The sequence below is a fragment of the Heptranchias perlo genome, chromosome 43 (genome assembly GCF_035084215.1).
Source record: "Heptranchias perlo isolate sHepPer1 chromosome 43, sHepPer1.hap1, whole genome shotgun sequence".
Classification (NCBI taxonomy): domain Eukaryota; kingdom Metazoa; phylum Chordata; class Chondrichthyes; order Hexanchiformes; family Hexanchidae; genus Heptranchias; species Heptranchias perlo.
In genome coordinates, this window is record NC_090367.1 from 5,747,431 (window position 1) to 5,819,519 (window position 72,089).

The 72,089-nt window shown below is 48.9% G+C and overlaps 1 protein-coding gene across 2 annotated transcripts; it reads right to left on the reverse strand.

Annotated features, from left to right (window-relative positions):
- Nucleotides 1–2,291: 2,291 nt before the first annotated feature.
- scyl1 (SCY1-like, kinase-like 1) lies at nucleotides 2,292–27,427 on the reverse strand. 2 transcript variants are annotated; one of them, XM_067975716.1, is made up of 18 exons: nucleotides 27,293–27,427; nucleotides 25,341–25,481; nucleotides 24,195–24,317; nucleotides 23,422–23,648; nucleotides 22,200–22,290; nucleotides 20,855–21,010; nucleotides 19,720–19,878; nucleotides 17,032–17,139; nucleotides 15,146–15,259; nucleotides 12,895–13,050; nucleotides 11,574–11,762; nucleotides 10,608–10,683; nucleotides 9,311–9,502; nucleotides 9,073–9,194; nucleotides 8,541–8,642; nucleotides 6,897–7,208; nucleotides 5,404–5,485; nucleotides 2,292–3,782 (listed from the first exon to the last, which is right to left on the reverse strand). In XM_067975716.1, exons 1-18 carry the CDS (start codon nucleotides 27,398–27,400, stop codon nucleotides 3,658–3,660), a joined length of 2,583 nt encoding a protein of 860 aa, XP_067831817.1. In that variant the 5' UTR covers nucleotides 27,401–27,427; the 3' UTR covers nucleotides 2,292–3,657. The 2 variants fall into 2 exon arrangements, with proteins under 2 accessions (XP_067831817.1, XP_067831818.1); XM_067975717.1 differs by lacking the exon at nucleotides 6,897–7,208.
- Nucleotides 27,428–72,089: the final 44,662 nt, after the last annotated feature.

A 72,089-nucleotide genomic window follows, 5' to 3' on the forward strand; every position in this document is an offset into this window, starting at 1 on the left:
GCTGCTTAGACAGATGGAATATACCCGTACACTGGACTTGCTGCACAGGTGCTGAATCTCTCCCATTTTAAATATTTCAAAAGGGTTTAGGGTTGGGAACCGTATTGTTCTTAGTTTTTTCAGGTCTCCAGTTCGTGCTGCTTAGACAAATGGAATATACCCGTACACTGGACTTGCTGCACAGGTGCTGAATCTCACTCCCATTTTAAATATTTCAAAAGGGTTTAGGGTTGGGAACCGTATTGTTCTTGGTTTTTTCAGGTCTCCTGTCCTGGCTGAAGTGGATATACTGTGGCGGTCTACAGTCCTTCCAACAGGTGCTGAAAACCTTGCATTTTAAAAAAAATAATTAAGCGGGGTTTCCTGGGGTGGGCCAATGGCTTGTGTTTAGTTTTTCAGATACCTGAATCCTGATGGTCACAAGTCCGATGACATGACCACTAATTCTGCACATGAACTCGAACCCCTTTGTAACGCACAATGTTATCCGTAAGCTGTCCCATTTTTGTATCTTTCCCCATCAAACGTAAGCATAACTCATGAATTTCTGATGCTGAGGTAGCAACCTATAGTAAAATAGTTCAATTAATGTACACCGCATTAATATATTGGCTTTCATTGTTTCTTGCCATCAACTGCGTGTAAGGCATTTTGCCAGAACAGAGGTTGTCTACCCATTTGTGTTCGGTGTGGTGTTTTTTTTTCTGTTCAATTTAGGGCATGACTGAAATATCGTGTAGTGAGTGACGGCTTCTTAGAGGCCCAGATTTTGGGATTGGAACTATTGTTTGAGATTTTGCAGGTTCTTGGAGGCAGAGTTGTTTGGGAATACAGTGGATTAAGACTTCAGGAATTCTACCATCTCTGACTTGGGTGATCCTGGATACAGAATTTGGATTTCATTTAGGCAGCAACAGGGTTTTCTTTTACTGGGAGAACAAATGTTTGTTTTCTCAGGTTTTGCTTTTGCCTTCATAACATTTCACCAAAAAAAAGCAAAAGATGCTGGTGGTTGGCACTCCTGGTTTCCAGGACAGGGTTCAAATCCCTGCAGTATTTGCTTTATTTTGCAAACTGATTCTCTACTGTAAGTCTTGCACAACAGAAAGATTAGTGGTCTCAAAGTGCCATGCTAAAATAAAATCAAAACCGGTGTTGGATCCTGCTTTTTCCCAATTGAGAAAGGGGTCAGGAATATTCATTAGTACTGTAAATCAGTAGTCCCTCCATATAGTAGTTAATAATGAAATATATTCTAACAGCTGTTCTAAATGATTTATCCATTGGTGATTGCCAATAGTTTTTAAATACTGTTTAAAGGAAAACATGTAACCCAAGTTTTAGGTGCTACAGTCCTCCCAATGCTGACTTTGCTCTGGTAGTAATTGTACAAAAATGTCAGATTTGCTTAGCTGGGGAAAAGGTAGAACTGAGCTAAAACTGGCCAGTCATTAAGGTTCCATTTCTGTGCTGGTGTCAACCAATCTACTTCAATGCACTGTAAAGGATCCTCAGGACATTGGATTACTTTTTCAGTTCAACAGCTTGAAGGTCCAGCTAGAGACAGACTTGGCTGCTTCATCAAAAGATTGTTGGAGTACTTAGTATTGCTACCTGATTATTCATCCTGAACATAACTAGCACCAAGTCATTTTCCTAATTTCTCCCATTACCAACTTAGCATGACCTAGTGGCAAGCCCACATCTTGCATTCATTTCACTGGGTTTATACAAAAATTAATTTTTAATACCAGAGCCAGAAGATTTAATTTTCAGGCTGAGTTGTATGTAACTGATCATTTCAAGAGTGCAGAATGACTTGATCTTGTAAGAAAAGGTAAATCTCTTTATATTGTAATACTGACTTTCAGCATTGATAAAACAGGCTTGCTTTATCTTAATTACTGACCATTGCCCATCTCTGAATTCTACATTAAGTTCTGCAAAAAGATACACCTTGAGATGAGAAAAGAACTTGTTTTAACAGCCAAAAATGCTGTTAGGAAGACCAAGAAGCATCTATATAAGGAACGTGGACCAGTGATAACATTGGAAGATCTTTGATGTCAAATAATTAGGCTTAAGACAGTTTGAGACCAGTGAAACTATACCAAAGTTAAGGAGCTGTAACACTTGTTACTGATAAGGGAAGCAGGTTAGGTAATGCTATGGAACATGTGAATTGTTAAAGGATTGTAAAAAAGTGTTGAAACAAATTCCAAGTATCTGTTCCAAGGTCCAGCCAGCCAAGTGCATGGAGATTGTAAAGTGTTTTGAATTTCCTAACAAACTTGCAATGTCAAATGTATGTTTAATAAATCTGAAGTCAATACTGTGAACCTCATTTTTGAATAACTTAACACCCATTCTCAATACAGCCTTAAAAGGGTCACAACTCCACATTAGCAGACTAATACATTTTTGTGCTATAATCTTCCTGCTGGGTTTTCAGGGCTTGCAGCAACCTAGCATCTCCCCAGTGTGAAGCCTAGCAGCCACTAACCAGTTGGCTTCAGTGATAATACCTTTTCACAGTGCCTGGCCTGGGTATTAACAGAGGTCTGGTGAGCATTTTACACTTTATATAATACATCCACAGCTCCTTATTCCCAGGATATCCCAAAGCAACTACTGCAGTACAAATTTTGGGGTAAAGCCTTCATATCCAGCAAAACATACTTATGCTGGATTGTTAATTTACCTTTTTAATTTAGCTATTTTCTCCCCCTCAAAAGTTCAGACTCTTGCAACAGTTTAGGTACACAGATGTTTAACCATTTACCCCCATTATCTCAGCCAAATAACCACTGATCATCAGGCTATGCACCATAAGCTGAGCCTGTTCTTAACCACAGCCACTTACAGCAACATTACTGATTTTCTCCCCCACACCAGGCTGTGACACTGCAATTGCTAACACCTTGAATTATACTTGGAGCCCAGTCTGGCTGGTGAGGGCTGAGTTACCATTGATAAAACCAATGCTTTGATCTGTACCCATGCAAACTATACAGGAAAAAGATTGTGCACAACTGAACCTGCAGTTTGAAAATTTCAGTGTAATGAGACTGTACAAGAACTCATTTTCTGCAGCACTCACATTTCCAAACAGTGAAATACAGAAAAATGAAACAAAACATTGCAGCTCTGCCCCTTGGCTAGCCTAATAAAACAAAAGATCTTTTACTGCACAACTGTATAATTACTCATACTGTGAATACCCTAACATTAGGACATGATCTCAGGCTTTTGAATAGTCAAAATATATATTATGCAATCCTGAAACCAGCAACTCTGGTAATATGCTCATAGAATCCAATTGTAACCATGGCCAATTTGGTCTTCCCAGCCATCAGTGGTTCAATGTCCTGTTAGGGGCAATTCCTTCTCTCTTTCTCCCACCCCCCCCCCACTTCCATATTGCGTAGAACAGGATTCCATTGTTAAGAGGAACTCCAAAAGAAAATGAATAAACTTTTTGAAATTACATCCTCAAAGACAATCTTATTCTAAAAAGAAAGACAAGTGGGAGCAGTTCAATGAAAATGCCAGGCTCCTTGGAATGCCTAGATCTGTTTTCAGGGAATGACACAATGTAATGGCACTGTCACAGATTAATCTTCCTAGGATTCACTTCACACCAGCTGCCCACTTTATTCAGTCGATTTTTCGCGCGCCAAGTTTCAACGGTCCTTTGGCAGCTTTTCTCTCCGCTCGTTTTGCTTCTATTTCTCTCTTCCTTTCCTCTCGCTTTTTCCTGGCGAGATCCGATTTACTTAATCCTGGGGGGGAAAGGGGGAAGTCAAACATTAGTTATGCAGAAGGACCCAAACCCCAGGATATGGAGTCAAACATTTCAAACAAACTGGGCCCAACTCCCCCTCACTGATTTCTATTGGGTTACAGCAACCAGCAACTCAACAGAGTGGTTATTCTTAATGTGTGAGCCTGGACAGGGAGTGTTGAAAGCTATTTAAATTGTCAGATAGGCACTGCAGCCAAGCCTGATCTCATCCTCACCCACTTCACAACAGAAGGCACTGGGTGGCGATCAGGAGCAGGAATTGTCTGATGTTTTTCTCCCTCCCCCCAGCCCAGGGACACAAATTGTAGAACCCCAGACGCTGCCCTGGCTAAGGTCTTGAGCCTGGGACCTTGTGATCTTCATGGGTCAGTGATGCATTTACCCATGAGATATTTCATCATACAATCCTGATAGCATCCTGCATGTATTTTGCTGGAATTGTATTTAAGTATCTTAGGGATAAATTAATTGCAGTTAACTTGGATCAGTTCAAATCATAACCAGCCTGTGCCCAATGCGATCATTAAGTCACACCATGGTCATTGCCAGCTCTCACCGTGCCTAATGACCCGCACAGTCTAATAAGATTAGCCCAAAATTTAGCCCCTAGCTGATATAAACCCTTTATTCCACTATAACTCACCCACCAAGACTGTAACACTGGTTGCTTGTACCTCCAGCAGCACATTAGACTCCGTGAATCCCTGACTGGCTTCACTCACCAGCCTGGATCCTGGTCCTCAGGCACCAAAACCAAGGAAGAGTTTAGTGCCAGGCGAGTACACAGCTGCTCCTCAACCAGCACGTCTTTTCCTCAGCTTCAGTACTCTTGGACTGGGTGGCCAAGCTGCTTGGAATATTTGCCTTTCTTCCAAGTGAATGAGGTGAATCAGCCTCATAACCTGCATCCTCAGAGCAGCTTCAGGCATTAGTGAGGTTCTCCACATGAACACCATACATCATTTCTGGATTTTGGGTGGGGAGTGGTGGAGGAGTATCTGAGCTACCACCTTCAGCTCTCCAAGCACACAGCTGGTGTAGTGGGACTGGGAGCCATCACCTCTCCCAGCATACAGCTGGTGGACTGGGAGCAGTCACCTTGTCCCAGCGCGCAGCTGGTGTACTGAGAATGGAAGCCATGACCTGACAAAGACCATAGCTGATTAACTAGATCTATTTTATTTAGTAACTTCAACCTCCTGTAGCAACGCTAGAAACTTTTTTTTGGGATTGGTTTAGACCTTCACAGCCACAATCTCTGGGCTTGGTCTTAAATTGAGTTCCAGCCTTGTCGAGACTTTAACATTGTTCTTACAACATTTTACAGTTAACTGCCATTTAATTAAACTTTCACTTGGTGTGGAACCGTAACAGCCGACCTCTGTCTGTTGTAGAATTCCCAGACCCGATTGGTCACATGATCAGGGGCCAATCAGAAAGCAGAGGCACACTGCATTTATTCATAAAACTTCTCAAATAGGATTTTCCATTAACTGGTACCTCAGACAAACAAAGTTCCATTCGCATGGCTTCAGACCTCACATGTAACTTCAACCAAACAATCGGCAACACATCCCCTGTATAAGCATCGAACTGACCTGGCTCTGCTTCCACAGACTCCCAGTTTTCCTCGTTATCCCAGTTGCCAGCAGTATCAGCATTCCATACATCCTCATTTTTCTATGAAGAAGTCACAAATGATACAAACTCAGCTCAGATTGTAATAAATAAAACATAGGTAAGAACCTACATTTATATAGCACCTTTCACAACCTCCAGATGTCCCAAAGCGCTTTACAGTCAACAAAGTACTCTTGAAGTCACTGTTGTAATGTAGGAAAATGAAGCAGCCAATTTGCACACAGCAAGCTCCCACAAACAGCAATGTGATAATGACCAGATAATCTTTTTAGTGACGTGGTTGAGGGATAAATATTGGCCAGGACACCAGGTGAACTCTCCTGCTCCTCTTCAAAATAGTGCCGCGGACTCGTTTACGTCCACCTGAGAGGGCAGACGGATCCTTGGTTTAACATCTCATCTGAAAGACAGCACCTCCAACAGTGTAGCCTTCAGTACTGGCACTGGGAGTGTCGGCCTGGATTATGGGCTCAAGCCGCTGCACTTGGGCTCGAACCCATGACCTACGGACTCTGGCGAGAGTGCTACCACTGAGCCAAGGCTGACATCTAATTTCACTGGTGTATCAGAGTGTAAGGATTCCTTAAGATCCCTAAACCCTCTGCATTATGGTGAAGGGTACCCAACCCTTCCCAACAGAGTTTTTACAATGACTTGGTCTGGTACAGGTGAACATGCACTTTCTGGAAGGGAAAGATACTAGAGGGATGTACTTTAATGGTAGGGACAGGGTACTAGAGGGAGGGACCACTTAACCTTTCTCTCAGCACACTGCACACATCCTTTCTCATTCTGCTGTCACACTGATTTTCACCATGCAAAATAGCCACTTGTATACTTCATACTTGTATACTTCATTCCTGGAGGACTCGGCTCCTGAGCTTCAGAACCTGTTTTGAGCCTGAAACTATTACTGCTTTTTCTTCAAACCTTGGGAGCTACAGTAGGTTAGACAATAGTATTTAACCTCTGGGACCTGGGTGCAAATCCAGCCCAGACAAATGGGATGGAAGTCTCCACGCTGTTGGCTGTAATGGGGCCTATGCAAAATGACTGCAGTTTTTCTCAGTCCTGTTCCTAGTAGATACAGGCCCACACGCAAAGGCTCCAAACTGGCACAAATTGCCATTAATTAGCATTAAAATCCCATTCAGAGAGGCGACAAGATGGCTGGCATAAGAACTAGAAATGTCAGTAGGGGGTGCTCATCTCAGGTTGGGACTGAGGTGAATTGTTGTGGCAGAGCAGAGAGCGCTGCCCTGGGAGTGATTGATGGGATTGTGTAGAGGGAGCTTTATTCTGTATCTAACCTGTGCTGTACCTGCCCTGGGAGTGATTGATGGGACAGTGTAGAGGGAACTTTACTCTGTACCTATACAGTCCCTAACCTTGCTGCTGATAATTGGGTGCCTGATCTTGAAAGTGTTCCATTGCCCTGTACTATATTCACCTGGTCTGTGGTTGGTGCTTGTGAGGCTGTGGCGAAAAAGTCCTCCTGTTTGCTCGTGCTGCCCGATCCATCCCAATTATATTCACTTGCAAGTCGTACATCTTGCAGTCTCACTGAAGCTTTCAGGCTCTTGCTTTGATTCAAAGTGATCTCACTGTCCCATTCAGTGTTCCAGTTGTCATCTCCAGCAGAGGTCTTACCCTGTGCTGCCTCTGACTCAGGTGCCCAGCTGCTCTCCAAACCCCAGCCTGCACTGTCCCAATCTGAAGCTGTGGGATTTGGCTCCCTGTTTCCAACAGGAGGACCAGCATTCTGCAAATGGGAAAATACATTAAAGGACTTGTGTACACCACGTAACTGCCGTGTCACACTTTCTTCCCTATTGTTATAAAACAGCATATCCATCTTCTCACTATGAGCAATGCCACTAGACATCTAGTGGTAATATAGTAAAAGTTTTGCATATAGCACGCACTTCCTGTGTCACACTGTTGATATCCCTTTTATTTTATAAACCAGCCTCTTCTCCAACTCACCGGAGAAGTGCCTCAGGAGGTCAGCTAATAATACTTAAAAGAGGCCCTGCCCCAATCTCCTTAAGGCCCTGAGAACATGCTTATTCATGTATTGTTATAATCATTATTCAGTTGAAGAAGGTTCTATTGTATTTGTTACAGGTCGATGACACTCAGCCAGAAAATGTAAAAGACGTCTTAAGGTGCTACACATACAATTAATTACTTTTGAGCTCCAGGGACTGTTATGTAGACAAATGCAGCAGCCATTTTGCTACAAACTACCAGAGATGAATTCAGTCACTTAATTTTTTTTGGTGATATTGTTTGAGGAAGGAATGTTGGCCAGAAGAACGGGAGAACTCCCAGCTCCTTCTGAGTAGTGCCGTGGGATCTTTCTCATCTACAGGCTAACCTTGGTTTAGCGCCTCACTCGAAAGACGGTACCTCTGACACTGCAGCACTCCCCTAGTACTACACTAGAGCGTCAACCTAGGTTATGATCTCGAACCCACAACTTCCTGACTCAGGTGGCCGTGCTACATAAGTGAGCCAAGAAGGTTGAGGGTTCAAGGCCCACACCAGGGTTTTTCCCCTGTGGACCATTACTACCCCCGTTGCAGTTCCCCCATACTTGAAGCTAGACAGGAGAAGCTGGGATTGTTCTCCTCAGAACAGAGAAGGTTAAGGGGCGATTTAATAGAGGTGTTCAAAATTATGAGGGGTTTTGAAAGAGTAGATAGGGAGGAAGTTCGGCAACCAGAGGACACAGATTTAAAGTAATTGGCAAAAGAACCAGAGGGGAGATGAGGAGAATTATTTTTTTTAACGCAGCGAGTTGGAATGCACTGCCTGAAAGGGTGGTGGAAGCAGATTCAATAGTAACTTTCTAAAGGGAATTGGATAAATACTTGAAGGGGGAAAAATTGCAGGGCTATGGGGAAAGAGCAGGGGAAGTGGGACTAATTGGACAGCTCTTTCAAAGAGCCAGCATAGGCCGACGGGCGGAACGGCCGCTATCTTTGCTGTATGATTGAATGCAGCTCCTCTTTAGAGAGTGGTCGATTGCTCATTACATACTTCTGCCCCCAGCAAGGATTCAAGGTTACAAGGAGGAAGGAGCACCCACCGTTCTCTCGTTAGTCTTTCTCTTGCTGGTTACACCCAATGACCACTCAGAACCACTGCTCCAGTCCTCCTTCTCGTTATGTCCCTCCGACTGGTCAGGTTCCTGTTTTTAAAATCAAACCGGGACAGCTGATCACACAAAGGTCGAAGGAAACAGTCCCAGACTGCGTGTAGTTCCACCCCCCCACCCCCACCCCAAGATCTGTCGGTCACACCAAGGGATAGAACAGCCTTGCTCTGATGAGGCATAGCTTTTCCCCACTGTCAGCTGGCCCACACCAGTAGCAAGGTTCCTGCCCCTTCCTCGTGTACACTACAGCAGTCAGCCTCACTGACAGGTTACTAGTCAGTGCACTGTGGTGGATTAATGGCCCCAGGTTCCACACACAACTTTCCAGCAATCAGTACACAACCTTCAGCCCACCCACCTCAGTGCAATGCCCCCAAGTAGTGTAAATGTGCTGCAGTGCGCCCCTGTAGCCCCGTGGCTGCTCGGCTGAAAGTACCGATCCCGGCAGTGCTGACGTACCCACCTCCAGGCTGCCCCAGTCTTCGTCATCCCATCTTTCGGTCATTTCGTCTTTATCCGACGAGTCTTCAGCGGGAGATGGTGCTACGGGCTTGGCTGGGGGTTGGACAGGGCTGTTTCTATCACCTGTTAATTCAAGGTTATGCATATATATACACAAATTAAAAAAAAAATCAAACAAAGTCAAACACAGACAGCAAAATGCAGTGGAAAGCCGCAGACAGATTCACAACACAGTGGACCTTCTCTGGTTTCAGGAGTGGCTCCAGGTGCTTGCACTGCGGTGGGTTGTCCATCTGTCGACTGCCCGCCCATCACTGGATTTCCTCGTATAAACTTCGATGTGAGAGTAGAGACCCCCGTGACGGCCCACCCAGCCCAGCTGCCAGTCAGGGCACCGGTGGGACTCGATGAAGCAGAGTTGACATCCTTCTCTACAATGACAAAGCACAAGGGTTCAATTAACAAAGCAAAGGCTCACAAACTCAGGGTAAGGTTCTTTCATGCAAGATCCCACAAACAGCAATAGGATAAATGACCAGATAATGTGGGGGGTTTTTTTTGTGGCGTTTTAGGGAGGAAACAGGGAGAGGGGGTCTCGGTTTAAGGTCTTATCTGACAGTGCAGCACTCCCTCAGTACTGCACTGAGGGAGTGTCATGCAAGATTACGAGCTAAGCCCTGGAGTGGGGCTCCAACCCACAACCTTCTGACTCAGGGGTGAAAGAGTGCTACCCACTGAGCCAAGCTAACACTTACATGCAACCTGGCCTGCCTGATTCTGGTTGTAGATTCCCGATTGCAATTTTCAGGTACAAATGGGAGGATCGAGCATCGTGCATGCTCTGCCCGTTTATACCAAGTGTTAAGTGGCCTCATCAGTGGCCCTTAAATGTCTGCTGGCGGCCATTCAAAAACGGCCCAGGAAACCTCATTTTTATTTTTTTTTGCCGAGTTCAGGTGAGTGTTCCTCTTGGCACGTCAAAAACACTCCGACCCCCTCGAGGCCCCTCTCCCCCACCCCTCCCGGGATCGCTGCCTCTCCTGCTCAGAACGGGAGCCCAATTTCCCGTCCTCTGGCGAGCTGTAGTGGGTGCGTCCATCAATGTCAGAAACTTTCATTTATGACTTGGATGAATGCAAATACAGTAAAGTTTTTTTTTTGCAAAATGGGAGTCAACTTTACCAGATCACTATATTGAGAAATAATGTACATGGAGAAGACAGCAACACAATTACCAACACAAACTTATAAAACTGGAGTTAACTGGAACTTATGAAATGTAACCAGAAAATTGAGATTTGACATATCTAGCCCTTTTCATATCAATTTCAGATATGCTAATCTAAGCTTACTCTTTTAAATGGCCCCATTATGTACAGTACATTTAATCATTGACATTTAGCTGGCCTGCAGGGACTGTGGTAATCATGGGAGATGGGGGAGTGGAGAAGGACGGGTCAAAGATCGGGCCACTGCTGTTTATTCCCACAGCACCTCATCTCTCAACTCTGCCAACATTTCGATTTACACACTCACCCACTTCCGGGAGTTTGGACGGATCCTCTGAGACCACCTCCAGCTTTGTCAGGAAACTTCGGATTGCTTTAAAGGCCTGAAAGGACATTGAAGAAATATATATATATAAACAGGTTGGGGAGGAGGTTTAAAATGCTAAAGTTGTTAGGGACTAAAAGGGAACTGGTGCAGGTCAATGCCAGCATCTGCAAAGTACCATCCACCACTCTCATAGGCCTCAGACACTTTCTTATCCTCTAATTTGCGGACAATAACTGCCTCTCTGGGCAGTCTGTTCCACATCTTCACTTACCCTTGGTGTAAAATCGAAAGTGCGCGCACAGTTTCTCTGTTCTGGGTGCCTGCCTCCCTGTTGTGGAGTTTGTGATTACGTTAAAACGAATATTTCTCAGAAAATTAATTACTGCTCCTCTTAATTCAGCATCGCTCAACTCAAATCATCCAATAATTCTATTTTTCGCCACTAAATTCCTACTTTGCTCACATCAAATTATTGGGCAATTCAAACAACTTTGTCAGTAGACTATACACCCTTTTGACTGGGTGCCCAAACTTTTGTGCTTATGCTTCCATAGGCATGTACCATGTATATTTAAATCCAGCACAGGCACGATGGGCCAAATGGCCTCCCTTCTGTGCTGTAAGATTCTAATATCCATTAATTCCCAGATATCTCCAGTTACTGATACTGATAGATCTTAGTCTCTGATTCATCCACCAATGACGCAACAAGCACTAAGAACAGCGCTTTCCAAACCTTAAGGCCCACAGAATTCAAACAGGAGCACCAGGGAGTGAGAAATACAAGGGGAAATTAGACTCAGTTGCCTGGGCTTTGCAGGCTGCTTGTGACCCTTGGGTGATAGTTTGGACACTCCTGCCCTAACACCCCAATAAGATCTCCGCGAACCTTTTGCCCAGGGTAAGATCCCAGTTCTCGTATTGGAGGCTAACCATCCAACTTACCTGGTCTCGGACATTCCTGTCAGGGTCTGCTGTCAGTGGACTCAGCACCAGAAGGATTTTATAAGCACAGTCACTGACTGAATAGTAATTGTGGGTGGCAGCAAACCCCAGCACTCCGGCAGCTCTGGACGGAGCAAATGGATCCTTTGTTGCTCGGGAGAAGGCAGAGATGAGAACTCTCTGCCGAGTCTGCAAAAGAAAACAAGTGAAGTCCTAACCTGTAACTGGACACACCATACTGTAACATGCACCAGTTGGGGAGCCCCCTCCCAATATTGACACACTCCCAGGGACCCCCCCCTACCAATACTGACACACTCCCAGGGACCCCCCTACCAATATAGACACACTCCCAGGGACCCCCCTCTACCAATACTGACACACTCCCAGGAAGCCCACCAAATATTGACACACTCCCAGGGACCCCCCTACCAATACTGACACACTCTCAGGGACCCCCCTACCAATACTGACACACTCCCAGGGACCCCCCTTCCAATATTCACACACTCCCAGGGACCCCCCTACCAATATTGACACACTCCCAGGGACCCCCACTACCAATATTAACACACTCCCAGGGACCCCCACTACCAATATTAACACACTCCCAGGGACCCCCCCCACCAATATTGACACACTCCCAGGGACCCCCCCTTCCAATATTGACACACTCCCAGGGACCCCCCCCTACCAATATTGACACACTCCCAGGGACCTCCTGTAAGTACTGACACTCCCAGAAACCCTCTGTAAATATCAACACAGTGCCAGGGACCCTGCTTTAACCTCTGGGCGTCAGCTATCCAAACAGCACTATTGTTGCAGAAAATATTTTTGAATCGAACGCAAGAGAAATAAGGGCCAGTCAACCAACACAGAATAACTGAGGCACTGTGCTCCAGAAGGACAGGAGTCTGACGTCTAATCCTGTGAGCTTGCCTGGTGCTTCAGTGGGTAAATGAACCAGTGGGTCCCAGGTTCGATTCCCAGTCTGTGCCGAGTTAGCTCCTTTCAGCCGAGAAGCACTCTGAGTGCTACACAACTGGCCTTGGGGGAGTGACAATCAGCCAGGGGTCCTGCTCCTGATTGCTGCCCAGTGATCCCCTGCGGAAAATCTGCTCGCGTGGGTGTTGGGAGAGGATCAGGGTCGGCTTTGATGACTCCCCCCATGGTTGAATACCCTGTCAATGCTCGGTGTCTAGGCTCATGGGTCTCCTGGTGGAGGAACGTACCCCAGCAGGAGTCAGCACCATCAGCGGAGATAGGGAGAAAAACAATGAAACTTAAACTTAACTCATTTGAAATCACCGGTACTTACATTGGCATTGAGATAGGAAGAGATCTTCCCTAAGCAGACAGTGGTGTTGCAGCGAATAGGGCCCTGATCATCCTTTGCCTGCAACCGTGCAAAGTGTTTCATCAGCTCCACGTTCAGGTTGTTATCGTTGAGCTTTGGGGCAAGCAGCAGCATCGACTGGAACCAAGAATAAGCAAAGAGAACTGAGCAAAAGCACAGGCTGTGGGATTCCGCTCCCGGAATCTAGGCTGACATTCCCAGTGCAATACTGACGGAGTGCTGCACTGTCAGAGGTGCCATTTATCAGATGAGACTTTAAACCCAGGCCCCGTCGTGCTGTTTGGTTGGCTTGTAAAGATCCCATGGCATTAATCGAAGTTGAGCAGGGCGTTCTCCCCAGTGTCCGGGCCGACATTCCCCCCTCAACCAACACCACCAAAGACCGATTATCTGGGCTTTTATCTCATTTGCTGTTTGTGTGATCTTGCTGTGCGCAAATTGGCTGCAGCACTTGTCTTCATGATAACAGTTCTAAAATAATTCATTGGCGGTGAAGCAACTTTGGGATGCCCTGAGACCAAGTTGCTGTATGAATGCAAGTACTTCCTTCACCGTGAGATGAAATGGTTCGGAATGAAATCTATTTCCTTCAAAATCCCGTGGACTATTATAAAAAGATCTGTTGACGACCTCTTTCTTTGAGCTGAAGAATTTTAAATTATTTCTTTTTTCCCCCCGCCCTCGCAGTTTAGGATCCCAGAGACCGGGTTTCATCCCATTGGCCTGTGCTACACCCTCATAAGGGCCACAATATCCCTCCCACGATTAGGTGACCAATACTATTCCAAACAGGGTCGGAAACTACCTTGTCTTTCAGACGATATGTTAAACCAAGGTGCTGCCCACCTGTTCATCAATGCAGTGGTGGGGGCGGGGGGTAGGTATTTTGGAAGGAGCTCAAATGAGCTGGAGGGCCTTCTTTGTCTCAACCCATGACCTGTACAGTATCATCTCCCCTTTTGCTTTGCATTCTATCCTCTGCTCATGCTCAGCTTTTCCTCGTGTGCCGATGAGTTGAAGCTCGATTGTTGGGCTGAGGCACTGGACGGCTGCCAGTGTATAACGTTCCCCAGCCAAGGGTCAGGGGCTTCACCAGGGAAAGAAAACTGGGTAAAGAGGGGCTAAAACATTCAAAATCCTGCTTCCATACGTTGTTTTGATCGACACACACAGAGACCCATCGTTGTTGTTTCAGAATCTCCGAACCAAACTATGGGGAAGCCGACAAATCATGAAGTGCTTCTCTCTGCCCCATATACTGTGTGTACACTCTCTAACCATAGGGACATTCCCTCAGGGGTTGGGACGGGATTTCCTGAAATGTCTTACAGGAGTTAGCAGTAAGAGGCGCTGGAAGAGGCTGCACTGCTTAAAGGGCGGGGAGGGGGAGCATGGATGGGTCTGATGGACTTTTATGTTCCCTTACCCCACTTATCCAACCCCAAAGCACTTACGCACAGGTTGGCAGAGCCAAGGCAGGGGGCACGTGCGTTTGTGCAGGGGGACTGCTGAGGTTCAGCCAGGTAAAGCCAACCAAACAGCACTGGTGAGCCCACCGGTGTTTGTCCAGTCAGGACTACCCTACTCACCAGACAAATGATGTCCAATTAGAAATCACTGACTAGCCACAGGCATTGCTATGGAGACCCTGTCTTAGCACTAATGTTAGTACAAAATGCCATATACACAATACAGGTAAATGCACTACACGTGTTTATTTACTTAAACATCTAACCAAGGACGTAAATCACTCTCATTGATCAAAACACACACACTTTGCTTTTCATCTTACCAAATGCACAAAAGGGTTGAAGTTCACACGGATATGCCGTGAAAAATAGGAGTAGTGAAATCACACATGGCGCCTAGTGCTCATGATTTTAATTTGCTAATCAGAAATGCAATTAAGCACATCCGAATTCCCAATTAGCTGCAAGTGGCTAACGCATTGGCGCAGTTATCTGCCGGCCCCCCAGTGACAGGTCTACCCTCCAAGTCCCCCAGGCTGGTTGGTCAATCATTAGCAGTACCCTGTAGTGCTGTGGCCTTGTCTGGCTCAGGCAGTGGTTACAGATTCTGCAACAGGGGGTTGCCGTGATTCTGAGCTTCCATTGCCAGGCACGGCATCTTGGAGCCACACTGGGGTGGGGGGGGGGGGGGGGGGGGGGTGTCAAAGTGAACAAGTCACAATTCTAATAACAAAAGCACCAACCTTCACAGTCTGCTCTCGGATTGCAGGATTCGTGTCCATGAACCCATGGACGATGTGAGGGAAAATCTGAGCATTCACAGTCGCTTCATTTAAGTACTGAATAAACTGCTCCATCTGAAACAACATCGCATGGCACAAATCATTCACCTCACCGCTCTTTGTGAGACCTTGCTACGTGTAACATCGCTGCCACATTTTCTGATACAACAGTCTTCCAACTAATTCATTGTATGTAGCACTCTTGCTCGAGTCAGAAGCACCATTCTAGGACTTGAGCCCATAATCTAGGCCATCACTCCCGTGCAATACTGAGGGAGGGCTGCATCATCAGAAGTGCCGTCCTCTGGATGTTACCGGTGCCAAAAGGGTTAAATTACGAGGCCAGGTTGCAGAGTCTAGGTTTGTATTCCCTCGAGTATAGAAGATTAAGGGGTGATCTAATTGAGGTGTTTGAGACGATTAAAGGATTTGATAGGGTAGATAGAGAGAAACTATTTCCTTTGGTCAGAGAGTCCAGAACAAGGGGGCATAACCTTAAAATTAGAGCTCGGCCATTCAGGGGTGATGTCAGGAAGCATTTCTTCACACAAAGGGGAGTGGAAATCTGGAACACACACCCCTCCCCAAAAAAGCTGTTGAGACTAGAGGGTCAACAGAAAATTTCAAAATTTGAGATTTTTGTTGGGTAAGGGTACTTAGGGTCACGGAACCAAGGCGGGTAGATGGAGTTAAGATACAGATCAGCCGTGATCTAACTGAATGGCGGAACAGGCTCGAGGGGCTGAATGGCCTCCTCCTGCTCCTATGTTCCTAAGCCGAGATTCCATCTCAGCTGGATGTAAAAGATCCCTTGCTGTGTGCAAATTGGTGGCTGTGTTTCCCTTTATAACATCAATGACTGCACTTCAAAAGTAATTAATTGGCTGTGAAGTGCTTTGAGGAGATGAAAGGCACTAGATATCTGCAAGCTGTCTCATTCTTCTTGTATGAGTTGCTTTGAGAAGTTTAAAAGAGACTTTAGAAAACGCTATGTAAATGAAGAGATCGGGAGAGAGGCAGCATGAGAGACGGGGAATGGGAACAGAACAGGAGGGGGTCAGGGACACAGCGTGCAATACATTTTAAAACAGGAAGAAAGCCAGTCATTACCTGCTGGTTCCTTCCGACTCTGGGGAGAAGCAAGATACTTATAAGCGGCTATCAATCTAACGAGAACAGTTGACCGTAAGTTGTGCCTATTTACAGCAATTAGATTTTTTTGATCTTAAAAGGGCAGGCCCATTGCACAAAGTTCTGCTTTAGCAGCAGGTTATTACACTATACAACCTCCGACTTAACAAGGTCAACGACATGAGAACTCCACTGGTGCTCGATACGTGTCTGGTCACAACACCGTAAAAACGCGTCCAAATCCTAACCTTAACTGTAACACGTGTTATCATTTGATAACATTTAGTCAGCCGCAACATCTTGCATTTATATAGCGCCTTTAATGTAGTAAACCATCCCAAGGCGCTTCACTGGAGCGATTATCAGACAAAATTTGACACCGAGCCACATAATAGATATTAGGGCAGGTGACCAAAAGCTTGGTCAAGAGGTAGGTTTTAAGGACCACCTTAAAGGAGGAGAGAAGTAGAGAGACGGAGAGGTTTCGAGGGGGAATTCCGGAGCTTAGGGCCCAGGCAGCTGAAGGCACGGTCGCCGACGGTGGAGCGATTAAAATTGAGGCCCGAGTTGGAGGAGCGCAGAGATCTTGGAGGGTTGTAAGGCTGGAGGAGGTTACAGAGATCGGGGAGCGAGGTCATGGAGGGATTTGAAAACAAGGATGAGAATTTTAAAATGGAGGCATTGCCGCACAATGTTCCAAAAACTCGGTCACAGACCTGTTGAAGCAGGCGGATCCTCATTGCTCTGTCTGTCGAGGAAAACATTTTGACCACAACGGGGATGATTTTCTGCTGGTATTCTTCTGCACTAAGGAACTTCCCCACCTGCAGAGTCAACATTGAAATATAAATGCTTTTCCCCTAAAATCAGCCCATCCAATTCTGTTCCGTACACCTAACGAAGGAAGCAATGTGTGTTAAGGTACATGTCTCTCTCCCCCCACCCCCCTCAATACGGTACATGTTTCCCTCACTAAAGACACCGACTCGTGTTACGGTACACGTGCCCCTCACTAAAGACACCGACTCGTGTTACGGTACACGTGCCCCTCAGTAAAGACACCGACTCGTGTTACGGTACACGTGCCCCTCAGTAAAGACACCGACTCGTGTTACGGTACACGTGCCCCTCAGTAAAGACACCGACTCGTGTTACGGTACACGTGCCCCTCAGTAAAGACACCGACTCGTGTTACGGTACACGTGCCCCTCAGTAAAGACACCGACTCGTGTTACGGTACACGTGCCCCTCAGTAAAGACACCGACTCGTGTTACGGTACACGTGCCCCTCAGTAAAGACACCGACTCGTGTTACGGTACACGTGCCCCTCACTAAAGACACCGACTCGTGTTACGGTACACGTGCCCCTCACTAAAGACACCGACTCGTGTTACGGTACACGTGCCCCTCAGTAAAGACACCGACTCGTGTTACGGTACACGTGCCCCTCAGTAAAGACACCGACTCGTGTTACGGTACACGTGCCCCTCAGTAAAGACACCGACTCGTGTTACGGTACACGTGCCCCTCAGTAAAGACACCGACTCGTGTTACGGTACACGTGCCCCTCAGTAAAGACACCGACTCGTGTTACGGTACACGTGCCCCTCACTAAAGACACGGACTCGTGTTACGGTACACGTGCCCCTCAGTAAAGACACCGACTCGTGTTACGGTACATGTTTCCCTCACTAAAGACACCGACTCGTGTTACAGTACATGTGCCCCTCACTAAAGACACCGACTCGTGTTATGGTACATGTGCCCCTCACTAAAGACACCGACTCGTGTTACGGTAAATGTGCCCCTCACTAAAGACACCGACTCGTGTTACGGTAAATGTGCCCCTCACTAAAGACACCGACTCGTGTTACAGTACATGTTTCCCTCACTAAAGACACCGACTCGTGTTACAGTACATGTGCCCCTCACTAAAGACACCGACTCGTGTTACGGTACATGTTTCCCTCACTAAAGACACCGACTCGTGTTACGGTACATGTGCCCCTCACTAAAGACACCGACTCGTGTTACAGTACATGTTTCCCTCACTAAAGACACCGACTCGTGTTACGGTACATGTGCCCCTCAGTAAAGACACCGACTCGTGTTACGGTACATGTGCCCCTCAGTAAAGACACCGACTCGTGTTACGGTACATGTTTCCCTCACTAAAGACACCGACTCGTGTTACGGTACATGTGCCCCTCACTAAAGACACCGACTCGTGTTACGGTACATGTTTCCCTCACTAAAGACACCGACTCGTGTTACGGTACATGTGCCCCTCACTAAAGACACCGACTCGTGTTACGGTACATGTGCCCCCTCACTAAAGACACCGACTCGTGTTACGGTACACGTGCCCCTCACTAAAGACACCGACTCGTGTTACAGTACATGTTTCCCTCACTAAAGACACCGACTCGTGTTACAGTACATGTGCCCCTCACTAAACACAGACTCGTGTTACGGTACATGTTTCCCTCACTAAAGACACCGACTCGTGTTATGGTACATGTGCCCCTCACTAAAGACACCGACTCGTGTTACGGTAAATGTGCCCCTCACTAAAGACACCGACTCGTGTTACAGTACATGTTTCCCTCACTAAAGACACCGACTCGTGTTACAGTACATGTGCCCCTCACTAAAGACACCGACTCGTGTTGCGGTACATGTTTCCCTCACTAAAGACACCGACTCGTGTTACGGTACATGTTTCCCTCACTAAAGACACCGACTCGTGTTATGGTACATGTGCCCCTCACTAAAGACACCGACTCGTGTTACGGTAAATGTGCCCCTCACTAAAGACACCGACTCGTGTTACAGTACATGTTTCCCTCACTAAAGACACCGACTCGTGTTACGGTACATGTGCCCCTCAGTAAAGACACCGACTCGTGTTACGGTACATGTGCCCCTCAGTAAAGACACCAACTCGTGTTACGGTACATGTGCCCCTCAGTAAAGACACCGACTCGTGTTACGGTACATGTGCCCCTCACTAAAGACACCGACTCGTGTTACGGTACATGTTTCCCTCACTAAAGACACCGACTCGTGTTACGGTACATGTGCCCCTCAGTAAAGACACCGACTCGTGTTACGGTAAATGTGCCCCTCACTAAAGACACCGACTCGTGTTACAGTACATGTTTCCCTCACTAAAGACACCGACTCGTGTTACGGTACATGTGCCCCTCAGTAAAGACACCGACTCGTGTTACGGTACATGTGCCCCTCACTAAAGACACCGACTCGTGTTACGGTACACGTGCCCCTCACTAAAGACACCGACTCGTGTTACGGTACTTGCTCCTTCGCGCCCCCCCCCCACCCATGAGAAGTCAGACAGCTACAACCAGCAGTGCAGAAATGCGCAGAAGGCTGGATGTACCTTGAAGAGTGGTGTGAGAATGACTGCTCCAGCGCTGCCAAACTCAAATGCAGTCAGCAACTGCGGGAGGATCTTGTGCTTGCAGAAATCTTCAGGAAAGTCGTCGAGCTGCGAGCTCAGCTCCAAGAAAAAATTCTGCCGCTCGACTGGCTCTTTAATCTGCAGACGAGAGAGAGATGGAGGTCGTCAACGTCAGAGCACAACCACATCCCACCAACCTACACACGGAGATTAGTTTTCCATCAGCTCGATTAATACATCAACAGTTTATGAATAGAGTCTCCTTTTTCCTTCAATATTAATTTTGAACACATGCAAATTGTTGGATCTCAAGGAAGATCCGTGGCAGTGGGAATTACAGGGCTCCAATTCCCTCTCTTCTTTTGCCCTCATTCTAATTGTTCTTTCCCCAAGTATTTTTCCTGGATTTGTGGAGCAAATGTCTCTCTCCCTGCGGTGCTCGAGTATTGAGGAGTCCTGGAGCCTCCTCGTTCACACACAGGATACACCCAGAGTAAATTCTGATCATGCTCACACAAATTCTTTTCAACTGTGGCAGGTAAGTCTCAGGCGCAGTGGGAAAAAAATGGGTTTACCAAACCCTGAAAACAAAAACGATTGGGAAAATTCTACAAAGACAGAAACGGAAAATTCAAGTGCCAGGATTGGCAATTGTAGAACGAAGATTCACCCATGGATTAAAACACCTTTCCTGACCTACTTTCCCCACCCCGCTCTCTCTTTTCCTCCCCCACCCCACCCACTGCAGGGGGGGCGGGGAGGGGGGGGGACACTCAGCCACTCTCCATCCTCCCGGTGCGTTGTTTGCTGTCGGCCCGGACCCCTATCTGAAGCTGTCACTTTGTGCCGGATTGTCCGCTGTGAGCTGCAGGCAGGAATCCCAGATCTGGCTAAGGCGCCGATGAGGAGTTCCCATTCCCAGTTCGCTGCACGTCACGTAGGAGCTGGGACTGGGAGTGAGAACCTCAGCGAGGAGCGAGTAAGCAGAGCCGCCCGGGGACTGCGAGGGAGAGGAGAGGAGGCACATGTCAAGAATTCCTGTACTAGAGCAACAAAATCTCACTGGGAATATACACCCGTTTACAACTAACACACATCTCAAGTCCAGACTGACCTGAATCTCCTCCAAGAAGAGGTTGGTTTCTATAAACCCGTTGCACATGAAACCATTGGGTCCTCGGCAATTCAACAGAAACCTGGCTGGGTTTGGTCTTATTTTGGGATTAGCTCCGACAAGCTCACAGTAATGAGGAACAAGAGACTTTGGGATCTGAAAGAAAGCAATGAGGGCAGCAAAATGACAAACAGCAGCCATTATCCAGCGATCGCAAGTAAAGAAAAAATAATTCAACTCCCGAATTTCTCCCCCGCCTCCACAATCTCGCAGTGGTTCAATTTGAAGATCCTTTGATAACTCACCAAGTGGCCATTCTCCATTGGCGAGTGTCAGCAGGCTACTCGACTGCGGGGGCGTCATAGCAGAGCCCAGCCGAACCCTCACCCAAGATCGACACACTGAGACCAGCAAACTAAACACAGGCCAGGGACTGAAATTGCAAATTGGTTGCCTGCGTAACGAGTGACTTTGGAACATCCTGGAGAGTGTGAACGGTCATGCAACCAATTTGCACAAAGCAAGATCCCACTAACAGCAAAGGGATAAATAAATACCCAGTTAATTTGGGTCGTTGGCCAGGACCCTGAGAGAACTCCCCTGCACCTCGTGGGATCTTTAACATTCACCTCAACAGGCAGACATCTTAGTTTGATGTCTCATCTGTAAGATGGCCTCTCTTGACAGTACAGCACTCACTCAGTGCTGCGCTGGTGTCAGCCTGGATTATGGGCTCATGTCTCTGGAGTGGGGCTTGAACCCAAGACTTTCTGACAGAGGCAAGACGACTACCACTGAGCCACAGCTGACACCACTCTGGTAAATTACGTTAGTTTATGTATCGGTTTCACTGGGTTCAGCATCTCTCTGGCACCTCCACCACTGCTCATTCTTCACAGGAGCCCAGGCTGTGATCACAGGCTAAGAAAGGGACTCGAACCTGGGAACTTCTAGTGTGTATGGCTTAGTACTATACCAGGCAGAGCATTCACCCACAGCTAAATTACACTGACCAATGCACACAACCAGGGGGAAACGAAACCCTAAATCTGGGGCAGCCGAGTCTTTGTGAGTTACACAGAGCTCCGAGGGCCATCCATAAAGTTTCAATCCCGGTTCCCATTAATTCCCGGGTATCACTGCTTGCTGATACTAACCATCTCGGTATTCTGGTTTAGCCAAGGCTTAGAGGAGTAGATCATCAGTGCTTGGGGATTGCACACTGCCCTGGTGCTGCACCCCTGCCTTAAATAATTCCTTTATTCAAGCGTATATAAAGTCCAGTTGGTCAGAGGAACGCCACTCCAGTTTTGTATGTACGTGCATTAAAAGGACAAGTACAGACCTTTCCAAGGGAGCGGAGGGAGGAGGATCTGTGCAGTGGTCCGTTGAAAACCTCCCAGATTAGGCAGCCCAGACGCCACATATCAGCTGACCTGCAACAGGAGAAGCCGTCAGTCCAGTCTAGGTTACTACTGTCTAATTTAGAAACTGTCTGCACTTCGAAATCTCACAGAAACCAACCTGCAAAAGCCACAGAACATGAATACAAATTACAGAATCATTCCTTGTTCCTGGATCGGAAGATTTGTTTCATCTCCCTCTTCTCCTGAAGACGGTGACCGTGTCGAGGTAGTCTCAGTCACTCCCCGCAACTTCACCCAAGTGGCCACCATTGGTGTGAACGCCTAGAGGGCTACATTGTCCCATCAAACACTCCCAGGGCAGCTACCGCACAGGTTAGATACAGGGTAAAAGTTCCCTCTACACCATCCCATCAAACACTCCCAGGGCAGCTACCGCACAGGTTAGATACAGAGTAAAGCTCCCTCTACACTGTCCCATCAAACACTCCCAGGGCAGCTACCGCACAGGTTAGATACAGAGTAAAGCTCCCTCTACACTGTCCCATCAAACACTCCCAGGGCAGGTACAGCACGGGTTAGATACAGAGTAAAGCTCCCTCTACACTGTCCCATCAAACACTCCCAGGGCAGGTACAGGGTTAGATACAGAGTAAAGCTCCCTCTACACTGTCCCATCAAACACTCCCAGGGGAGCTTCAGCACAGGTTAGATATAGGGTAAAACTCCCTCTACACCATCCCATCAAACACTCCCAGGGCAGGTACAGCACGGGTTAGATACAGAGTAAAGCTCCCTCTACACTGTCCCATCAAACACTCCCAGGGCAGGTACAGCACGGGTTAGATACAGAGTAAAGCTCCCTCTACACTGTCCCATCAAACACTCCCAGGGCAGGTACAGTACGTGTTAGATCCAGGGTCTAGCTTCTTTCTACACTGGCCCAGCCTCAGAATAGCAATTCCTATTGCACCAGGGTGACATTTTTCTATCTCCATCACCAGCCTCTTCGTTTGGCAACTTAGTGCTGAACTATTCTGTGCTGTGATCCTGTGCCTACTGGGAACTTGAGGCTGCCAAATTCATCTCACTACATCATTTTCATTTGGCATAAAGATATATTTCTCTGTCTTCAGATTCCTCCAGTGCCCCGTCTGTAATATACCTACGAGTACAAAATGCCAACGTGTTGTATTTAATTACCACTTCTCCACTCCGCCTTTGCTGGCATTTGTGTCCGTTTTCTCTGGCGGGTCGTATTTATCGAGTTCTGGGAAACCTTTTGAATGCACCGGCGTCTCCTCTTGTGCCGCGTACATATAATCGAGACCGCCAAGCTTCCACTCGCCTGCACGGTCCACGAATATTGCCGCCATGCAGACATTATTGTGGATTAGACGGCAGTCGTTCACAAGGAAACTTAGGGCTTTCTGCAAGGCAAGAGACTGTGTTACACTCAATGTTGTTTCAGTTGAGTTAACTGAGCAGGAAGATAAACGCTGACTAAAATGATTGCGTGTTCGGCACTAAATTAAAACCTGTAATATATTAAAATATCTTGCATCTGTGCACGCTTCCTGTCAGCTTGTTAAATTATGGCTGCGTATAGCGGCACCACTATTCTCAGCCGGAATGGAGATGATTGGGGAATTCCCCCGTCAATCACGCCTGCAGTAAGTGACTGGGATTGATTTCATGCACATAATTTGTATTATGTAACTATCCTCCCCTCACTGCATTTTGCTGGAGAAATAATCCTGCTTTTATCGGGTGACTTTGCTGTAGTTTTGGTCATGAGTTTAGTTTGCTGTAGTTCTTGGAGACTCTGTATGAATGGACTGTTTGCTGCGAGTCCTGCCGTAAGTCCCGTCCCGCCTCCAACTGACTGGCTGACAGTAGTGTCAATACTCACTCTGCTAAATTATATAAGCCAATGTAGAACGGGTCATTAATGTCACAGAGCTGTGTAATCTTACCACAATCTGATGCAGTCCCCACGAGATCTCCTGCTCTTTCAGCGCCCCGGATGCCACTTTTGTTTTCAAATAGGCACCAAGTGGGGTGACTGGCTCGGTCACAATGTACAGGCATTTCTCGGCCTTTAAAATTAAAACAGAAAGGGTTACCGATACACAGACGTTAAAAAAAACAGCAACTAAACCCCATGACGTCTATGGTTCTTAAAGGACACTGTTTTTTTCTGGCACTTTCCTTACGCTTCAGTGAGGCCTGTGGACCAGGAGTTAGGTTAACTGCTCACAAGTAGGGCAGCAGTTGAGTTGCTCCACTAGTATCAGTGTCACTGGGTTGGGGGGAGGGGTGGAAATCAGACAGGATTCCTGCTCCTGATCAATACCTACTTACCACTACCTCCAATCCCACCCCACAGCAAAGAATGTGTGTGTGTGTGAGAGAGAGAGCGAGACTACTGAACGGGATCAGGATTGGGTTCTGCCCCTCCAAGGTTGAACAGCCAATCTCTACTCGTTGTTTAGGCTTACTTGGATCAAGTACAGGAGACTAGCAGTCACCCATGGCACTGTTTCTAAGAGCAAAAGTGAAGAGTTCATTGGGAGGTACTGATTTAACAGAGTTACTGAGCACTGAATCATTAGAAGAGAAACAGTCCTAAGCCCAGCGATGGCTCAACACTCAATACTGTCGAGTTTGAGTAACCTTTCTGAGCTGTCTGTTACCCCATAGGATGTTGAGTTCAACAGTACGAAAGGAGCAGAGTCAACATACAGAGTCACAGTAGACTCGTCCCTGAGCTCTACCATTGAGCCAGCACCTCCAATTTTATTAGCAGCTGGCACTCTGTTCAGGTGGATGTTAAAAGGTCCCACGGCAAAATTCGAAGATGATACGGGGGTCCTGGCCAACTCTGCAATAATATTACGGATCAATATCTCGCATTCAATATTTGACATGCTCTGGTGAGATCTCCCCTTAGCTCCCTCTGTTTCCCAACTATAATCCTTCCTCAAAACACATCCCTGTTACACTTGGAATCAGTCTTGATGCTCCTCTCACTACCTTTTCCAGATTTTTTTTTTTGTCCTTCTAATATCCCCCTCCCCATGGCAAAATGTTTCCCTAGGTGAAAGAACATGGCCACTTACCTCTAACCCATCGGCGAAGGACAGGATGTTTGGGTGTCGGAGAGTTTTGAGCCGTTTAAAAGCTGCTTTCGCCACTTGTGTCTGCTCTTCCGAGTTAGGCTTCACGTCATATACAAACACTGATACCGGGTCGCTGGTACCCTGGGGGGAGGAAGAAGAGAGAATGTTTGATACAGAACTGGTTAGCCAAGGTGACAGGAGACTGCTCAGCATTACAAAGTAACTGCGGGTGAGGTCACCGTGGGCCTTTAGAACGAGCTCACTAGACAGCGAGGCAGTTTACTCAGCGAGGAGTTCGGCCTCAGATGACCGGAAGGATCTCCTCGATCAGTGCTGATCTCACCTAGAGCGGAGACGATGGGCACCACAGTTTGCGACAAGGGTCAGGGAGAGGAAAATCCACAAGGGTTCCCATTCTCCTGATCGTCATCCAGTGAGTGTGCTCACTGCGGGCTTGGCAGCGATGCCCCCACAGTCGAGTAGCTCATTGGTGTTTACTATCGAGTGCTTACTCATGAAAAATGGGGGTGGGTGGGCGGGGGCGGCGGCGAGGGGTTTGGAGAAGGGGTGGTTGGTGAGTGATGGGGGGGGTGGCGGGTGATGGGGGGGGGTGGCGGTGGAGGGGGTGAGGGTGGAGGGGGTGAGGGTGGAGGGGGTGAGGGTGGAGGGGGTGAGGGTGGAGGGGGTGAGGGTGGAGGGGGTGAGGGTGAAGGGGGGGTGAGGGTGAAGGGGGGGTGAGGGTGAAGGGGGGGTGAGGGTGAAGGGGGGGTGAGGGTGAAGGGGGGGTGAGGGTGAAGGGGGGGTGAGGGTGAAGGGGGGGTGAGGGTGAAGGGGGGGTGAGGGTGAAGGGGGGGTGAGGGTGAAGGGGGTGAGGGTGGAGGGGGTGAGGGTGGAGGGGGTGAGGGTGAAGGGGGTGAGGGTGAAGGGGGTGAGGGTGAAGGGGGTGAGGGTGAAGGGGGTGAGGGTGAAGGGGGTGAGGGTGAAGGGGGTGAGGGTGAAGGGGGTGAGGGTGGAGGGGGTGAGGGTGGAGGGGGGTGAGGGTGAAGGGGGTGAGGGTGAAGGGGGTGAGGGTGAAGGGGGGGTGAGGGTGAAGGGGGGGTGAGGGTGGAGGGGGGTGAGGGTGAAGGGGGTGAGGGTGAAGGGGGTGAGGGTGGAGGGGGTGAGGGTGGAGGGGGTGAGGGTGGAGGGGGGGTGAGGGTGAAGGGGGTGAGGGTGAAGGGGGGGTGAGGGTGAAGGGGGTGAGGGTGAAGGGGGGTGAGGGTGAAGGGGGGTGAGGGTGAAGGGGGGTGAGGGTGAAGGGGGGTGAGGGTGAAGGGGGGTGAGGGTGAAGGGGGGTGAGGGTGAGGGGGGTGAGGGTGAAGGGGGGTGAGGGTGAAGGGGGTGAGGGTGAAGGGGGGGTGAGGGTGGAGGGGGGTGAGGGTGGAGGGGGGTGAGGGTGAAGGGGGGGTGAGGGTGAAGGGGGGGTGAGGGTGAAGGGGGGGTGAGGTTGGAGGGGGGTGAGGGTGAAGGGGGGGTGAGGTTGGAGGGGGGTGAGGGTGAAGGGGGAGTGAGGGTGAAGGGGGGGTGAGGGTGAGGGGGGGGTGAGGGTGAGGGGGGGGTGAGGGTGAGGGGAGTGAGGGTGAGGGGAGTGAGGGTGAGGGGGGGGGTGAGGGTGGAGGGGGGGTGAGGGTGAGGGGGGTGAGGGTGAGGGGAGTGAGGGTGAGGGGAGTGAGGGTGAGGGGAGTGAGGGGGAAAACGACATTAAAAACCTCTCCTGAAACTCGGCCTTTCAGCCAGTGTGGAACGAGAGGGTCGAAGATCCGCCGCCGCCTGAAACTTCGGGCTCATCCTCAGGTAAACAAGCCACGTCAGCCGGATCGCGGCCGCACTCGAGCCCCGGGCCTGAGTTGAGGCCTCCGAGGCCCGGAACCGACAGGCCGCTTGGACTGATTATAATATATATATTTTTTTACCTTCTTCTTTCCCTGGTGCAGTTCCCAGAGGCCCAGCATCGCCTCGACGCTCTCGCTCGTCTCATACTGAAAATCCTTAACAGGATCCCGGGAGAAGAAGGACCACATCTTCGCCAGCCATAGCACTGACGTCACTTCCTGGAGACCGCAGGCCACGTGATGTCGATAATAGAGCACTTGCACATCCGCCATCTTGGACCGGAAGTGCATCTTAGGCACCTGTCCAGTTTATTTAAATGCACACAGGTATATTAATGGCATGAATAATAAAAAACCGAAAGCTTCCTATTTCATTTATTGAGTGAAACCATTGGGTTGAGTCTAATTTTTTTTGTTCAATCAACAACAAAAACCTGCATTTCTATAGCGCCTTTAGTAAAATCTCCAAAGGCGCTTCACAGGAGCGGAATCAGACGAAATGGAGGGGGAGTGGGTGGGTGAAGGGGTCGGTAAAAGAGATACATAAAGAGATATTAGGACAGCTGCATGGTCACAAAGGTGGATTTTAAGGAGTGTCTTAAAGGAGGAGAGAGAGGCGCAGAGGTTTAGGGAGGGAATTCCACAACTTACTACAACAACTTGCATTTATATAGCGCCTTTAACGTAGTAAAATGTCCCAAGGCGCTTCACAGGAGCGATTATCAAACAAAATTTGACACCGAGCCACATAAGGAGATATTAGGACAGGTGAACAAAAGCTTGGTCAAAGAGGTAGTTTTTACGGTGCGTCTTAAAGGAGGAGAGAGAGACGGAGAGGTTTAGGGAGGGAATTCCAGAGCTTAGGGCCCAGGCAGCTGAAGGCACGACAGCCAATGGTGGAGCGATGGAAATCGGGGATGCGCAAGAGGCCAGAATTGGAGGAACACAGAGTACTCGGAGGGCTGTGAAATAGCAATGTATGTCCAAGTCAGGACAGTGTGGGACTTGGAGGGGAACTTGGAGGTGATTTTGTTTCCTGGACATTGCTAAATACACTGGGCTATAACTTTAACAGCCAGAGAATTCACCTTACAATCATAGAATGATACAGCACAGAAGGAGGCCATTCGGCCCATCGTGCCTGTGCCGGCACTTTGAAAGAGCTAATCCAATCAGTCCCACTCCCCTGCTCTTTCCCCATAGCCCTGTATTTTTTTTTCCCTTCATGTATTTATCCAATTCCCTTTTGAAAGTTACTATTGAATCTGCTTCCACCGCCCTTTCAGGCAGTGCGTTCCAGATCATAACAACTCGCTGCGTAAAGAACAATTTCCTCATGTCGCCTCTGGCTCTTTTGCCAATTACCTTAAATCTGTGTCCTCTGGTCACCGACCCTTCTGCCACTGGAAACAGTTTCTCCTTATTTACTCTATCAAAACCCCTCATAATTTTGAACACCGCTATTAAATCTCCCCTTAACCTTCTCTGCTCTAAAGAGAACAACCCCAGCTTCTCCAGTCTCTCCACATAACTGAAGTCCGTCATCCCTGGCACCATTCTAGTAAATCTCCTCTGCACCCTCTCTAAGGCCTTGACATCCTTCCTAAAGTGTGAGTCCCAGAATTGGACACAATACTCCAGCTGAGGCCTAACCAGTGTTTTATAAGCATAGCGTCCTTGCGTTTGTACTATGTCTCTATTAATAAAGCCCAGGATCCTGTATGCTTTTTTAACAGCCTTCTCAACCTGTCCTGCCACCTTCAAAGATTTGTGTACATACACCCCCAGGTCTCTCTGTTCCTGCACCCCCGTTAAAATTGTACCATTTAGTTTATTTTGCCTCTCCTCATTCTTCCTACCAAAATGTATCACTTCACTCTTCTCTGCGTTAAATTTCATCTGCCATGCGTCTGCCCATTTCACCAGTCTGTAATGTCCTCCTGAAGTCTGTTATTATTGTCCTCATTGTTTACAACATTTCTGAGTCTTGTGTCATCTGCAAACTTTGAAATTTTGCACTGAATACCCAAGTCCAGGTCATTAATGTATATCAAAAAGAGCAGTGGTCCTAACACTGACCCCTGGGGAACACCACTGTATACTTCCATCCAGTCTGAAAAACAACCATGCACCACTTTTATCATGGATTATTGTCTCTAAAAGTTTCTCCACCACAGGCTGACTGGCCTGTAATTGCCGGGTTTATCCCTCTCCCCCTTTTTGAACATTTACAATTCTCCAGTCCTCCCACCATCCCCATTTCTAAGGAGGATTGGAAAATTGTGGCCAGAGCCTCCGCAATTTCCACCCTTACTTCCTTCAGTAACCTGGGATGCGACCCATCCGGACCAAGTGACTTTTCTACTTTGACTACTGCCAACTTATTAAGTACCTCCTCTTTATCTATTTTTATCCTATCCAATATCACTACTACCTCCTCCTTTACTGCTACAATTCTCGTCTCTAGTGAAGGCGGATGCAAAGTATTCATTTAGTATCCCTGTCTCCACAAGAAGATCTCCTTTTTGGTCTCTAATTGGCCCCAACCTTCCTTTGACTACCCTTTTACTATTTATAGGTTTATAAAAGACTTTTGGGTTTCCTTTTACGTTAGCCACTAATCTATTCTGATACTCTCTCTTTGCCCCTTCTATTCCCTTTTTTAGATCTCCTCTGTACTTTCTGTCTTCAGCTTGATTCTCTACTGTATTATGAACCTTACATTTGTCATAAGCCTCCTTTTTCTGTTTCATTTTAATCTCTATATCTTTGGTCATCCAGGGAGCTCGAACTTTGAATGCCCTTCCTTTCCCCCTGGTGGGAATGTGTGTCATGGTCCTTTTCAGTTAATGATTGAAATGATTGGTAAAAGTATGTAAAACAATGTCTCACTGAAACAATAGTGATCCCACTGAAACACTATTTCTGGGTGAAAGGGTTGATAAAGTCTTGAGTCAAAATTAATCTCCAGTAATTCACATCGACTGAAAGAGAGACTCCCAGGAGTCCAATTCTGACCTCTTGTGCATCCCCGATTCCCTTGGCCCCACCATTGATAGGTCCTAAGTTCTGGAATTCCCTCCCAGGTTTAAAGGACCAGGTACGATGAGCTGAATTGTTCAGCATTTCCCATCTGAAAAGAAAGAGCTTCCATTTATATAGCAACTTTCCTAGCCTCAGGACATCCTGCAGCTCCTCACAGTCAATGAAGAACAAAAGCAAAATACAAGATACAAAATACAAAATACAAAAAGCAAGATGCTGGAAATCTGAAATAAAAACAGAAAATGCTGGAAACACTCAGCAGGTGTTGTCCACAAAAAGCAGGACAAATCCAATCCGGCCAATTACTGCCCCATCAGTCTACTCTCAATCATCAGCAAAGTGATGGAAGGTGTCGTCGACAGTGCTATCAAGCGGCACTTACTCACCAATAACCTGCTCACCGATGCTCAGTTTGGGTTCCGCCAGGACCACTCGGCTCCAGACCTCATTACAGCCTTGGTCCAAACATGGACAAAAGAGCTGAATTCCAGAGGTGAGGTGAGAGTGACTGCCCTTGACATCAAGGCAGCATTTGACCGAGTGTGGCACCAAGGAGCCCTCGTAAAATTTAAGTCAATGGGAATCAGGGGGAAAACTCTCCAGTGGCTGGAGTCATACCTGGCACAAAGGAAGATGGTAGTGGTTGTTGGAGGCCAATCATCTCAGCCCCAGGGCATTGCTGCAGGAGTTCCTCAGGGCAGTGTCCTAGGCCCAACCATCTTCAGCTGCTTCATCAATGACCTTCCCTCCATCATAAGGTCAGAAATGGGGATGTTCGCTGATGAATGCACAGTGTTCAGTTCCATTCGCAACCCCTCAAATAATGAAGCAGTCCGAGCCCGCATGCAGCAAAACCTGGACAACATCTAGGCTTGGGCTGATAAGTGGCAAGTAACATTCACGCCAGATAAGTGCCAGGCAATGACCATCTCCAACAAGAGAGAGTCTAACCACCTCCCCTTGACATTCAACGGCATTACCATCGCCGAATCCTCCACCATCAACATCCTGGGGGTCACCATTGACCACAAACTTAACTGGACCAGCCATATGAATACTGTGGCTACAAGGGCAGGTCAGAGCTGGGTATTCTGCAGCAAGTGACTCACCTCCTGACTCCCCAAAGCCTTTCCACCATCTACAAGGCACAAGTCAGGAGTGTGATGGAATACTCTCCACTTGCCTGGATGAGTGCAGCTCCAACAACACTCAAGAAGCTAGACACCATCCAGGACAAAGCAGCTCGCTTGATTGGCACCCCATCCACCACCCTAAACATTCACTCCCTTCACCACCGGTGCACAGTGGCTGCAGTGTGTACCATCCACAGGATGCACTGCAGCAACTCGCCAAGGCTTCTTCGACAGCACCTCCCAAACCCGCGACCTCTACCGCCTAGAAGGACAAGAGCAGCAGGTACATGGGAACAACACCACCTGCACGTTCCCCTCCAAGTCACACACCATCCCGGCTTGGAAATATATCGGCCGTTCCTTCATCGATGCTGGGTCAAAATCCTGGAACTCCCTTCCTAACAGCACTGTGGGAGAACCTTCACCACACGGACTGCAGTGGTTCAAGAAGGCGGCTCACCACCACCTTCTCAAGGGCAATTAGGGATGGGCAATAAATGCTGGCCTCGCCAACGACGCCCACATCCCGTGAACAAATAAATAAAAAAAATGGTCAGGCAGCATCTGTGGAGAGAGAAAAACAGAGTTAATATTTCAGATCGAAGACCTTTCATCAGAACTGGAAGATGTTAGAGGTTTAACAGCTTTTAAGCAAGTACAGGTACAGGGGATAGGGGGCAAGGAAAGAATAAAAGGGAAAAGTCGGTGATGGGGTGGGGGGCAGAAATGACGAGAAGACAAAAGTGATGTTGGTGCAGGGCAAAAGGAGGTGATAATGGGATACAAAAGATGGATCCAGGGGAGGTTACAGCAGAATAGCAGAGGGGGAGAGAAGGGTGGAAAATGTGGTGAAGAGGAGAAGGTTCCCGTGGTCCGGGAATGTGGTGGAATGACTCTCCTGCCTCAAACAGGCGGGCGCCTGGGATGCTGAGGGCCCCAGGAAAATGGCGGCAGGCGGGAACGGGGGCGGTAACGAGGCAACGTTCCGTCTTCCAGTATCCCGTCTCCTCCCGACGGAGCGAACCTAGGCACCGTCGACGTAATTTTCTTCCCTTTCAAATACCTATTCATTCGATGTTCTAGTCTCTCTCTCTCTCTCAATAGCCCCATGTGATAAATCGTTCCATGTTCTAATGAATCGATTGGAATCGGCCCCTCATCATCAGGGACAATGAGCAGGGGAGCAGGGAAGATGGACAAGACAGCCCCGCGTCCTCTAGAATTTAACGTTCCAATATCTCTGACCCATCTTATATTTAAATATCTCCCACTGCTGGTCCGTTCTTTGATCTGCCAATCTTTTCCAACCAATTAATTATGGGTATGATAGTGTAGTGATTATGTTACAGGACTAGTAATCCAGCGGTCTGAAATAATAATGCAGAGAACCGTGAGTTCAGATCCCACCGTGGCTGTTTGAGAATTTGAATTCAGCTAAAGAATAAATTAGAAATATCAATAATAGTGATCATGAAGCAGTCGGATTATTGTAAAAACCCAACTGGTTCACTGGTGTCCTTTGGAGAAGGAAAGCTGGCCACGGCACTTGGGCTGTTGCAAAAACTCCTGGGAACAACGACCAAAGGAAAGTGTTCCAGAACTGCAGTCGTCAGCCGTGGCTCGGTGGGTATCACTCTCTCACCTCCGAGTCAGAAGGTTGTGGGTTCAAGTCCCACTCCAGAGACTTGAGCGCATAATCCAGGCTGACACTCCCAATGCGGTACTGAGGGGGTGCTGCACTGTCGGAGGTGCTGTCTTTCCGACGGGACGTTAAACCGAGGACCTGTCTGACCTTGAGATCCCTCGGCACTCTTCTTCGAAGAAGAGCAAGGGGGCCAATATTTATCACTAAAACAGATTCTCTGGTCATTATCTCATCACTGTTTGTGGGATCTTGCTGTGTGCAAATTGGCTGCTGTGCTTCCTAGATTACAACAGTGGCCACTCTTCAAAAAGTACTTCATTGGCTGTAAAGTGCTTTGGGACATCATGAGGTCCTGAAAGACGCTATATAAATGCATGTTCTGTCTTTGATGTTGTGCAATGCCTCATTAAAGCACAGGGTGGCAGCAGAGGTACAGAAAGTCGGTCGCTCGACCAGCTAAGTCGATGAGGAGACCAAATATCTGATTCCTCCAGGTCTGTCCAGGCTACTTTGATTGCGATTCTGTCCACATTTGCATCTGTCATTGTATTTTTAAAAAAAATTGAGACGCCTAGATGACGGATCGAGGAGAACATTGCCAAGGTTGAAACCAGTAGGACATAAGATCGATAAGAACTGGTGACTAGGTGACACCAAACTTGGGTTTTAAAAGCCTGTAGACTGCGGGGTGGAAGGGTAGTGAGGAGTCCCACAGTTTGGAGGCCCTCCGAGAGAATGAGTCAGAGCAGGAGACAGTGCGAGGAGTCCTTGATGTCAACATGCAGTGGGGAAGATGCACGTGTGGGACGGGTTGGGGGATTTGGAGATAAGAAGGGACAAAGACACAAGAGGAATTCAGTTATGCGGAGAGACTGGAGAAGCTGGGGTTGTTCTCCTTCGAGCAGAGAAGGTTAAGGGGAGATTTAATCGAGGTGTTCAAAATCATGAGGGGTTTTGACAGAGTAAATAAGGAGAAACTGTTTCCACTGGCAGGAGGGTCGGTAACCAGAGGACACAGATTTAAGATAATTGGTGAAAGAGCCAGAGGGGGAGATGAGGAGAATTTTTTTACGCAGCGAGTTGTGATGATCTGGAATGCGCTGCCTGAAAGGGCGGTGGAAGCAGATTCAATAATAACTTTCAAAAGGGAATTGGATAAATACTTGAAAAAGAAAAATTTTGCAGAGCTATGGGGAAAAGGCAGGGGGAGTGGGACTAATTGGATAGCACAGACACGATGGGCCGACTGGCTATATGATTCTATGACTGTTTATAGAGGATCCCTGATTACAACAGTGCTGATAAAATAAAGATACTAAGTCTGGAGGTGAGAGACACATCTCCTATCAGATGACAAGCCTTGTCCAGACTTGTACCAAGACGAACACCATTTTTCGTGCCTCTGTGTTTCTTTCTGGAGCCCTTTAACTGTGCCTCTACCTACATGGATATGTCTATGTAAAGGGGAAGGGATTGTCCTGTGTCTATGATCCAGGGGCGGGATGGTGCCAAGAGCAATGAGACAAGAGAGAGAACTCACACACACAGAACTTAGTCTCGAATGAGCAGGAATCCCTACTGGGTCACCCACCATTGCCAAATGGTCCAAAGGATACTGGGCAGATACTGAGTAAACTGATGGCCCTTGTTCTAAAGGGCACTGGGTACCGGCTCCCTGCGTTAACGGGCGTAGAGACCTACGGAGCGCCCAGTGCTCCTCCCCACCCCCGAGTGTGGAGCTGAAACCCAGTCAGTGCCCAGAGCCCACCCAAAGTCTGAGTTAGAGGTCCTTCAGGTCCTGGAATGTCTGTCAATGAGGCCCAAAACATGGCCGAGGGCCTGAGCAGCGGCCCGGTCGCGAGGCGTCCATTAATGGATGCAGAAGGTGAGAGCTTTCCCTGCACGGCCGTCACTGAGGGCTGGGCCACCCAGGCCTGCTTGTCCTTCGACCGCTGGGCCCTAACAAGGCCGATCTCAGTCAGCACCAGCCTCCCCGGACAACTTGTGGGCGCCAACGGCCATTTGCGTGCGGAAAAACCCGCCCTCCCCAGTTAGAGGGGTCGCCAACGCTGGTTGGACGTATTCCTGGAGTTTTATCACATGACCTCCAGCCCCCAACCACCCCGCCCCCCCACACCTCCGCCATTGGCCGCCCAACACGTCAATCATTGCAGCGTCCCATATTCCCACGCCGATTGGATGGCGAACAGACTCTCAATTACCCGATTGGATGAGGCTTGACTGTCAGTCAAACAGCTTTTTAATCCAGCCTCCAATATTTTTATGTCTAATAAAATGACAATGTTCCGAGACAATGAAAAAGATCACAGTTTTTTTTAACGCCCCTATGAATTTTCTCCCGGGTTTGCTCATGGCAGAGTCCTGGAGATTAGCCTTTAATTCCTGAAGACTCCAGGACAAGCCCTGGAGAGGGTTGGTGACCCTATTCCTGGTGCATCATGTGCTGCGAGTGCCATCGTTACTCTGGTGGCAAGCCGACCGCATAACACGGGGCGAGATCAACTCAATCGGGCGCGCAGGGTCGGGGTCCCGATGACGAGGCCCTACAACCACCTTATGGACCCCGTGGTTACACTGCTCAGTAGCCCCCCCCCCCCCCCCATCCCCGCAACAACAGCCCCCTGTTCTCCAGTCACCCCCCAGGGCCTCTTATTATCCACCTCAGGCAGATGGAAGGCTGAGCATCCAGAATCTGCTGGCCCTCAGTTACTCAACCAACTCAAGTCCCCAACCTTCCTGGTGTGTTAGCCTTGGCCCAGTTGGCAGCCCTATCCCCTCTGAGTCAGCAGATTGGGGCCCTGTTCCAGGGACTTGAGCCTGTAATCTAGGCCGACACTCCAGTTCAATGAGAGAAAGAAAGACTTGCATTTATTCAGCGTCTTTCAAATCTCAGGATGTCCCAAAGCGCTTTACCGACAGTGAAATACTTTTGAAGTGTAGTCACTGTTGCAATGTAGGAAACGCGGCAGCCAATTTGCGCACAGCAAGATCCCACAAACAGCAATGTGATAAATGACCAGATAATCTGTTTTAGTGATGTTGGTTGAGGGATAAATATTGGCCCCAGGACACCGGGGAGGACTCCCCCCTGCTCTTCCTCGAAATAGTGGCCGTGGGATCTTTTACGTCCACCTGAGAGGGGCAGACGGGGCCTCGGTTTAACGTCTCATCCGTAAGACGGCACCTCCGACAGTGCAGGTACTGAGGGAGTGCTGCACTGTCGAAGGCGCCGTCTTCCAGATGAGATGTTAAACCGAGGCCTGTTTAGGGAAATCCATTTTAACGAAGGACCTAGCATGTTTAAAATAAATGGGCCAACGCTCGGCATTACAAGAGTGGACAAGGAATTTCATACAAATAAACGAAGCTGTTTGTTACTAAGGACAATTTGGCTCTGCGGGTAGCACTCTCTGCTCTTAGCTCGAAGATTATGAGTTCAAGCCCCACTCCACAGACGACAGCATAAACCAGACTGACACTCCCGAGGAATACTGCACTGTCGGAGGTGCCGTCTTTATGTCTGCCTGTCCAGGCGGATGTTAAAGATCCCACGACACTATTGGAGGAAGAGCAGGGGGAGTTCTCCCAGCGTCCTGGGCCAACATTCCTCCTTCAATCAACATCGCTAAAAAAAAAACCAACAGATTAACTGATCATTTGTTATTTGTGGGATCTTGCTGTGCACAAAGTGGCTGCTGCATTTGCCTGTGAAACAAAAGTGGGTGCATTTCAAAAGTAATTTGTTGGCTGTGAAGCGCCCTGAGGATGTGAAAGGTGCTATATAAATGCACGTTCTCTCTTTCCTACATTGTTACGTTTCAGCTCATAAATCAAATCGAGCATCTGCTCCGTCTCCCCGCTTCATCTGTTCAGTTAAGAACCAGCTGCCAATTACCTCGAGGAAATCCGTTATCCCTTCATCCCTCCCTGCGGCAGTCGCTGGTCCAGCCACTTTACTCCGAGGATACTGAAATCCCACGTGGTTATCACATCCTGATCACCGAGCGTCCCTCTTCCTCATTCAAGGAATTCTCTTTCTCGCTGTCTGACTTTGAACTGGACACTGCCAGTCTTTGAACAGTGTGTCTGGAAGTTTCATAGACTTGATATGAAAGCCTCCCTTTAATTATACAGAGAAAAGATACCCTTTCCCTGCTTATCCCTCTGCCTCCTTGGCTCAGTCGGTAGCACTCTCTCTCTCTCTGAGACCTCCGACTCCCCAGTCAGAAGGCCATGGGTTCAAGCCCCACTCCGCAGACTTAGAGCCCAGAATCCAGGCTGACACCTCCACTGCCAGTACTGGTATTAGAGGTGGGGGCTATAACACTACAGGGCTGATCCTACAACACTCCCTCTCCAGCGAGGAATCGTGACCACGAGTTAAATCGACATTTCAACACAGAAACAGGCCATTAGGCCCAACCTGTCCGTGTTGGTGTTCATCCTCCATATAAGCAGTATCCGAATCCCTTGTTCCCATTTCCCCATTTGCTTCAACCACCTGTCCAATCTATTCTTAAATGTTGACATGGCCTCTGCTTCAGTGACGACTCTGCTGGTGCATTCCACAGCCCTCTGTGTGAAAAGGTTTCTCCCGCCCTTTGTCTTAAATCTCATACCATTAATCTTATATCTACGTCGCCTCGTTATACATGATATAGTACCCCTACAGAAAATGTATGTCATCCACGCTGTCATGAGCAAGCTAAGAACAGACAACGAGGGGCACTGCCACTTTAAGGGGTTTGAGTATTGTCTGAGCTAAGTGACGACCGGCTAATTAAAAACTGAAAGTGACAACATCAAAGTGCCAATTAAAGGTGGCAAAACATTTAACTGGCAATTAGGGCCAAACACTCCAATCGTATAAATGGATTGTCACTTAAAGGGTCTGTTCCATCTTTGCCCTGATATTAAGTTGTTGAAATGACAATCACTCCCAGACTTGAATCAGTGATGAGGCCAAGGGGCAGTGGGGGAACCGTCTGTTATCAGAAAAAGTCTCACTTTTTTGATGTTTTTCTCCTGTGAGGTTTTGTGTTCATCTCACTTGTCAATTCCGGGGAGTGGAACACTTCCTAATCCTGCCGCCCAGTGTCAGCATCAAACACTCCCAGGGCAGGTACAGCACGGGTTAGATACAGAGTAAAGCTCCCTCTACACTGTCCCATCAAACACTCCCAGGGCAGGTACAGCACGGGTTAGATACAGAGTAAAGCTCCCTCTACACTGTCCCATCAAACACTCCCAGGGCAGGTACAGCACGGGTTAGATACAGAGTAAAGCTCCCTCTACACTGTCCCATCAAACACTCCCAGGGCAGGTACAGCACGGGTTAGATACAGAGTAAAGCTCCCTCTACACTGTCCCATCAAACACTCCCAGGGCAGGTACAGGGTTAGATACAGAGTAAAGCTCCCTCTACACTGTCCCATCAAACACTCCCAGGGCAGGTACAGCACGGGTTAGATACAGAGTAAAGCTCCCTCTACACTGTCCCAAACACTCCCAGGGCAGGTACAGGGTTAGATACAGAGTAAAGCTCCCTCTGCATTGTCCCATCAAACACTCCCAGAAATATGTTAGTATCAGCAGCTGGAGATAAATTAATGGGAGCAGGGACTTGAACTGTAGACGTGACTCTTGACACTCCCTACCTATGTGGCCCATGAAGACCAAAGTTTGGACACTCTTGTCGAGACCTCAGCTGAACTGGTTTAACCACATGCCCAATCTTATACTTTTGCTCAAGTTGAGATGATTTTTTTCGATCCAAGTGGCCCACATTAGGACCTTAATTGTCGGCTCTGGGAAAATTTGTTGAACTGATCTCAGGAGAAAAATACTGTCTTCCTCAGATCACACTGCTCCTTGATTCTGGAACGACATCAGGAAAGAAAAGAAAGACTTGCATTAATTTAGCACCTTTCACATCCTCAGGACGTCCCGAACCGCTTTACAGCCAATGAATAACTTTTGAAGTGTAGTCGCTGTTGTAATGTAGGAAACTCGGCCGCCAATTTGTGCACAGCAAGATCCCACAAGCATCAGTGAGATAATGACCTGATCATCTGTTTTAGTGATGTTGGTTGAGGGATAAATCTTGGCCCAGGACACCGGGGAGAACTCCCCCTGCTCTTCTTCCAATAGCGGCCGTGGGATCTTTTGCATCCACCTGAGAGGGGCAGGCGGGGCCTCGGTTTGACGTCTCATCTGAAAGACGGCAGCTCCGACGGTGCAGCGCTCCCTCAGTACCGGCACTGGGAATGTCGGCCTGGATCTTGAGAAGAAGTTTATGCCTCTCTTTGTTCTTCGGGACGTATCAACGGGGAGATGGTATCGCTGTGGGGCCTGAAGGAAGGTTTGGAGGTGAAGCTGAAGAAGGCTATTCAAGATTTTATCTCGGCGTGAACTCCTTTTCCTTCACAGATGATCTGGCCGTTGTCACATTGCTGTTTGTGGGATCTTGCTGTGCGCTTCCTACATTACAACAGTGACTACACTTCAAAAGTACTTCATCAGCTGTGAGGGCCTTTGGGGGTGTCCTGAGGTGGTGAAAGGCACTGCAGGAATGCAAATACATCCTTTCTTTCTTCACTCAACGGGACTCTCATTCGACCAGCATCCAGTGGATGAAGCTTTTGGGGGAATTTGCTTCTCAAACTAAATTAGAATGAAGTTGATTGTTGGACAGTCACCCCTGGTCAGTGTAACCCCCGCCTCCCCCTCAACTTGAGATATAAAAGCTATCGGGGGACCGCAGCCGACGGATGTTTGTAGAGACAAATACGACAAGCCAGGCCCCCTCGGGAGCGCAGCTGCCAGAAGAATTCACTGGCTGCGATGATGGATTATTTGCTGAACTGTTTTCTGCACCAACTCCTGTTGTGAAAAGAGAAACCTTATAAATGATTGGGAGCAGCTACATTTACAGGATAAAGCATTATTTGGACTTCCCAGGTCTCCCCAGGGGAGGGCGCAGGACAAACTAAAGACTGGCTTCTCCCAGCATGGACTGAGCTACGGGGAGGACGTGTCCACAGACCCGTCCCTCCCTCTCTGGGGACGTCCAGATTCCCGTGCTCATTTACTTAAAAGAAAAAATACCCCACAGCATTTATATAGCGCCTTTCACGTCCTCAGGATGTCCCAAAGGGCCTAACAGCCAACGAAACAGTCACCGATGTTAAGTAGGGAAATGCAGCAGCCAATTTGCGCACAGCAAGGGTCCATGAAGAACGTTGGACCTCAGATGTTGAGATAGCAGAATTCTAACGCAACGGGTGAACAAGCACACTGCACTGCTTCACCGGCTGGGAGAACCAATGGGAAATACAGGATCATGACCTGATTTCCGATACGCTCACCCGTCGGGACTCGAGAAATGAAAATCCAGGCCGTGAATGTGCTACAAGTCTCAATCCGTGGATCATCTCCAGTCTCACCATTATACCGCGGTACAGGCAAACACCACCAGAACATCCACACAGTACATTATAGGCACTGTGGGCTGGCCTGGTTTGTTACCTGTACAGAGAGAGGGGAAGGAGAGAGAGAGAGAAGGAGAGAGACAGATAGAGAAAGAGAGGGAGGCAGAGAGTGGGAGAGTTAGAAGGAGTGAGAGAATGAGAGAGGAGGAGACAGAAATTGAGAGAGCCAGAAAGAGGGAGAGAAAGAGGACGGGACAGAGCAACAGAGAGAGAGAATAGAAGTGGGAAGAGAAAGAGGGACTGATAATGAGAGAGAAAGAGAGGAGGGAGAGCAAAAAGGGAGAGGGAGAATGAGAGAAGCCAAGAGTTGGGACCAGTGTGAGTCAGGGCTTTGGGCAGGGACCAGTGTGAGTCAGGGCTTTGGGCAGGGACCAGTGTGAGTCAGGGCTTTGGGTTGGGACCAGTGAGAGTCAGGGCTTTGGGCAGGGACCAGTGTGAGTCTGGGCTTTGGGCCGAGAGACCAGTGTGAGTCAGGGCTTTGGGTTGGGACCAGTGTGAGTCAGGGCTTTGGGTTGGGACCAGTGTGAGTCAGGGCTTTGGGTTGGGACCAGTGTGAGTCAGGGCTTTGGGTTGGGACCAGTGTGAGTCAGGGCTTTGGGTTGGGACCAGTGTGAGTCAGGGCTTTGGGCAGGGACCAGTGTGAGTCAGGGCTTTGGGCTGGGACCAGTGTGAGTCAGGGCTTTGGGCAGGGACCAGTGTGAGTCAGGGCTTTGGGTTGGGACCAGTGTGAGTCAGGGCTTTGGGCAGGGACCAGTGTGAATCAGGGCTTTGGGCAGGGACCAGTGTGAGTCAGGGCTTTGGGTTGAGAGACCAGTGTGAGTCCGGGCTTTGGGTTGGGACCAGTGTGAGTCTGGGTTTTGGGTTGGGACCAGTGTGAGTCAGGGCTTTGGGTTGGGACCAGTGTGAGTCAGGGCTTTGGGTTGGGACCAGTGTGAGTCCGGGCTTTGGGTTGGGACCAGTGTGAGTCAGGGCTTTGGGTTGGGACCAGTGTGAGTCAGGGCTTTGGGTTGGGACCAGTGTGAGTCAGGGCTTTGGGTTGGGACCAGTGTGAGTCAGGGCTTTGGGCAGAGACCAGTGTGAGTCAGGGCTTTGGGCAGGGACCAGTGTGAGTCAGGGCTTTGGGTTGGGACCAGTGTGAGTCTGGGCTTTGGGTTGGGACCAGTGAGTCAGGGCCACCTTTCAGAACAGCTGTTAAACCAAGGCCCTTTCTGTATGCTCAGGTGGTTGTTAAAGATCCCACAGCACTATTGGGAGAATAGAGAGTTTTCCTGGTTTCATCCCTGCAACGTCCAGTTCCAGTGAACTCCACCTCACACAGAACGTTTTACACAACAAGAACTACAGAAAAACTAGATTCCAACCCTATTACCCAGTATCCCTCAGGACACATTGACAGACAAGGGAACAGGCCAATCACACAGCAGACTGCCCACAATGCTCTATGATTGGTTGGTAGTCCCAGACATTGGACTCCATTTTGAGTTCAATTCTGTCACTCATAGAATTACATTGAATGTACAGCACGGAAACAGGCCATTCAGCCCAACGGGTCTATTAATGTCTTGAGGATCTTTATCATATCAAATTTCACATCTCATCAGCAGTGGGCTTGCTTCCCCCAAACCCCCTCCCCCCCATTTGCTATTTTTTTTTATTCGTTCATGAGATGTGGGTGTCGCTGGCGAGGCCGGCATTTATTGCCCATCCCTAATTGTCCTTGAGAAGGTGGTGGTGAGCCGCCTTCTTGAACCACTGCAGTCTGTGCGTTGAAGGCTCTCCCACAGTGCTGTTAGGAAGGGAGTTCCAGGATTTTGTCCCAGCGACGATGAAGGAACAGCCGATATATTTCCAAGTCGGGATGGTGTGTGACTTGGAGGGGAACGTGCAGGTGGTTAGACTCTCTCTTGTTGGAGATGGTCATTGCCTGGCACTTATCTGGTGCGAATGTTACTTGCCATTTATCAGCCCAAGCCTGGATGTTGTCCAGGTCTTGCTGCATGCGGGCTCGGACTGCTTCATTATCTGAGGGGTTGCGAATGGAACTGAACACTGTGCATTCATCAGCGAACATCCCCATTTCTGACCTTATGATGGAGGGAAGGTCATTAATGAAGCAGCTGAAGATGGTTGGGCCTAGGACACTGCCCTGAGGAACTCCTGCAGCAATGTCCTGGGGCTGAGATGATTGTACTCCAACAACCACTACCATCTTCCTTTGTTCTAGGTATGACTCCAGCCACTGGAGAGTTTTCCCCCTGATTCCCATTGACTTCAATTTTACGAGGGCTCCTTGGTGCCACACTCGGTCAAATGCTGCCTTGATGTCAAGGGCAGTCACTCTCACCTCACCTCTGGAATTCAGCTCTTTTGTCCATGTTTGGACCAAGGCTGTAATGAGGTCTGGAGCTGAGTGGTGCTGGCGGAACCCAAACTGAGCATCAGTGAGCAGGTTATTGGTGAATAAGTGCCGCTTGATAGCACTGTCGACGACACCTTCCATCACTTTGCTGATGATTGAGAGTAGATTGATGGGGCGGTAATTGGCCGGATTGGATTTGTCCTGCTTTTTGTGGACAGGACATACCTGGGCAATTTTCCAAATTGTCGGGTAGATGCCAGTGTTGTAGCTGTACTGGAACAGCTTGGCAAGAGGCGCAGCTAGTTCTGGAGTACAAGTCTTCAGCACTACAGCTGGGATGTTGTCGGGGCCCATAGTCTTTGCTGTATCCAGTGCACTCAGCCGTTTCTTCATATCACGTGGAGTGAATCGAATTGGCTGAAGACTGGCTTCCGTGATGGTGGGGATGTCGGGAGGAGGCCGAGATGGATCATCGACTCGGCACTTCTGGCTGAAGATGGTTGCAAATGCTTCAGCCTTGTCTTTTGCACTCACGTGCTGGACTCCGCCATCACTGAGGATGGGGATGTTTGCAGAGCCTCCTCCTCCCGTTAGTTGTTTAATTGTCCACCACCATTCACGACTGGATGTGGCAGGACTGCAGAGCTTTGATCTGATCCGTTGGTTGTGGAATCGCTTAGCTCTGTCTATAGCATGTTGCTTCCGCTGTTTAGCATGCATGTAGTCCTGAGTTGTCAGGTCTACGATGTTATCATTAGAAGCCTGCGTGCCTGCTCGGGATTATGCATCTTGTATTTAAATAAAAAGAGATTTCATCTTCATTTATAGACTGCATCTATTCTATTCGAAATGGGTGATAAAAAAATACTGGATAGTTTGACTCGGATCATTAGGGCCAGAGATGAGCCAGAGAATCCAACGGCAGACTGAAAAACTGTCTCTGCAGTTCAAATTCACCCAGCGCCCCTGTTGTGCTGCTTCTAGATGCCATTAAGGGCTGGCAGCTTATGCCAAACCGAATCCGGTGAGCGGGCAGGACAGGGGTGGAGCGGGAGGTGGGATCTAGGAAGGACGGGAGAGGGCCGCAGCCTTCAAAATATGACCTGTGACCTCCTCCCACTCACGAAGCCCAGGTCGCTCAGCTCTGTTCTCTGCTCCCCTGGTTTGTCTTGTTTGAGTGTTAAGAACCTCGGGGTGGGGGTTTGGAAGGAAAGGACTTGCATCTCAGCATGTCCCCAGGATGTTTCAAAGTACTTCACATCCAACGAGGAGCAGTCAGTATTGTTTGTTAGGCAAATGCAGCAGCCATTTTGTACACATGGCTTGAATTTTGAGATTTAGTTTCCATCAATCCTTCCTTCTTAAATATGTTTTGAATGCAGCTTATCCATTCCCAAGGCAATTGCACAATTCACTTACATTGGTAGCATGATTTCCTCCAGTGGGGACTGTTTTCTTGACTGCTGTAACAACAACAACAACTTGCATTTATATAGCACCTTTAACATAGTAAAATGTCCCAAAGCACTTCACAGGAGCGATTATGAAAGAAAATTTGACACCGAGCCACATAAGGAGATATTAGGGCAGGTGACCAAAAGCTTGGTCAAAGAGGTAGGTTTTAAGGAGCGTCTTGAAGGAGGAGAGAGAGGCGGAGAGGTTTAGGAAGGGAATTCCAGAGCTTCGGCACGGCCGCCAATGGTGGAGTGAAGGAAATCGGGGATGGACAAGAGGCCAGAATTGGAGGAGTGCAGAAATCTCGGAGGGTCGTAGGGCTGGAGGAGGTTACAGAGATAGGGAGGGAGCGAGGCCATGGAGGGATTTGAAAACAAGGGTGAGAATTTTAAAATCGAGGCATTGCCAGCCCGGGAGCCAATGTCGGTCAGCAAGCACAGGGAGTGATGGGTGAACAGGTCTTGGTGCAAGTTAGGATACGGGGCAGCAGAATTTTGGATGCGCTCAAGTTTACGGAGGGTGGAGGATGGGAGGCCGGCCAGGAGAGCATTGCATCTTGTGAGCTCTGCAATGAACTCTCTATCCCATATATGGTGATCGAATATCAGTCGCAATCTCAAAGTACCATGAATTAGAAATGTCCATATTTAAATATGGCTCAGAAATGTGGGCACACACCAAAGTAATGAATAGATGAATCGATGGATTTGATTCTAGATCACTCCGCACACTACTAAAGGTTACGCCTCAGGACAAAATCTTAAATGAGATTCTACATAACCTGACTCATCAACCACTGCTGTCCCAGTTGGTTGACTGTTACCAACTCCTCTGGTACGGACACCTCCTAATCTGACCCAACAAGTGCATTCACCACCAAACCACCACCAACATGGAAGAGGTCATGAGGCAGACCCAAAACAAGATGGAATGATAACATTAAGTGCTTCTTCACTGCATGGGCCTTATTGCTGATGACGCACAAGTGAGAGCCCTGAAGCATAACGGTTGGAAGGACCTGGTGGTAGCAATGGCCTCATATGGATCAGACCCTAGACGATGGCGTCTTATCCCACAGTTCTACTAGCTGTGGCTCAGTGGTAGCACTCTCGCCTCTGAGGCAAGGAAGGTCTTGGGTTCACGCCCCACCCCAGAAACTTGAGCACAAAAATCTAGTCTGATGCTTCAGTGCAGAACTGACAGAGTGCGGTGCTGTCTTTAGGATGAGACATTAAACCAATGCCCCGTCTGTTCTGGATGTAAAAAATCTGATGGCACTATTTCAGAAGGAGAGTTGGGGAGTTCTCCCTGGTGTCCTGGGCCAATATTTATCCCTCAACCAACATCACTAAAACAGAGTAGCTGGTCATTATCACATTGCTGCTTGTGGGATCTTGCTGTGCACAAATTGGCCACCCCGTTTCCTATATTACAGCAGTGACCACAGTTCAAAAGTACTTCATTGGCTGTAAAGCGCTTTGGGACGTCCCGAGGTCGTGAAAGGCGCTATATAAATGCAAGTCTTTCTTTTTACTACCCTTTGGACGAAGACCATCTTCATCTCTTACTCATTTATAACTCGCGACCCCTAGGGTTTGAGCCTTTCACCATTGTTGACAAATTATCTGTCTTGACTTCCTTTGAAGTGTTTATAATTAGGCCACCTTCAAGTCTCCTCTTCGCCAAAGAACGGAACCCTGGTGTCCTAAACCTCTCCTCACAGTGAAAATTCCTAACTCCTGGCACCGATAATATGAATGAACACTGAGGCTGGCCAACAGGCTGAGCGACTGGAGCGCGGTGGGGAGTCTCTATCCACGATGGGGTCACTGCATGACCCTGTCGAGGCACCAGCAATATACAGGAGGCAAGAAAAAGATCCATTGCCTGTTCTTAAGCTCTCCAGTACCCCAGCTGAGTTGGCCATCTGCTGGCCTGTTGAGCAGATCATCACATGCTGAAAGCTCCTTCTTCTTCTCAAGGGTTATCATTGCCGCATGGGGCCTGAAGGTTAAAAATATCATCCTTGTCAATGAGAATTCGATAAATCATCCCTGCATCCTCACTGCTATGAAACCAAGGCTTCATCACACTATTTTCTACTCTAACTGTACAGATGGAGTAGATCTTCCAACCCATTTCTATGGGAACCCATGTCTTCACCCCAACATCTAACCGCCTCATCAATGACTCTGGGGTTTCTGAAAGGAAGACTTACATTTATATAGCGCCTTTAATGACCTCAGTACGTCCCAAAGTGCTTTGCAGACAATTAAACTCTTTTGAAGTGTAGTCACTGTCATAATGTAGGAAATGCGGCAGCCAATTTGTGCGCAGGACGGTCTCACAAACAGCAATGTTCGTGGGATGGGCAATAAATGCCGGCCTCGCCAGCGACGCCCACATCCCACGAACGAATAAAAAAAAAATGTGATAATGACGAGATTACCTGTTTGAGTGATGTTGGTTGAGGGATAAATATTGGCCCCAGGACACTGGGGAGAACTCCCCCGCTCTTTGGGACGTCCTGAGGTTGTGAAAGGCCCTGGATAAATGCAATTTCTTTCCTTCTAGAATTCCCTGAAAGTGAGAGAAGCAATAGATAATTCTATCAAAAAGGCCAATAGCGTTATGGGTTTTTATAAATAAGGGCATAGAGCACAAGAGGAAAGTAATGATGAATTCATACAAACATTTGATACACACCAGTTAAGAGTACTGCGTGCAGTTTTGGATTCTTCATGTGAGAGCCCAGACAGGCAATTCGACTGCAGAGGGAATCACAGCCGAGCCCCATCCAGCATCCATACACATACATGTTTCCAGGGAGGAGAAGCTGGATAGTGATCAGGCACAGGAACCCTGGTGGAGTTTTCCTCTTGCTAGTCTAGGGCCATTGTGACCAGCTGTAGTGACCCAACACTGGCATCTACCCGACAAAGTGGAAAATTGCCCAGGTATGTCCTGTCCACAAAAAGCAGGATAAATCCAATCCAGACAATTACCGCCCCATCAGTCTACTCTCAATCATCAGCAAAGTGATGGAAGGTGTCGTCGACAGTGCTATCAAACGGCACTTACTCACCAATAACCTGCTCACCGACGCTCAGTTTGGGTTCCGCCAGGACCACTCGGCTCCAGACCTCATTACAGCCTTGGTCCAAACATGGACAAAAGAGCTGAATTCCAGAGGTGAGGTGAGAGTAACTGCCCTTGACATCAAGGCAGCATTTGACCGAGTGTGGCACCAAGGAGCCCTCGTAAAATTGAAGTCAATGGGAATCAGAGGGAAAACTCTCCAGTGACTGGAGTTATCTCAAGCACAAAGGAAGATGGTAGTGGCTGTTGGAGGCCAATCATCTCAGCCCCAGGACATCGCTGCAGGAGTTCCTCAGGGCAGTGTCCTAGGCCCAACCATCTTCAGCTGCTTCATCAATGACCTTCCCTCCATCATAAGGTCAGAAGTGGGGATGTTCGCTGATGATTGCACAGTGTTCAGTTCCATTCGCAACCCCTCAAATAATGAAGCAGTCCGAGCAGCAAGACCTGGACAACATCCAGGCTTGAGCTGATAAGTGGCAAGTAACATTCGCACCAGACAAGTGCCAGGCAATGATCATCTCCAACAAGAGAGAGTCTAACCATCTCCCCTTGACATTCAGCGGCATTACCATCGCCGAATCCCCCACCATCAACATCCTGGGGGTCACAATTGACCAGAAACTAAACTAGTCCAGCCACATAAATACTGTGGCTACAAGAGCAGGTCAGAGGCTGGGTATTCTGTGGCGAGTGACTCACCTCCTGACTCCCCAAAGCCTTTCCACCATCCACAAGGCACAATTCAGGAGTGTGATGGAATACTCTCCACTTGCTTGGATGAGCGCAGCTCCAACAACACTCAAGAAACTCAACACCATCCAGGACAAAGCAGCCCCCTTGATTGGTCCCCCCATCCACCACCCTAAACATTCACTCCCTTCACCACCAGCGCACTGTGACTGCAGTGTGTACCATCCACAGGATGCACTGCAGCAACTCGCCAAGGCTTCTTCAACAGCACCTCCCAAACCCACGACCTCTACCACCTGGAAGGACAATGGCAGCAGGCACATGGGAACAACACCACCTGCACGTTCCCCTCCAAGTCACACACCATCCCGACTTGGAAATATATCGGCCGTTCCTTCATCGTCGCTGGGTCAAAATCCTGGAACTCCCTTCCTAACAGCACTGTGGGAGAACCTTCACCACACAGACTGCAGCGGTTCAAGAAGGCGGCTCACCACCACCTTCTCAAGGGCAATTAGGGATGGACAATAAATGCTGGCCTCGCCAGCGACGCCCACATCCCATGAACGAATAAAAAAAACATAGAAGGCAGTGCCTTCTCAGTCAGTATCACTCTCTGGCTTCTGAGTCAGAAGGTTGTGGGTTCAAGTCCCACTCCAGAGATCAGAGCCCCATAATGCAGGCTGACACTCCCAGTGCAGTACTGAGGGAGTGCTGCACTGTCGGAGGTGCTGTCTTTAGAATGAGACTTTACACCGAGGTGTTATCTGCCCTTTCAGGTGGGTCCCATGGCACTATTTCAAAGAAGAGCAGGGGAGAGTTCTCCCTGGTGTCCTGGGCCAATATTTACCCCTCACCAACATCACTAAAACAGATGATCTGGTCATTATCACATTGCTGTTTGTGGGATCTTGCTGTGCATAAATTGGCTGTCGCATTTCCTACATTACAACAGTGACTACGCTTCAAAAAGTACTACATTGGCTGTGAAACATTTTGGGACGTCCTGAGGTCACGAAAGGCGCTATATAAATGCAAGTTCACCAGGGCCCGGGGGAGAGGGAGGGTGGGAGGAAGAAATTCTCTGCTTTTATCTCGAGAGAAGTTGGACAGTGCGACGTTCCACGTGAGTTGCAATAGAGATCATTGTGCAGAAGTTGGGAATGAGATACGTGTACATTAATATATAACTGTCTCTATAAATGTGCCATCAGCAGATGTGCTCAATTTATAAAGTCACCATTTAAATTATCTTTTTTATGAGGCTGTTATGTTGAAGGAAACAGAAAAGCAAGTTTAATATCTAAAGAGTGCCTGGGGGGCTTCACAAATGGAAGGTTTCAGTTTGTACAACACCACGTGGATGGTGAAAGTGTCACCCAGTTAGTCAATGGCAATTGCACAGGGCCCGTGATGAGCTGCATTCTGCAGATAAATAAAGTCTTGCCTCTATATCACGACCTCAGGACATCCCAATGTGTTTTACAGCCAACAAAGTACTTTTTGAAGTCTAGTCACTGTTGTAATGTAGGAAACGCGGCAGCCAATTTGCCCACAGCAAGATCCCACAAACAGCAATGTGATAATGAGCAGATGATCTGTTTTAGTGATGTGGGTTGAGGGATAAACATTGGCCCCAGGACACCAGGGAGAACTCCCCTGTTCTTCTTTGAAATAGTTAAGGGATCTTTTACGCCCATCTGAACGGGCAGATGAGGCCTCGATGAACGTCTCATCCATAATAGATGATATTCAGGTGAAGAAAGAAAACCAAAGAACTTGCATTTTTATTACACCTTTCACGATTCAGGACATCCCAAAGCACTTTGCAGCCAATGAAGTACTTTTTGAAGTGTAGGAGCATCACATGACCCGGTGAACCCCGAATCAAGCAGGTAACCCTAGCACTTACTGAATGTGTGAACTTAGAACACCTGTCACTGTTAATAAGGACAGTCTGTAGGACAGGTAAATATACAAGAGGTACCCAGAGGTTAGCACTCTCCAAAGCTCATCTCACAAAGAGGCAGTAGGCAGTGTTACAGAAAATCCAAGTTAATGCTCGAGGTTTCCAACAGACCACCAGGTCAGTGTAAGAATGAGGACAGCTTGCTCCCTGTGGAGGTAGGAAGCAAACGTGAGAACAGGAATGTTATTTTAACGGGAGACTTCAATATAAACTGGGAAAACCAATGCATCAAGGAAGCCACGAGAGGCAATGCTCATCAGGAATTGCTATTTGTTAATGACCCAGACAATGGACAGCGACTGGAAGTTGTAGCACCCCCCGGGAGCACAATGAACAAACAATAATCAAGTTTAACACGGGATTCAGATATAACACAGACCAGGAGCTAGGTTTCCAATTGTAAAAGGGCTAAGTTCAAAGAAATTGAGGGGACAATGAAAGCAAAAGGATTGGAGGATGATGTCCAGCAACACTCCAGCTGAAGTCATGTGGAACACCTTTAAAGGTATAATGCAGAGCACGCAGGTTAACTACATACCGAGAAGCAGCGAGCTCAGGTGAAACAAGCATGACCCTAAATGGATTAACACGCAAATTAAAAGTGATGCAAAGAGGGAAAATGGCATCTACGAATCCTGCAGGGAGCAAGGAGAAGCTTAGCGGGATGAAAATAGGTTTTCGCAGAAACAAGTTCAAAGGGCATCAGAGAGGCCACGGCAGACCCAAGAAGTTGCATTGTTGCAGAACATATAAAAAAAGTCCTTTCTGTAACACAACAGTGTAATCTCGTGCTTTTGCCATACAAGGAGTAATTTTTCAACTTTGCGCTCCTGGCAGGGAGCCTTCCCACCGGGAGTGTGCAGTTGGAAAATGACTTGCATTGTATGTGAAGGTTTTGTGATTGTGTGTACACAGGTGTGAGTGAGTGAGGGAAGTTGGGGGGGGGGGGGTTGGGGAAAGACACATCAGGAGCAGAATGATGCTGGCCCTGAGTTTGTGGTGGGGTGGGGGGAGGGCCCTGCAGCTTTCCCTTGATGTAATATATTTGGATTTTCAAAAGGCCTTCGATAAGGTACTGCATTGTAGACTCACGGCTAAGGTCAGAACATGTGGGGTCAGGGGATAGGTAGCAGAATGGATCGCAAGTTGGCCACAGAACAGAAAACAGAGAGTAGGGGTTAAGGGTAGTTACCAGGCAACGGAGCCGATACTCGGCAAACGGTAGGAAATGGAGTTCCACGGGGATCGGTGCTGGGACCACTGTGGTTCATCATTTACATTAACGATTTGGATTCAGGGATCAGAAGTACAATTTCAAAATTTGCGAACGACACCAAATTGGGGGGTGTAGTTAATACAAAGGAAGAATGTGTGAAAATGTAAGAGGGCATTAAGAAACTTTCAGGATGGGCGTGTAATTGGCAAATGAATTTCAATGTGGGTAAGTGTGAGGTGGTGTGTTTTGGTAGGAAGAATAAGGAGACCACATATTACTTGGATAATAAGAGTCTAAATGGGATGGAGGAGCAGAGGGATCTCTGAGTACAGATACACAAATCACTAAAAGTAGCAACGCAGGTTAATAAGGACATAAAAAAGACAAATCAAGCTCTGGGGTTCATTTTTAGAGGGATAGAATTGAAAAGCAAAGAAGTTATGTTAAATTTGTATAGAACGTTGGGAGTATTGTGTACGGTTCTGGTCTCCATATTATTGAAAGGATATAGAGGCATTGGAGAAGGTGCAAAAAAGATTCACAAGGATGATACCAGAACTGAGAGGTTATCCTTATCAGGAGAGGCAGAACAGGCTGGGACTCTTTTCTGCAGAAAAGAGAAGGCTGGGGGGCGACCTGATGGAGTTCTTTAAGATAATGATAGGGTTTGATAGGGTAGACGTAGAGAAAGTGTTTCCACTTGTAGAGGCCATAAATATAAGATAGTCACTAATAAATCCAATGGGGAATTCAGGAAAAACTTCTTTACCCAGAGAGTGGTGAGAATGTGGAACTCACTCCCACAAGGAGTAGTTGAGGGGAATAGAATAGATACATTTAAGGGGAAGCCAGATAAACACCTGAGGGAGAAAGGAATAGAAGGATATGCTGATAGGGTGAGATGAAGTGGGGAGGGAGGAGGCTCGTGTAGAGCATAAACACCAGCATGGACCAGTTGGGCCGAATGGCCTATTTCGGTGCTGTAGATTAGATGTAACCCTTCCCCTACCCTCATGAAGCATTCAAAAATAAGGACGCCTAGACTGTGCGATTTATCAGTCCTCCCCCTCTTTGCTTGTATGAGGCGCCACCTTGCCATGAAGGTAGTGAAGAAGCCTCAAGATTTGGAAAGGTGAAGGAGAACGTACCCAGTGACAGACATGTACCTGGCCCATCCCGTGGGCGACTGACCCTGCACCATGCAGGTGGGTGGTGTCACAATGATCTGCTACCCATCGCAGAAAGTCAAGCCTATACATGTTGCCTATGTGAGAATACTGCATGATGGGAAATGTGGTCAATGCAGAATGATAACAACGCACAGGAGAAATTCCTGACTCAGGCTTAAAAAATAAAGAACGATGACTCCAGGAGTTCCCGGAGAAAACATATCTCAGAATTTTCATGGTTTTATTCTGGGCCTTTTAAAAAATCAGATTCAAAAAGGGGGGAAAATTTCAATGTTCATTGGAAATCTGAGCGAAAAATTCATAAGACAGAATGAAGGAAATAATTGGTCTGGAGAGAGAAAAAAAAAACAGAGGATTTCAAGAAGCCAGGAAAAAAAAGCATTTGAAGCTCAAACTGCTTTGGGATGTCCTGAGGTTGTGAAAGGCACTACATAAATGCAAGCCTTCCTTCAAATCCAGGGTAAAATTTGATCAGAGGGTAATAGAATGCCAAAAAAGGATGAAAAATTAGTTAAAAACAAATGCCGTCACCTTGTCCCAGTGGTGGCACACTCTCTCACCTCTGAGTCAGAAGGTCGTGGGTCCAAGTCCCACTCCAGAGACTTGAGCCTGTAATCTAGGCCAACACTTCCAGTGCCAGTGCTGAGGGAGTGCTACACTGTTGTAGGCCCCGTCTGTTCAGGTGGATGTTAAAAACTTACAATGAGACCATGGAATTGGCATTCTGGAAGGAGGAGGTACGATTGGTTGCAAAGCCTTCTTCATCAGGGGATTTTGTTTTGGTTTTAAAAGAAAATGGAAAACATGGACCGTTAAGTATCTTTTAACATCCCCCAGGCAACGGAGCTGATACCTCCTCCGACTCTTCAAATTCTGCTGAGTGATGAACACTATTTATTAACTATTAATAAATCATAAAAAACAATATTAACTTCAGTAATATGCCGCGAAAATAATCAATAATGGATGGACTCTGGTTTTAATGGTGCGGGCTTCTTGGCATAAAGCCATATTTTATACAAAGACTTTGGTTCATGATCAGTCCAATGTCACTCTGTCGAGATTTCTCATGGCCAGCGTCAGCCTTGTGCTGTTAAGGATGTGGGATGGGTAATTGCACACTGTAAGAGCAGGGAGTGTGAGCTGTGCGCCATTGGTCATAGGAGATGGGAGATCTTGGCTGTTTGGTGGGGGGGGAATGTCTCAGGAATGTGGCGCTCTCTGTGCTTAGTGTTACCAAGCGAGCCAAAAAAACGGGGTTCGGGATTGCTCTGATCGAACACACATACTCAGGCATGGGGCGTCCTGTTACTCCGAGTCAGCCCTGCTTTCTAAAACCCAAGTGCTATCCTGCAGTGTAGACCATGGGCCTTGACCTCAATTTCTCAATTAAAAAGCTACTTTCTGGGGCAGTGGACAGTGGAGAGTGTGGCCTCATCAGACCAGAACACTCTTAAATTTGGATACCCATCAGCATCAAACACTCCAAGGGCAGGTTAGATACAGAGTAAATCTCCCTCTACACTGTCCCATCAAACACTTCCAGGGCAGGTACAGCACGGGTTAGATACAGAGTAAAGCTCCCTCTACACTGTCCCATCTAACACTCCCAGGGCAGGCACAGCATGGGTTAGATACAGAGTAAAGCTCCCTCTACACTGTCCCATCAAACACTCCCAGGGCAGGTACAGCACGGGTTAGATACAGAGTAAAGCTCCCTCTACACTGTCCCATCAAACACTCCCAGGGCAGGTACAGCATGGGTTAGATACAGAGTAAAGATCCCTCTACACTGTCCCATCAAACACTCCCAGGGCAGGTACAGCACGGGTTAGATTCAGAGTAAAGCTCCCTCTACACTGTCCCATCAAACACTCCCAGGGCAGGTACAGCACGGGTTAGATACAGAGTAAAGCTCCCTCTACACTGTCCCATCAAACACTCCCAGGGCAGGTACAGCACGGGTTAGATACAGAGTAAAGCTCCCTCTACACTGTCCCATCAAACACTCCCAAGTCAGGTACAGCATGAGTTAGATACAGAGTAAAGCTCCCTCTACACTGTCCCATCAAAAACTCCCAGGGCAGGTACAGCACGGGTTAGATACAGAGTAAAGATCCCTCTACACTGTCCCATCAAACACTCCCAGGGCAGGTACAGCACGGGTTAGATACAGAGTAAAGATCCCTCTACACTGTCCCATCAAACACTCCCAGGGCAGGTACAGCACGGGTTAGATACAGAGTAAAGCTCCCTCTACACTGTCTCATCAAACACTCCCAGGGCAGGTACAGCACAGGTTAGATACAGAGTAAAGCTCCCTCTACACTGTCCCATCAAACACTCCCAGGGCAGGTACAGCACAGGTTAGATACAGAGTAAAGCTCCCTCTACACTGTCCCATCAAACACTCCCAGGGCAGGTACAGCACGGGTAAGATACAGAGTAAAGCTCCCTCTACACTGTCCCATCAAACACTCCCAGGGCAGGTACAGGGTTAGATACAGAGTAAAGCTCCCTCTACACTGTCCCATCAAACACTCCCAGGGCAGGTACAGCACGGGTTAGATACAGAGTAAAGCTCTCTCTACACTGTCCCATCAAACACTCCCAGGGCAGGTACAGGGTTAGATACAGAGTAAAGCTCCCTCTACACTGTCCCATCAAACACTCCCAGGGCAGGTACAGCACGGGTTAGATACAGAGTAAAGCTCCCTCTACACTTTCCCATCAAACACTCCCAGGGCAGGTACAGGGTTAGATACAGAGTAAAGCTCCCTCTACACTGTCCCATCAAACACTCCCAGGGCAGGTACAGGGTTAGATACAGAGTAAAGCTCCCTCTACACTGTCCCATCAAACACTCCCAGGGCAGGTACAGGGTTAGATACAGAGTAAAGCTCCCTCTACACTGTCCCATCAAACACTCCCAGGGCAGGTACAGCACGGGTTAGATACAGAGTAAAGCTCCCTCCACACTGTCCCATCAAACACTCCCAGGGCAGGTACAGGGTTAGATACAGAGTAAAGCTCCCTCTACACTGTCCCATCAAACACTCCCAGGGCAGGTACAGCACGGGTTAGATACAGAGTAAAGCTCCCTCTACACTGTCCCATCAAACACTCCCAGGGCAGGTACAGCACGGGTTAGATACAGAGTAAAGCTCCCTCCACACTGTCCCATCAAACACTCCCAGGGCAGGTACAGGGTTAGATACAGAGTAAAGCTCCCTCTACACTGTCCCATCAAACACTCCCAGGGCAGGTGCAGCATGGGTTAGATACAGAGTAAAGCTCCCTCTACACTGTCCCATCAAACACTCCCAGGGCAGGTACAGGGTTAGATACAGAGTAAAGCTCCCTCTACACTGTCCCATCAAACACTCCCAGGGCAGGTACAGCACGGGTTAGATACAGAGTAAAGCTCCCTCTACACTGTCCCATCAAACACTCCCAGGGCAGGGACAGCACGGGTTAGATACAGAGTAAAGCTCTCTCTACACTGTCCCTACTAGGTGCCTCTGACCCATCTTGAGAACTGCGCCCTGGTGGGAAATTTCCCCATTTCCCCACCCAAGCCGTCCTGCAGCCTCTCTGAGTGGGATTCCCAGTCAGTGCTGAAAGGGGGCAGGTTTGCACTGCTGAACCCACACCCGCTAGCAACTGGACCGAGAGTCTGTCTCCAGCTCATTTCACCCAGGAAACCTCACAGTGAGCAGACAGAGGAGGCTGCTTTAATGAGAACATCAACAAGACATAATTTGCTATGGGGAGATCCTCTCAAGGATACAGTTCCATTTTAATCTGATATTTTTCCCTGTAATTGCTGCCTCCCTTTTATAATAAAAACCTCCTGCTTTTGCCCAGAGGCTGCCCGTTTATAAAGGTTTGGCTGCATTATTTTCACTGAATGAATTATTAAGTATGAAAGACAGTACACCTAGATCACTTCATCTTTCCTTTGAATGACGCCTTAGCGACACTTGAATGATTCGACAGTAATCCCATTTGATCGGAGGCCAGTTTCACAGATGCATCAGAAATGCAAAGGTAGTAATAGCCTCGTTTCATTAAATATTTCATTCAGTAGCTTCGCCCTAGGAAGTTACTTTTGCAGCCTCGATGGATCCTGGGCAAGTGGCCACCGAGGACTCTATTAGCCGCTCAAATGATGTACTCTCAGATCCAGCAACTAGAGATTCCTGCAGGCAGGGGCAAAGGCAATCAGGAGGTGGAAAATTGATGGGCTCGCAGCATTGCTGGTAATCATTTTTAAGCATAAATGCAAGTCGTTGCGATTTGAGTGATTTTAGCTTTATTACTGGCCGTGTGTTTTTTAAAAATTTAACCCAGATGGTGCCCAGTGTTGCGAGTTGAGAAATGCACACACTCACACCCATACACTCCTACGCACTCCCACCCACACACACTCACACTCACACCCCACACCCGCATACGCACCCACACCCAAACTCACGCACGCACTCACACTCACACCCATACACACATGCCCACATCTAAACTCATACACACTTGTTCACACACACACACACACACACACACTCACTCAGACACACTCTCAAACACAAGCACACTTACTCAACTCACACTCACTCACTCACACACTCACCCCCACACACACTCACTCAAACACACAAACACTCGCTCACACACACACACACACACACACAAGGACTCACACAGAATAAACCCTTATCCCATTGACAACCACTGAACCCAACCATTGCTCAAATAAAAACATCTACCCCTGAGAGCAGCTGGTGGCCCAGAATTTGCTGGAACAGGGCAGAAAAAAAGAGGCCGACAGGAAAAGTACGAGCAAACATTTTTAAATTTAAAATTTGACATTTTTAAAATCTCCAACAATTCACCAACTGAAGGAATGAGACTCCACACTTGTAATTCTTCACTTTCTGGGCCACTCGATTGGCAATCATTAACAATTATCATGCTGATAAAAGGGTACTTACGCCGTTAATTACTAGACTTAACTTTCTGTGGCGAGTTTAATGGGCGATTAATGCACAAATGCAGCAAATTCATGAAAATTGCGGGTCGGTTGAAGGCGAGATGACGTTTTCGCAAAGCTAGCGGCGGGAACGGCACAAATCAGGGGGCAACTATTGGCGACTCGCAATCCCCGGGGTATCTCTTCCTCGCCATTGTTGCTGGCCGATTTGCACATTAATAACGGCCAGCGTTGTTCACACGCCGTTACTTTTACAGCGGATTCTGGGCTAATGTGTCAGTGGGAACTTTGGTCAGAACGGGTGCCGAGAATCGAAACAGGAGCCTGTCGGATCCCTTCAGGGGCCGACTGACATGCTGTGAAATTTTCTGTGTTTATGTCAGGTTTGGCACTGGTAATTTCTATCTTGACTACAGCCCAGTGCTGTTAACAGAGCTGCAGAGCAGGTCAACATCTCTGAACCCTTGATACAGTCAGTTAGAATTTGGGATTAAAGCTGGTTTTTATTATGCCAGTGAGGGTCCCATCAATAATTTATTCAGTGAATACTGCAGTGACTTAATTAATTTTTTTCAGTGACTCAAAAGCTCTTTAAGCAACTCATTTATTAAGTAAATAATTAATTTAATCATTTATTGTGTGAATGATCTCATTAACAATTAATTTTTTTTAGGTGAATTTTTGAGCTGATCAAGATGAGGAGGGGTCAACGCTGGGGAATGGAGAGCTTTCCACTTTAGGCAGGCAGTGTCAGCATCAAACACTCCCGGGGCAGGTACAGCACGGGTTAGATACAGAGTAAAGCTCCCCCTACACTGTCCCATCAAACACTCCCAGGGCAGGTACAGCACGGGTTAGATACAGAGTAAAGCTCCCTCTACACTGTCCCATCAAATATTCCTAGGGCAGGTACAATAGGGGTTAGATACAGAATAAAGCTCCCTCTACACTGTCCCATCAAACACTCCCAGGGCAGGTACAGCACGGGTTAGATACAGAGCTGTTAACTGTGGCTCAGTGGTAGCACTGTTGCCTTTGAGTCACAAGGTTGTGATTTCAAGTCCCACTCTAGAGATTTGACCGTATAATCTGTCGGAGGGCCATCTTCAAAAGTACTTAATTGGCTGCAAAGCGCTTTGGGTTGTCCTGAGATCATTCCCCTGAGGGGTTCCATGACCTGGACACTGACGGGCTCCCCTGATCCAGACACTGACGGGGCTCCCCTGCTCCGGACACTGATGGGGCTCCCCTAATCCGGACACTGACGGGGCTCCCCTGATCCAGACTCTGCTGGGGTTCCCCTGATCCAGACTCTGCTGGGGTTCCCCTGATCCAGACACTGACGGGGCTCCCCTGATCCAGACACTGACGGGGTACTCCTGATCCAGACTCTGCTGGGGTTCCCCTAATCCGGACACTGACGGGGTTCCCCAAATCCGGACACTGACGGGGGCTCCCCTGATCCGGACACTGACGGGGCTCCCCTAATCCGGACACTGACGGGGGCTCCCCTGATCCGGACACTGACGGGGTTCCCCTGATCCGGACACTGACGGGGCTCCCCTAATCCGGACACTGACCGGGCTCTCCTGCTCCGGACACTGACGGGGTTCCCCTAATCCGGACACTGACGGGGCTCCCCTGCTCCGGACACTGACGGGGCTCCCCTGCTCCGGACACTGACGGGGCTCCCCTGCTCCGGACACTGACGGGGCTCCCCTGCTCCGGACACTGACGGGGCTCCCCTGCTCCGGACACTGACGGGGTTCCCCTGATCTGGACACTGACGGGGGCTCCACTGATCCGGACACTGACGGGGGGCTACCCTGATCCGGACACTGACGGGGTTCCCCTGATCCGGACTCTGACGGGGGCTCCACTGATCCGGACTCTGACGGGGTTCCCCTGATCCGGACACTGACGGGGCTCCCCTAATCCGGACACTGACGGGGCTCCCCTGCTCCGGACACTGACGGGGTTCCCCTAATCCGGACACTGACGGGGCTCCCCTGCTCCGGACACTGACGGGGCTCCCCTGCTCCGGACACTGACGGGGCTCCCCTGCTCCGGACACTGACGGGGCTCCCCTGCTCCGGACACTGACGGGGCTCCCCTGATCCGGACACTGACGGGGCTCCCCTGCTCCGGACACTGACGGGGCTCCCCTAATCCGGACACTGACGGGGCTCCCCTGCTCCGGACACTGACGGGGTTCCTCTGATCCGGACACTGACGGGGGCTCCACTGATCTGGACACTGACGGGGTTCCCCTGATCCGGACTCTGACGGGGGCTCCACTGATCCGGACTCTGACGGGGTTCCCCTGATCCGGACACTGACAGGGGCTCCACTGATCCGGACACTGGCGGGGGCTCCACTGATCCGGACACTGATCGACTCCCCTGCTCCGGACACTGACGGGGTTTCCCTGATCCGGACACTGACGGGGCTCCCCTGATCCGGACACTGACGGGGCTCCCCTGATCCGGACACTGACATGGGCTCCACTGATCCGGACACTGACGGGGCTCCCCTGATCCGGACACTGACAGGGCTCCCCTGATCCGGACTCTGACGGGGGTCTCTTGATCCGGACACTGACGGGGTTTCCCTGATCCAGACACTGACGGGGCTCCCCTGATCCGGACTCTGACGGGGTTTCCCTGATCCGGACTCTGACGGGGACTCCCCTGATCCGGACTCTGACGGGGACTCCTCTGATCCGGACTCTGACGGGGGCTCCCCTGATCCAGACACTGACGGGGGGCTACCCTGATCCGGACACTGACGGGGTTCCCCTGATCCGGACTCTGACGGGGGCTCCACTGATCCGGACTCTGACGGGGTTCCCCTGATCCGGACACTGACGGGGCTCCCCTAATCCGGACACTGACGGGGCTCCCCTGCTCCGGACACTGACGGGGTTCCCCTAATCCGGACACTGACGGGGCTCCCCTGCTCCGGACACTGACGGGGCTCCCCTGCTCCGGACACTGACGGGGCTCCCCTGCTCCGGACACTGACGGGGCTCCCCTGCTCCGGACACTGACGGGGCTCCCCTGATCCGGACACTGACGGGGCTCCCCTGCTCCGGACACTGACGGGGCTCCCCTAATCCGGACACTGACGGGGCTCCCCTGCTCCGGACACTGACGGGGTTCCTCTGATCCGGACACTGACGGGGGCTCCACTGATCTGGACACTGACGGGGTTCCCCTGATCCGGACTCTGACGGGGGCTCCACTGATCCGGACTCTGACGGGGTTCCCCTGATCCGGACACTGACAGGGGCTCCACTGATCCGGACACTGGCGGGGGCTCCACTGATCCGGACACTGATCGACTCCCCTGCTCCGGACACTGACGGGGTTTCCCTGATCCGGACACTGACGGGGCTCCCCTGATCCGGACACTGACGGGGCTCCCCTGATCCGGACACTGACATGGGCTCCACTGATCCGGACACTGACGGGGCTCCCCTGATCCGGACACTGACAGGGCTCCCCTGATCCGGACTCTGACGGGGGTCTCTTGATCCGGACACTGACGGGGTTTCCCTGATCCAGACACTGACGGGGCTCCCCTGATCCGGACTCTGACGGGGTTTCCCTGATCCGGACTCTGACGGGGACTCCCCTGATCCGGACTCTGACGGGGGCTCCTCTGATCCGGACTCTGACGGGGGCTCCCCTGATCCAGACACTGACGGGGACTCCCCTGATCCGGACTCTGACGGGGGTCTCTTGATCCGGATATCGAAGGGGTTCCCCTGATCCGGACTCTGACGGTGTGAGAAAGTGACGAGTCGTCCCTCAACCTCATCAGCAACCAAAATCTGGGACCGAGCCACTGAAAGGAAAGTTCTAGAAAGGCAGTAGTGCTGAGGATGTTTAAACTTTGTGGGAAATCATTCATTAGATTAGTGGGTAAATGATCGCGATGGCTATTTGACAAGAGTTTTTATGATGTTCAAATTAACAAAGGGAACCAAACCAATTCATTCACTCAGATTGCACTGGGATATCCGTGAGGGCTGCGGCTGGGACCAGTCCCTCAGCTTTGAAGTTCCTTAATTATTTACCTCCCTATTTATTGACTGTTCTGAGGCAGACAAATCTCCCTTTGCTTGTAAACACTGTCTTTTTTGTTAAATCAAGGCTGAACTCACAAACAGAAATTCAATAGAAATCATAAAATTGTACATCTTGAGAATGATTGTGATCAAATTAAATCATGAAAACCTAATGAAACTTGCCGTTGATGTTTCAGGAACACAATCACTCTTTCTGTAGTCCTTCACCACATACAGCTCGTTTGATGGTTTCAGCTGGTTTCCCTGGTAACCCAGTAACTACCCATCCATCCTCATGTGCCCAAACTCCACATATGAAGCTGCCATTTTATCGGCTTCACATTTAAAATCATCAGAATTGTATTTTCAGGAACAGAAAAAGGCCCAAATAGGCCCACCCATTTCACAAGGACCAACTGCACCCACCCCACCCCCACATCTCACCATGTCCTCAATCCCTTCCCTCTCCAGAAACGTGTCCGTTTGCCTCTGGACCCCATTTAAACTGTCCGTTTAATGTCCTCCGGCAATATTCCATGCTTCTATTACCCTTAGCCGTGGTTCACCGGGTAGCACCCTTACTCCGGGTCAGAAGGTCGTGGGTTCGAGTCCCACTCCCAAGACTTGAGCCCCATAATCCAGGCCGACACCCCCACCCCGGTGCGGTACTGAGGGAGTGCTGCACTGTCGGAGGTGCCGTCTTTCAGACGAGACCGTTAAACCGAAGCTCGTCTGCCCTCTCAGGTGGAAGTCAAAGATCCCACGGCCGCTAATAGGCCACCGAGGTTGCAAACAGATTGATTCAAACTAAGAGTGCGGCTGGGAGGGGGTTGCAATTGGTGGCAAGGGTAGGAAAATTGTGGCCGGGGCAAAGACAACAGCTTCAATCTTCCCAATGTTTATCTAGAGGAAGTTGCAGCTTGTCCAAGCCTGCATGTCAGTCAAGCATTCTGACAACCCAGAGGCAGTAGAGGGCTCGAGAGAAGTGGGGGAGGGGCAGAGATGGTTGTTTTCAGCATACATGTGGCAGCTGACCCCATGTTTGCGGGTGATGTCGCCAAGGAGCAGTATGTAGCTGCGGAAGAGGAGGGGGCCAAGAATGGACTCTGAGGATGCGACCGAGGTAACAGTATGGGGGCTGGAGATAATCTGGCTATAATTGGAAAGGTAAGAGTGCAACCAAGTCCCATTGAGTTTCTCCACCTGTATGTTCCCATGTGCACCCTCCATTCCCTGTTTCCACCCCTTCTCTCCACTACTGACGATCATTCTTTCAGCCAATACGCCTCCTCTTTTTGTGAAAGTTTCTCCCTGAACACCTCAATCTCATCCCCACATTCCCACTTCCAAACATCTCCATAAGAGAGTCCAAAAGTGTTAAATTACGAGGACAGGTTGCAGAGACGAGGCTCGTATTCCCTCGAGTATAGAAGATTAAGGGGTGATCTAATTGAGGTGTTTAAGATGGTTAAAGGATTTGATAGGGTAGATAGAGAGAAACTATTTCCTCTGGTGGAGGGAGTCCAGATCAAGGGGGCATAACCTTAAAATTAGAGCTAGGCCGTTCAGGGGTGATGTCAGGAAGCACTTCTTCACACAAAGGGGAGTGGGAATCTGGATCTCTCTCCCCCAAAAGGCTGTTGAAACTGGGGCAAATTTCAAAACTGAGATGGATAGATTTTTGTTAGGCAGCGGTATTAAGGGTTACGGAACCAAGGCGGGTAAATGGAGTTAAGATACAGGTCAGGCTCGAGGGGCTGAATGGCCTACTCTTTTATCTATGGTCCTAAGACCCTTCAGTTTGACTACATTTTTGCCCTGAACCAACCTTCTCTCTTTTTCCCTCCTGTTCACTCTTTGTTTACTCCCCTATTGAAGTGCTCTGAGATATCTCTCTATAAAATGTTGTTCACTCTCTACAAAGTCCAAGTCTGTCAAATGCTTGCGCACTTTCCCATTTCTGCAGAGGCCCTTCTAACATCTCTCCTGTGACCTGGGACAAGATGCAAGCAAAATCTAGTTATGGTATCACAAACCCCTCCCTCCCACCCCTGCTTCCAAATTCTATTCCTCTGTTACAACTTTTCCTGTCTATTTTTCCGATACTGCTATTGTAATTCTTCATCGGAGCTTTCTTCGCCTGCTCTTCCTAAACTCCTAATCCCCTGTCCTGCACGCTCTTCCCCTCCCACATCCTCGCTGTGCTGAAATTGAGACTCGTTTCACCGTCTCCGACTCATTCTCCCTCAAACTGCGGAACTCCTCGCCTCCCGTGGGGCTCCCTTTCCTCCTACGATCTTCAGGCTTTTCAAACCCAATTGTGACTTCTCCCTCTTTCGGTTCAAAGACGGGACTGAGCTGAGTGTTGGTGAAAACAATTATTTTTATCGAGCCGCACCTGTGGTTTGGTGGAGGCCAGACCAACACCACCAAATAGAAAATGGGCAATTTCTTCGGAAACCTAAAAATGACAGATTCTATAGAAGGGTAAACTGTGCGAGGTTGTACCCGACCAGTGCGTATTGGAAAACTATGGGTGCATTGCACTCGATTTACTGTCCATTTGGATGGACAATCATGGGTACCCCGGCCTCAGAAAATAGAGCCTTGCATAGAGATATACATCAAATCTATTTTAACCAATAGCTTTGAGCCCAGCTTTAAAATTTAATATTCTGTTTTACAGTTCATTCTATATAGCCTTCATGTTTACAGATATAAAAAATAATATAAATTTTATAGTTCCTTTCAAAAGTTTGGTCAGAGACTGAATACAGCATCTCCTTACGTGGACTATCAAATGGGTGGGTGGTCCTATTTGGCTAGAGTCTGGGTTGCTTTTAATAGCCAGGAGGAAGAAAGATAGTAACTAAGATTAGATTGAATTGCATCTTTCCTTCCTTTCCAAATATTTCTGGAGCTGAATTTAACGCTGTGACATGTGATGAGTGTGACAGACTCGGGAGGAACTGGTGACTTTGGACTAGGGGTTTAGCTCACCTCATGTCTGGGTCTGTTGTAGACTCATTGATAGAGACTGATTTCCCATGATAAGTCAACAACTCCATTATCATTGTATCAGGCGACTACCGAGATGGGTAGAAGGAGAACTAGATGGACCTTGGTCTTTTTTTGTTTATGTTATTAAAAGTTTCCTCTTGAATAAACATGTTTGAATTCAGAGCTTTTATTCAGAACCTCCCTCCGAACTTGAAAAATTCCAAACTCCTGGTCCTGTGCTCCCCTGAATTTTCTGCTCTTATCCTGACCCTTTCTCTGCTGGTACCAAAGAGGGATTCCCGCTAAAACATTACACCGCAGCGCTTGCTTTTAAAGTTTGCCTTTCAGACAGTCAGAAATTAAATGCAGCCGGTCTGACCATTTAGAAAAGATTTGACAAAATACACGGACGCTAAACTGTGGCAAAGTTTCAGAGTGCATCGTTTCCCTTGTCATGTCTCAAACCAATAAATTGAGATTATTTATGGATTTATTTCGTGTTTGCTCACTGGCTTTGGGTATGCGCAGCAGATGGGTGTTGGAGAATTGATGCAGCATCACTGCTGCATTGGCTAGAATATTCATGCTAGGACATTCCTCCATTTAATTGAACAACACTCAGCCTCTTAGGATTCATGATTGGGAATTTGCATCGAGCGCTTAATGCACTCCCTTGTGATGGTTTAAGAGGTTTCTCAAGACCATTCCATAGTGAAAAAAAAAACCTCAGGACCCGCAGTTTGGAATAATTTAAAGGTGCTGCTCGCAGCCTACCCTGCAAATCTGATTCTGACTGAAATAGGCCTTCCCTATTCTGCTGTCGCTGGCCTATCACTGGAGCCTCAGCTACAACGCACGAGCCGATCGATGTACCTGATGAGCTATCAGCTGCAAAACTTGGAATGGATCAAAGCACCAGAAACTTAGGGAAAGTCCAAATCCTTTGCTGTCAGACACTTTTTGTCATGCATTTTATGCTCAGTGAAGTGAGGGATGTTGATGGTGACAGATGGAATGCGTTCCCAATCCGTGAAGTGTCAATGGTTGTTACCTTGGTTACCATGACCATGGGTGCTACAAGTAATGGACACTTGACTAGCCAAGCCTAAAAGCTGCTGAACAGCCCAGGCAGCCACCTAACTGGTACAAACGGAGGTCCGTGGGTCAAGGCAGGCGGGAGATGTGGAGGGGCAAAGCCTACCGAGGGAAAGTACAATGTGCCAAAGAAGGTCCACCGGTGATTATCAGCGGTTGAGAGGGCACGGTGAGCTGCTCTGTGTGGTGCAGAGAGGCAGTAGGCCAATAACCAGAGGCTCCAGCCAACGTGAGAGGCTGTGAACCCGAAAGAAAAGAATCGACTTGCACCTTTCACAACCTCAGGATGTCCCAAAGCGCTTTACGGCCAGTTAAGTACTTTTTGAAGTGTAGTCACTGTTGTAATGTAGGAAACGCGGCAGCCAATTTGCGCACAGCAAGATCCCACAAACAGCAGTGTGATAATGACAGGATAATCTGTTTTAGTGATGTTGGTTGAGGGATAAATATTGGCCCCAGGACACCGGGGAGAATTCGCTTTCTCTTCTTCGAAATAGTGCCTGAGGATCTTTTACATCCACCTGAGAGGGCAGACGGGGCCTCGGTTTAAAGTCTCATCTAAAGAAGGCACCTCAGCGCTCCCTCAGTACTGACCCTCCGATAGTGTAGCGTTCCCTCAGCATTGCCCCTCCAACAGTGCAGCACTCCCTCAGTACTGACCCTCCGACAGTGCAGCACTCCCTCAGTACTGACCCTCCGACAGTGCAGCACTCCCTCAGTACTGACCCTCCGACAGTGCAGCGCTCCCTCAGTACTGACCCTCCGATAGTGCAGCGCTCCCTCAGTACTGACCCTCCGACAGTGCAGCACTCCCTCAGTACTGACCCTCCGACAGTGCAGCGCTCCCTCAGTACTGACCCTCCGACAGAGCAGCACTCCCTCAGTATTGACCCTCCGACAGAGCAGCACTCCCTCAGTGCTGACCCTCCGACAGTGCAGCACTCCCTCAGTACTGACCCTCCGACAGTGCAGCGCTCCCTCAGTACTGACCATCCAATAGTGCAGCACTCCCTCAGTGCTGACCCTCCGACAGTGCAGCACTCCCTCAGTACTGACCCTCCGACAGTGCAGCGCTCCCTCAGTACTGACCTTCTGACAGTGCAGCGCTCCCTCAGCACTGACCCTCCGACAGTGCAGCACTCCCTCAGTACTGACCCTCTGACAGTGCAGCTCTCCCTCAGTACTGACCATCCAATAGTGCAGTGCTCCCTCAGCGCTGACCCTCGGACAGAGCGGCGCTCCCTCAGTACTGACCCTCCGACAGTGCAGCACTCCCTCAGTACTGACCCTCCGACAGTGCAGCACTCCCTCAGTACTGACCCTCCGACAATGCAGCGCTCCCTCAGTACTGACCCTCTGACAGTGCACCACCCATCAGTACTGACCCTCAGACAGTGCGGCGCTCCCTCAGTACTGACCCTCTGACAGTGCAGCACTCCCTCAGCGCTGACCCTCGGACAGAGCGGTGCTCCCTCAGTACTGACCCTCGGACAGAGCGGTGCTCCCTCAGTACTGACCCTCCGACAGTGCAGCGCTCCCTCAGTACTGACCCTCCGACAGTGCAGCGCTCCCTCAGTGCTGACCCTCCGACAGTGCAGCGCTCCCTCAGTGCTGACCCTCCGACAGTGCAGCGCTCTCTCAGTACTGACCCTCAGACAGTGCAGCGCTCCCTCAGTACTGACCCTCGGACAGAGCGGTGCTCCCTCAGTACTGACCCTCCGACAGTGCAGCGCTCCCTCAGTACTGACCCTCCGACAGTGCAGCGCTCCCTCAGTGCTGACTTGAAGGAAAGTGCTCGTCAATGAGGATGGCCGTGGATGAAAATGTAGGCTGCAGTATTTAGAGACTGAATCACTTTCCAATCACGGGTCCGTCTATGAACCAACTTATTGTGAGATTAAGGACTCTCTGATAGTCACTGTCTGCACCATATGAGGAATGACTACTTGGGTGAGGTACTGGAGGGGCCCCCCGTAACGAGGTGTCCGCCTCAGTGGGTAGCACTCTCTCGCCTCTGAGTCAGAAGATTGTTGGTTCAAGACCCACTCCAGGAACTTGAACACAAACTAGGCTGGCACTTTAGTGTCTGAGGGAGTGCTGCACTGTCGGAGGTGCTGTTTTGCGGATGAGACGTTAAACCGAGGCCCCATCTGCCCCTCTCAGGTGGAGGTAAAAGATCCCATGCAACTATGCAAAGAAGAGCAGGGGGAGTTCTCCCTGGGGCCTTGGCCTGTTATGCAGGTAAACACAGAAAGATCCCACAAACAACAAGACGATGGATGACTTGGCGTTGGTTGAGGGATAAATATTGGCCAGGACACCGGGAAGAAGTCTTCATAATAGTGGCCGTGGGATCTTTTACGTTCACCTGAAAAGGCAAACTCGGCTTCACGTCTCGTCCGAAGGGCAGCATCTCAGACAATGAAGCATTCCTTCGGCACGGGCCTGGAGGGCCAGCTCAGGTTATGAGCTCAAATCCAGGAGTGGGAGCAGAACCTACACCTTTAGACTCTGAGCCAAGGGAGACACCAACTGAGGCAGCTGACAGTAGAGGATGCTAGCTGAAGGGTTCAGAGGCCACGAGGACTGATCAGCAAGGATTTTGGAAGCAGTAGGTTGTGCCTCACTGGTCTCTTTGAGTAGGGTCAGTCTTCTGGAGATCAATCGAGTCGAAGGGGCCGTCTTCATCCAGACTGATCTTGTGATCCAACAGGATGTTCGGTAGATATTAATGATCTGGATTTTCAGAAGGCGTTTGATAAAATTCCTCGGCTGCGATTTTCACGTCCCGTTGGGTGGGCGATGGACATAGCAAGGCCTCTGGCTCATGAAGTTCCCTGGAGGCCTGAACCATTTTCGGGCCTCATTAAAATAGAATTGGTGAGCCGCCCGTGCTAAACATTGGTACCACTGGCCTCTCCTCCTACTGTGCCATTGGGGGTTCATCACTGCCCCCACCGCCTCTTCACTACCTCCATAGGGTTGCCAACTCTTGTTGGACATATTCCTGCAGGTTTCATCACAGGAACTCCCACCTCCAACCGCCCCACCCGGTCAAACATCCTTTTTCCCCCCTCTCCAATATCTTTATAACTAATAAACAAAAGTGTTCAAAGAAAATGAACACACCTTTTCTTTAATGATTTTTCTCCCTGGGTTTGCTCACAACAGTGTCCATGAAATTAACCTTTAATTCCTGGAGACTCCAGGGCAATCCTGGAGGGTTGGCAACCCTAAGTCTCAGCGACACTATAGGGACTCAGAGGGTCCATTTCTGCATGAATTCTGACGACAGCCAGCCCTCCCTCCTCCATTGACCCAATGGTTGATGCCCGACTCTCAAATTGCCCATCATCACCTGGATGAGCCAAAACTTCCTCCAGCTCAAAATTGGCATGGATGAAGCCATCATCTTGGGCTCCCATCAGCACCACCTTGCCTCTGGCCTCAATTCCAACAGCCTCCCTGGCTGCCATCTTTAAGCTGACTGATGAAGTGCATCACCTTGGTATCTTGCTCAATCCTTTCTGCCCCCATATTGTCCCCATTACCAAGACAGCCTTTCTTCTACCTCTGTAATAGTGAGTCATTGAAGTGTAGAAAAACCATCAGTGCTGAGGGGATTAATCAATTGCAGGCCCAGGCCTGTAACTATCACAGGCCCAGGCCTGCAACTATCACAGGCCTAAGCTGCAACTATCACAGGCCCAGGCCTGCAACTGTCACAGGCCCAGGCTGGCAACTATCACAGGCCCAGACCTGCAACTATCACAGGCCTAAGCTGGCAACTAACACAGGCCCAGGCCTGCAACTATCACAGGTCTAAGCTGGCAACTAACACAGGCCCAGGCCTGCAACTATCACAGGCCCAGGCCTGCAACTATCACAGGCCTAAGCTGGCAACTATCACAGGCCCAGGTCTGCAACTATCACAGGCCCAGGCCAGTAACTATCACAGGCCCAGGTCTGCAACTATCACAAGCTCAGGCCAATAACCATCACAGGCCCAGGCCGGCAACTATCACAGGTCTAAGCTGGCAACTATCACAGGCCCAGGTCTGCAACTATCACAGGCCCAGGCCAGTAACTATCACAGGCCTAAGCTGGCAACTATCACAGGCCCAGGTCTGCAACTATCACAGGCCCAGGCCAGTAACTATCACAGGCCCAGGTCTGCAACTATCACAAGCTCAGGCCAATAACCATCACAGGCCCAGGCCTGCAACTGTCACAGGCCCAGGCTGGCAACTATCACAGGCCCAGACCTGCAACTATCACAGGCCTAAGCTGGCAACTAACACAGGCCCAGGCCTGCAACTATCACAGGTCTAAGCTGGCAACTAACACAGGCCCAGGCCTGCAACTAACACAGGCCCAGGCCTGCAACTATCACAGGTCTAAGCTGGCAACTATCACAGGCCCAGGTCTGCAACTATCACAGGCCCAGGCCAGTAACTATCACAGGCCTAAGCTGGCAACTATCACAGGCCCAGGTCTGCAACTATCACAGGCCCAGGCCAGTAACTATCACAGGCCCAGGTCTGCAACTATCACAAGCTCAGGCCAATAACCATCACAGGCCCAGGCCGGCAACTATCACAAGCCCAGGCCAGTAACTATCACAAGCTCAGGCCAATAACTATCACAGGCCCAGGCCAGTAACTATCACAGGCTTAGGCCCAATCAACCATCATGTAAGAGCCCCTGGCTAACCCAGGCCAAGGTAGACCTGTTGTGACGGTCTCCGACCTTCTTCCTCCGCCCTGCCCCCGAGGAACGGCCAATCTCCAGGCGGAGAGCTGGGGAAAACCTACCCGAATATATCAAATGTAAAGACGGGAATTTTCTTTTCTTTTTGACACAAACTCGTGAAGCGCCTTGGGACGGTTTCTCTACATTAAAGGCACAAGTTGTTGTTCAATTACAAGCCACAGGAGGGCACAAGAATGTCGAGCCCCTCACTGCAGCACAGAGAGTTAACAAATTGGAAATGCTGCACACATCACTCAGGATTGCTGATAACACATTTGAGGGATCGAAACTCTGTCAAAAAAATGAAAACTGAGTGCAATAAATAATGATCCACAGAACCCAATAAATCCACGAAAGTCAGGACTGCTTTGAACTGGCTCCGACGTGGGGCTTTATCCTGTCGTTTAGAAGCATCCCGAAGTTCTTCAGATACCAGGAATTACTTTGGAAGTGCAGTCACTATTGTTATGTAGGCAGACATTTTTTTCACACAGCAAGATCCCACAAAGAGCAATGAGCTGCATGACCAGCTAATCTGTTTTTTTGGTGGTGCTAGTTTGGAACATAGGAACAGGAGCAGGCCATTCAGCCCCTCGAGCCTGTTCCACCATTCAATAGACCATGGCTGATCTGTATCTTAACTCCATTTACCCGCCTTGGTTCCGTATCCCATAATACCCTTGCCTAACAAAAATCTATCAATCTCAGTTTTGAAATTTTCAAAGCCTCAACAGCTTTTTGGGGGGAGAGAGTTCCAGATTCCCACTCCCCTTTGTGTGAAGAAGTGCTTCCTGACATCACCCCTGAACGGCCTGGCTCTAATTTTAAGGTTCTGCCCCCTTGTTCTGGACTCCCCCCACCAGAGGAAATAGTTTCTCTCTATCGACCCTATCAAATCCTTTAATCATCTTAAACACCTCGATTAGATCACCCCTTAATCTTCTAAACTCGAGGGAATACAAGCCTCGTCTCTGCAACCGAGCGTCATAATTTAACCCTTTAAGCCCTGGTATCTTTCTGGTGAACCTGCACTGCACCCCCTCCAAGGCCAATATATCCTTCCTGAGATGCGGTGCCCAGAACTGAACGCAGTGTCTCCGGATGGTTGAGGGTGCAATGTTGGGAGAACTTTCTTTGCTCTTTTCTGATCAATGCCACAGGATCTTTAACGTACAAAGGACGTCACCTCTGACACTAAGGCACTCCCTCAGTACCACACTGGAACGTCAGCCCGAGCCCCGGGCGTGGGACTCGGACCCACAACCTTCAGAGACGAGAGCCAAGCCCAGGAGGAATGCAGCCCCATTCTTGCCTGCAGTTTTCCCCCTAGCCAAGTGGCACCCCACACTGTGCCACACGGCCCCAGGGCAGGGTACGTTGCCGTTGACACCGCCAAACACTTTGAGGATGTTGGATGAAATAAATTCTGTTGCAGGAGAAGGTGTTTTCAATGCTCTCCACAGGAACATCTGTCCCCCTGAGTTCCTCAACGTCAAGTCAACAGTTGATCTTTGTGGACGGAATATTGAGGCCAACAGGCGATCCCCGATATTCGTGCCCGCTGGTGAGACTCCCTGCCGGCAGATGAAACTTGGTCATTTAGTGCCATAGACTTCAGGGGTGCTCAAAAAGCATTGGATGCCAGGCTGGGTGA

What these genes read in the sequence shown, in the direction of transcription:
- scyl1 (XM_067975716.1), bottom strand. Translation starts at nt 27,400, where the DNA reads ATGTGGTCCTTCTTCTCCCGGGATCCTGTTAAGGATTTTCAGTATGAG. An exon ending in TCTTCTTGGAGGAGATTCAG is followed by an intron (nt 19,879 to 20,854) that starts GTCAGTCTGGAC and finishes TCTCGTCTGCAG; the next exon opens with ATTAAAGAGCCAGTCGAGCG. An exon ending in TCCGAGAGCAGACTGTGAAG is followed by an intron (nt 13,051 to 15,145) that starts GTTGGTGCTTTT and finishes TCTTGGTTCCAG; the next exon opens with TCGATGCTGCTGCTTGCCCC.